The 60742-nt window shown below is 47.2% G+C and overlaps 1 protein-coding gene across 1 annotated transcript; it reads right to left on the bottom strand.

Annotated features, from left to right (window-relative positions):
• Nucleotides 1–20102: 20102 nt before the first annotated feature.
• Nucleotides 20103–55649, bottom strand: LOC130605997 (store-operated calcium entry regulator STIMATE-like). Its single transcript, XM_057421905.1, has 8 exons — nucleotides 55519–55649; nucleotides 42631–42679; nucleotides 41415–41510; nucleotides 38723–38844; nucleotides 29254–29366; nucleotides 28130–28213; nucleotides 27000–27116; nucleotides 20103–20737 (listed from the first exon to the last, which is right to left on the bottom strand). Exons 1-8 carry the CDS (start codon nucleotides 55622–55624, stop codon nucleotides 20624–20626), a joined length of 801 nt encoding a protein of 266 aa, XP_057277888.1. The 5' UTR covers nucleotides 55625–55649; the 3' UTR covers nucleotides 20103–20623.
• Nucleotides 55650–60742: the final 5093 nt, after the last annotated feature.

Genomic DNA, 60742 nt, shown 5'->3' with positions numbered 1-60742 from the left:
CCATCCCGCAGCTCCAGCGCATCGCCTCGTGTCCCGGGCACACTGGCAGACGCACGAAGCCTGTGTTCCCTTTCCTTGGAGTCGCCGTTCCATTTCCATCCGCAGCCTTTGCCATCCCTCGCAGCTTTCTTCCTCTTTGTCCAAACCAAACGCGCTGGCAGTGCAAACACGAAGCCCAGAGCGACAACATTTGATTTACGCCTCTAAGATTACACGAGGTGACTTGGGACTCACGGGGGGGGGGAGCGGCACCAGCCCTGAGGGGGTGAAAACCTGCCCCAGGGAGCGCGGCGAACAGAGCGGGTGGAGGCGGTGCGGGCAGACATGGCGGGTGGAGGCGGTGCGGGCAGACATGGCGGGTGGAGGCGGTGCGGGCAGACATGGCGGGTGGAGGCGGTGCGGGCAGACATGGCGGGTGGAGGCGGTGCGGGCAGACATGGCGGGTGGAGGCGGTTGGCGCGGGCAGGCGAGCGGGATGGCGAGCACGCGCCTCACGAGCGGGGCCCGCTCTGGGAGCTCTGCTCTGCTCTGCCTGCCCCGGCGGTGGCAGCGAAGGCACCCAGACAGAGCCGATGAGGGGGGAGGCCGCAGTGCGGAGCTCGGCGTGCAGAGAGTGCCTGCACCGCTCTGGTGAGGGAAAGGCGCACAGCGGGCAGGGCTGCACTCGGCGCTCCCTGGTGCGGGCCCTCCTGCAGCAGGGGCCGAGCTGCGGACGCTGTCAGTAGGCTGCGAGATGTCAGCGAAGCTGAGAGGAAGCGGCACTGCTTGCTCCTGGCCCAGGCTGTGCAGGGGCCTCGAGCGTCCCCTGTAGCTCATGGAGGAAAGAAGGAGGCCGTGAACCTGGGAAGACGGTGTTATAAAAACCTAGCCAATCTGTTTTAATTGATTTTTATTATAAGTAATATCGAGAGGCAATAAGCAAGCAGCGCTGGGTGCCCCGGGCACCGTCTGCTCCGCCCCAGGGGCACACCGGGAACTTCTGGGGATACTCTCTTATACTTCTTGGTTCCCGGGCTTCTTGGGTTTCAGCCAATCCTGTTGTCTTCTTTTCCCGGGCTTCTTGGGTTTCAGCCAATCCTGTTGTCTTCTTTGCCCGGGCTTCTTGGGTTTCAGCCAATCCTGTTGTCTTCTTTGCCCGGGCTTCTTGGGTTTCAGCCAATCCTGTTGTCTTCTTTGCCCGGGCTTCTCCACCTGTTGCTGGGGTCTTGTCTCCGGGTGGAGAAATACCGTGTCTCTCCCAAGTCTGACCGCCATCTTAGCCCCCACAAATTCCACTCCTGATGTGTTTATTTGTTCAGCGCACAGATTTCACAACGTTCTGTAACAGGAGATGTCTCTAAGTTACCTACCCCCCCCTTTTCTAAGAACATTCATGCAATTTAAACAATGAACAAAACATTTCTTTGCACAATAGTGCAGGTGACTCAGGGGAATTATTCCCTTGTTTCTTCTTCCTCCTCACTGTGCTATTGACAGGGACACTTACCATACCCTTTGCACATAGCACAATGATCACAAGAGATTCCATCTCCACACAAAGTGCAATAATCACTAGGACCCCTGAGTTGCTGACACGAATCACTCTGATGTAACTCACAGTGGGAAACAGCAACGAAAAAAAACAACAAAAAAAGGAGAAAGAGGACAATTAAAAGCAAGGGGCTTCCTCCTAAATCTGTTGTCCCCACCCAGAATCGCTTTTCTGTTCTGTCCAGACTTTTTGTTGGCCCCTTTAAGTACTTGAAGACTGTCACAAGGTCTCACTGGAGCCTTCTCTTCTCCAGGCTGAACAACCCAAACTCTCTCAGCCTGTCTCCATAGCAGAGGTGCTCCAGCCCCCTGAGCATCTTTGTGGTCTCCTCTGGACTCACTCAAGCAGGTCCACAGTTTCTACCATAGGCTCATCCCAGCCTGCCTCTCCCAGGGCCTGGTCACCAAGCAGCCTGCCAGTCAGAAGTGTGCCTGTCCATACTGTCTCCACAGAGTCACTGGAACAGGGATGCCTACATTGGCTTGGGAGAACAGCACTTAAGGTACAACCTGAAGGTTGCAGTTGCTAAGTACAGGCTATCCTACACTGTTCTGTCCATTAAGCATTGGGGTAGAGTTAAGCATCCATGGGCTTCAGGGGGTGATGCCAAGTCTGACAGACACAACCCAAAGCAAACCCTGAGCAAAGGGGCTGCTCTTCCTATGTAGCAATGAGGTTTTTCCTCTGGAGTCTGGTCTGACATATTTCCGCTCACATCAACAGCCTAACTCCCATGCAGAGTGAGCCAGCAGCATAACTGGAAATCCTCCTGTTGGTGTAACCACAAATTACCCTCAGCATAATTAATGTGCCATAACACAGCCTGTATTTATTGCAGACAGGGACAACCTGGGGCTGCCACACAGTTCTCACGGTGGGGTGATGTTGCATGGCTAGCAGAAGAACTGAGTTGGTGCACAGACCATTGGGTATCATCAGTGTCCCTTTTTGGGGGGGGATGAGCTGATGGGGTCCCATGTAGTTGGTGTCTATCCCTGAGAGGATTCTGAACCAGGCATCTGGAAACGTGTCCTCCTCTTGGCTCTCTGAGGTATGTGGTTTGTTTTTGTGGTGTAGAAAGGCTTCCATGTATAATTCTTGGCACAGGGAACTTGGCCACCCACTGCCTTGTTATAATTTCCTAGACAATACTGAATGTATTGGGGTACAGTGGGAGAAGACAGAAGGTGCATTTACCATAGGGTCATAGAAATGTTGGTTGGCAACATCAGATGGAGGACTCTAATTCAGCTTCATGCTCAGAGTAGAAGCGCTGACTGGTCTAGTCTGGCTTAGCCATGGTTTTGATGCAAAGGGTTAACAGGTGTGTAGGGGAGTAGGTTAAGCTGCTTGCCTGACAAGTTATCGTACTTGCAATATACAAGGGGGTAGGTTAAGCCAGTTGCCTGACAGTGTTATTTCTTGTTCATTCTTATCGTGCTTGCCATGTACGGTAGAACAAGACATAAGGACATAGCTATTTTTAAGAGGTAGGGACCGTGACTTAATTCCCCTCCTTTGGATGGCTAGGCTGGCTGAAATGGGCTCTGCACTTTGGACAATGACCAAGCCTCTAGGGAGCATGTGTAACGACTAGAGGTAAAAAGTTCAGGCTCGAGGAAGACTCCTTTACTTCATCTTGAGACCCTCCCCCACGACCACCAGGAGGCACTGCTCAAGCGCAAAGGACTTCCTAGCTCATTATAATTCGAAGCAGGGATAGGACATGAATATGTATAAGCGTGTTGTGCAACCTCATACATATGTATAACTTTAGGGAATAAATGTAGAGGGAAACGATGCTGAGGTGTGCATGCCTTTGGAGGAGCAATCCCCCATGTGCCTCAGCGCTGAATAAAGCATATCTACTTTACAACTTTAATGTGTTGTGGAGTCTATTGGCGTATCAAGTTGGCGAGCCAGGCAGGAGATGTTTGTTCGGCTGCAGGATCGGCTGAGTGGTGGACATCCTAGGCGCCCCTGGCCACTTGCCTGGAGGAGCTCCGCTCCTCGTCCACTCATTGTGTGGGCAGACAACAACCTGCGCCGGATGCGGAAAAACGGTATGCTTGGAATTTAGGTTTGTAATTAGGGGGCCTTGGAATTTAGGTTTGTATTTTAGGGGGCCTATAGTTGTATGTGTGGCCCGGGGCTGCTGGTAAGGCATGCGGAGACGTTTGGCACACAGCATAGTTTCCCTTGGCAGGTAGGGCTTGCAAGCAGGTTGGGGACTTGTCGACCGATAGAGCAGCCGCTAGCGATCCTGAGGGTGGATCGGGTGAGTCTGGGTTTTCGCCTCATCCCAGGTTTTGGGAGTCAAGAAGGACCTGCTAATGACTGTGTAGGAAGCAGGTGAAGGGCAGGCAGGCTGACCCAGGTCTCCACTGCATCCCAGGTTTTGGGAGCCAGGACAGACCTGCTACTGACTGTGTCAGAAGCAGGAGAAGGGTAAGCAGAACCGCTGTGTGTGTCTGTGGGATCCCTGTGTTCAAGAATTCTGTGTGTGGCTGAGACGTGGCATAGCTACGAAGCGAGTGTGGAGTCTTGATCCGCGGTTCCGTGTTCTCCTCAAGGAGAGTGGCCGGAGACAGACGAAGCATATTTGTTCTGTTTTGTATTCTTGTTTCTGATTTAAATGCTGGGGGAGAAGTAGACAAAAGTAAACCGTGACTAATTGGAAGGTTAAGAAGAGTTCCCTGTCTGCTCCCCAGTGCCTGTATAAGAGAAATCAGAGAATTATAGCCTCACATATGGATGCATAATAACTTTTAAACAGTGAAACCTGCCATGGATATTAGGACAGTGTAAATTTTGTTGGAACCGAAACTATTATCTAACAGCAGAGGAGTTGATCTGCAGAACCCAGAGATACTATTTTCCTGAACCCCCTGAGAATATCATAAAACTTGTGTGTAGGTGCTCTCACATTTTTATAAGTGCATTTGCAGAGCACTGGGAGAGAGAGGCTATAGAGATTTGTAAAAGATTGTTTAAAATGGGAGCTGGTCAAAACAAGGGAATTCTGAAGAAAAGCCCATTGGGTTGCATTTTCGCACATTGGAAAGAACTGGGTCTCCTGGGGGCTTGGTAAACAAGCAAACATTGGTAAAATATGGTAACCAATGGTGACCTTTGTATACTTTGGAAGATCAGAAAAAATGGCCTAAAAATGGAACTCTGAGCTATGATACATTGTTACAATTAATGTTGTTTTGAGGGGGCAAGGAAAATGGGATGAAGTAATGTATGCAGATATGTTTTGCACTTTAAGAAACCACCCGGAGTGACAGACTGAATGCAAAATTAACATAGCTCTGCCAGATCCCTTAATTGTGGCTTTGGAAAAGGACAGGGAAAAACTGAAAGTTTAGATGAAGAGATGTTGTTCAGCTTGTGATATTGGGGAAAGATGTTTAAAGTTAAAAAACAGTATTCAGAAAAATAGGTTAGAAAATTATATGTCACAGGTACTTCAGAGAGGAGCACCCTCTGCCTCTGTCGTATCAGATATTGATAAGGAGGAGGAGATTGCAACAAGCACTGGCAACAAGCAGCACATTCACATTCAGAGTTAAGAAAGGGTTAAACCAGAAGTTCTGTTACAGAGGCAGGCATCTGCAGCCACTGCAGACCAGGGTGGGTAAATGTGAGAAAAAAATAAAAAAAAAATAAAAGAAACAAAAGGAAAACCAAGGGGGAGTGCCATGGGGTGGCTCCGGTGACTGAATTGGAACTAGACTGACAGGGACCTGGAGAATCTTCCCTAACAGATAACACTGGTTATAGTGAAGCTAGGGGACAAGAAAAAGAAGTGGAATTTTTGGTTGATACGGGAGTAACATACTCAGTTTTAAACAAAGCCTTGATACCTTTAGGAGAAGATTATGTTATGATAAAAGGAACAACTGGCCAAAGTGAAAAGGCTTATTTTTGTAAAGCATTGAAATACCAATTGAAAAAGCAATGGGGCATTCATAAATTCTTGTATATGCCTAACTTCCCAAAAGCTCTTTTGGAGAGAGATTTGTTAGAACACTTGGGAGTGACCATTACTTTCAAAGGAGGCGAGATCACTTTAAAAGTAAACGATCAACAGTATATGAAGATGTTAAGCTTAGTTTTGGTTACTAACCATGTCGAGGGAGAAGTCAGGGAAGATATACTGGATCAGGTATTCCCAAGGATATGGGCTACAAACATACCTGGAAGGGTCAAAAATGCACCCCCGATACAGATTAAGCTCAAAGAGGGAAAACTGCCAGTCAGGATTAAACAATACTGCCTGAAGAAGGAAGATAGGAAAGGAATGTGCCCAATAATTGAAAATTTCCTACGATTAGGACTGCTAAAGGAGTGCCAGTCTGATTTTAACGCCCCTATTTTACCTGTTGGTAAACCTGACGGGCCATACCGAGTGGTACAGGACTTACGAGCTGTTAACAAAGTAACTGAGGAGCTTTACCCTGTGATAGCAAATCCATATACCCTATTAACATGCTTGGTACCAGAGTTAACTTGGTTTACTGTTTTAGATCTGAACGATACCTTCTTTTGCCTCCCTCTCCATGAAGCCAGATAGAAAATCTTTATATTTGAATGGGAAAGCCCTAAGAGTGGGTACAAAACCCAGCTCATGTGGACGGTGCTGCCTCAAGGATTTAAGAACAGTCCCACCCTGTTTGGAGAACAACTTTCAAAAGACTTAGAGTCCTGGGAGGCTCCACTGGAAGAAGGGAAGTTATTGCAATACATAGACGACATCTTAATAGCCACCCAGACAGAAGAAGCCTGTGTTGCCTGGACGGTAAGCCTCTTAAATTTTCTGGGACTCCAGGGATATAGGGTATCCAAGAAAAAAGCCCAGATAGTAGAGCAAAAATAATTTACCTGAGATATGAGATTAGTGCTGGACAGCAAACACTGGGATAAGACCGAAAAGAGGCAATATGTGAAATGCCAAAACCCCAGACGGTGAAAGAATTATGGATAGTGTAGATTGTGCATCTACAATTATGGACTAATTGTTAAGCCTCTATATGCACTAATCGTAAAAGACAGCAAGAATCTTCAGTGCACAAAGGAAGCCACTCAAGCCTTCCACCAACTGAAAAACGCCCTGATGTCGGCACCAGCTCTAGGACTTCCAGACATGAGTAAACCATTCTTTCTATTCTGCCATGAGAAACAGGGGATTGCCCTGGGGATACTGGCACAGAACTTGGGTTCATACTGACGAGCAGTTGCTTATCTGTCCAAGCAGTTAGACGCAGCAGCCAAAGGATGGTCTGGATGCCTTAGAGCCGTTGCAGCAGTCATGCTGAATATCCAAGAACCACACAAATTTACCTTGGGCCAGAAAATGACAGTGCTAGTGTCCCATACAGTGTCCGCAGTGCTGGAAGTGAAAGGTGGACGGTGGCTTTCCCCTCAGCGGTTCCTGAAATATCAAGCCGTCATAGTGGAACAAGGTGATGTAGAGATAGTGGTAACTAACATTGTCAACCCAGCTTCTTTCCTCAGTGGAAACGAAGGAGAACCTGTACACCATGATTGCCTGGAAACCATTGAGGCCACATACTCCAGCCGTCCAGACCTGAAGGATACCCCTTTAGATGACGTAGAAACCTGGTTTACTGATGGGAGCAGCTATGTCATCAGTGGAAAACGACATGCTGGATATGCAATTACCACTTGCAGAGAGGTAATAGAATCTGGACCTTTGCCAATAAACACCTCTGCACAAAAAGCGGAACTGATTGCTCTGACTAGAGCCTTAAAAATAGCAAACGGAAAGAATATAAACATCTATACAGACTCAAGATACGCAGTTGGGGTTGTGCATGCACATGGAGCCATTTGGGAAGAAGAGGACTATTAACCTCACAAGGGAAAAACATTAAACATACACAAGAAATAGTGTGACTGTTGGAAGCGGTCCAGCTGGCTAAGAAGGTAGCAATTATACACATCAAGGCACACCAGAAGGTGAGCTCAGAGTTGGAGGAGGAAAATAAGCTGGTGGACAGAGAGGCAAAAGAAGCAGCAAAAGGTGAGATAACAACTGAAGAGCCCCTAATTCCTGATGGGAAAATTTCCCTGAAAGGTAAACCAAATTATAATAAGGAAGATCAGAAATTAATCACAGACCAAGGCAGAACATTCAATGAAGAAGGGTGGGCTAGCACAACACAGGGAAAAATAATTATCCCCTCCCCTTTGTTATGGTCCCTAGTAAGGAGTGAACATCAAGAAACACACTTGTGGGCATGGGGGGGGGGGGGTGGGTGGATGCCTTGCATAAAGATTTAATAAACAAAATTATAGCTGGAAACCTGTATGCTACTATCCAAGTATGCTACTATCCAAGTAACTCAATAATGTGATCTCTGCCTCCAAATGAATTCCAAAAAAAAAACCCTAGGCCAAAGATAGGCCAAATTGGGAGGGGCAATGGGCCAGGACAACAATGACAAATTGACTCCACGGAACTGCCAAGAAAAGGGGGTTATAGATATTTGTTGGTATTAACAGATACTTTTTCAGGTTGGCCAGAAGCCTTTCCAACTAGAACTGTAAAAGCTCGAGAAGAAACACAATCGATGCTAAGGACATATGCCTCAGTACAGAACAAGGCATCTGTCATTTTGAAGTCCATCCAAACAATACTCAAAAAAACCTGTACTCGTATATATTGGCCCGGGGTGTGTTTGTTTCAGAACTGCTTGTGTTTCTGTGACGATATATGATGATGAAATTATCACTGTTGGAAATTCTTCCAATCTTTGTATTTGTAACTTTATCAAAATAATTGAGTGTGACTTTACATACTTAGCGCCAGTTATATCCCATCAACTGATAGAATCTAATTATACAATATATCATGAATTGTCACCCACACCCACTGGAATGAATCTTACACTGGTAAGACAATTAATAAAACACCCTGATTGACATTCTAAAAGAAGTACAGGAAAATGGAAAGAAAACCTTAGTTACTACTCGTCATGATACGGAAGAAATAAATAGGGTCTTACAAAGAGTAAGAGACAAGATACAAGTCATCACTGGTGGGATCTACTTTTTGGGTGGTCACCCACTGCGACTGGTGTTCTAAATATGTTACTTCACCCTATCATTGTTCTTTTAATATTAGTTGGTATAAACTTTATGCTCTCTATTGTGTTATTCGTTTGGAATTGGAGGATGTTGCAACGAGTGGCGATTTTAACTTCTTTGTCAAATGCACATGGTAAAGCACTAAAAGATACCTTTCATAAAAGCTCTCTAAGAAAAGAATCTATGTATTAGTAAAAGAATTTACTAACTTTATAGAAAAGGGGGGACTGATGTGAAGGGTGTACAGGGGGGTTAGGATTAAGCCGCTTGCTTAACAATATTACTGCTCGTTCATGCATATCGTACTCGCTGTGTATGCTAGAACAGTATGTAAGGACATGGCTATTGTTAAGAGGTAGGGACAGTGACTTGGTTCCCATCCTTTGGACACGCAGGCCGGCTGAAATTTGCTCTGCGTTTTGGACAATGACCAAGCCTCCAGGGAGCATGCGTAACAACCAGGGGTGAAAATTGCAGGCTCGAGAAAGACTCGTTTACTTCATCTTGAGATCCTCGCCCACGACCACCAGGAGGCACTGCACAAGTGCAAAGGATCTTTTAGCTCATTCTAATACGAAGCGGGGATAGGACATGAATATGTATTGTGTAACCTGATGCATATGTATAACTTTAGAGGATAAATATTGGGGGGAAACGACGCTGAGGTGCGCATGCCTTTGGAGGCATGATCCCCCATGTGCCTTAGTGCTCATACCTACTTCACAACTTTAACGAGTTGTGGAGTCTGTCCATGTATCAGAGAAAGCCAAGTCAGTGATGCGGACTTACAATTCTGTTACTCCCTGCAGTGTTCTGAAGATGAGAGAGGTTGGGCTCTGTCCAGAACTAGCTCCAGGGGAGTTTATCGGCCCTTCTACTGATGGTATTGGGGAAAAATTGCAGAGTTCGCAGGGACACAAAGCACCGCCAGCTATGAGAGGAAATAACCATGTACTGGTAAGAAATCTTTTCACATAGGTTATGCCTCATTGCTGACTTTGGCAACTGGGATGATGTAGCCAGTGAACTGAGAGGTGGTAAACAGGTGAGATTTTTATATTGATTTTGCTAATTAGGGGCTGGGTAACCTTAAGCAAACCTTTCAGGAAGCTGATTCAACCCCTTGAAGCACTTCACTGCTCTGTAGAAACTACTGAAGAAAAACTGGTATTCTAAATGAAGCTTAAAGTAGCGACAGGAATATGCCCATAGTCTTGCTGAATAATTTTGGGACATTGTTATGCTATGGCTCTTTCTGCTGCTCAATAAGGAATTGTAACAGCCTTCCTTCCTCACTTCTAGGTATACAGAGACAGCAAGAAAAACAGAAAATTAAAATCTCCAAAACCTCAGGTCAGTGCCAGTTTTCATGCCTTTAATAATCATGGTTGATTTATGGAAATCTCAGTTGCATGCCACTGTGGTATAACCATCCCAATGGATCAGCCACAATCCTACTTACTAGACCTGCAGAGTAGGGAGGAAAATGAAAACAAAACCAAAACACACAGAGGATCAGCAATGAGAAATGTAAGGAAACGTGGCAGATGGTCTACAACACTTGATACTCATGTTTGAGTTTTCTATAGATTTTAGGGGAGAACAGGAAGCTAGAACTAGTCAAAAACCATTAAATGTTGAAGAATAAGCCTAGCTCAAGAGTTTTGACCTGAATTTCACTGGATAAGGTCAAATTTACTTTAAAAACTAAAGTTTGGGCTTGTCTTATTAGCAATGACACCTATCTGCTAGCTGATAAATCAAGGATTGTTGGAAAATTAAGACTGTGGGACTGTTTAGTATCTGCTGTTGACTGCCCTAATCTGATACTGAGGACCAGGAAGGTTCAGTGTGAGGTGTGTCCATGCAGCAGTCCTTGGTTAGAAGACACATTTCTGTGTGCTGTCGGGGATGTAGCCTGCTGACAAAGTATGGAGTGGTATACAACTCAGCATGATAACTCCCACTGAAATTATATTCGAGGAAGAAAATATCCTGATTTTCAATGGGACTGCTCTGGGGTTTGAGTTTCCAGTGAAACCCCAACCTCTTCCGTGAGAAAACCAAACCAAAATAGAACAGATCTTTGTGAAAAAACAAAGCAAAACTTGGCATTTCCTGGCAAACTCCATCCAGCCCTCTAAAAACAACAAACTAGGAGAAAAAACAGGGACAAAGATACTTTTCAAAGCAGTTTTGTTATGTTTTTGGACATTGCAGTTTTGTGTAAGTCTCTAATATGTGTCTCTTTTTTTTCTATGTCTTCTCAGCTGATGGAGACCCTCACTTTGTCACAGATTTCCCCTCCGGCAAGTTCTCTGTCTGCTTCAGTATCAATGGAGAACCAGGGGACATCCTCTGACTGGTTTCTGATCATAAGGAATCTGGTAAGCAGCCAAGTAAAGCAGCTCCTTGAGGGTTGGAACTAGATGATCTTAAGGCCCTTTCCAACCCTTTCTATGATTCTATTTGTGAAGGAAAACTGAAGTGTAAGACCAGCTCTCTGGCAACCAGACTGAGCATCAAGGTGCTTCATAGGCAAGAAAGGGACATTAGAAAAAGGTGTTTTTCTGGGCAGGCAATGGAAAAATGGTGCATACCTGTCTCTAATCAGCCAGATTGGAAAGGGAGGCAAACTGCTCACTTGCACTTACTGACCTCCAACTTTATCCTAAGCAAGGAGGAGACCTGGTCACTGTTACATACACAGTTCACCTACAGAAGTGTTTGCCAACAGAGTATATACCTAATAATAGAAAGAGCTGTCTTTTATATGTATCCAAACTTTTCCTACTTCAGGTCTTCATTGACTGAAATCAAGGGAACAGCGATTACACATAAACAGCCAAGAGATGCACTTGAGCGCATGGGAACCATTGCACCTCTTCAGTCCAGCTAGACTGGAGAGCTCAATTCCTCCTGGGATCATTGAACCCAGTATGGTCTGGGGGTTGCACTTGACCAGTCCTACAACAGCTGAACAAACAGCCACAGGCATTTTGCATCCTGCCTGTAGTGTTTGCACAAGCTGCCTCCATGTGAGAGATTACACAGAGGATCAGCTTTCTGGTGTGGAGACATTGCCTTACTTTGATGGTGCATCTTTATCAGCTCTCTAGTTACAAAGTCGCAACAGGCAAATAAAAGATTTGGAATCACCAGAATTGCTCTGTTGTTGGAACTTACCTCTTTACTTGCAATGCTTTTTGCTTCAGGACAGAGTGAAGTATCCAAATAGGCTAAAATGAACAGCCTTAAGAAAACCCACACTATTCAGGATCTGCTTTGCCCAAGCTAGTCTGATCCTTAGGGGCCCAAACTGGGGTCTGATCTGATCTGGAATTCTAAGCAGGGCAGCTAATAAGCAGATTATGTCCTGAAGCAGGGGAATTGTGGGAGGAAGGGGTGTCAAAACCAGAGACAATGCACAGATTTGTTTTACAAAGGAGATAAATAACCCCACAATCAAATTATAAGAATTCTGTTCTGCTTGGCAGTGGTCTAGCCTCCATACTTCTGTATTCATGCCTTAGTGAATAAGATCCAGTTCCCGGCAAACTTCTTTCATAGACTCTGTTCTACCACTTCAGTCATTTTGTGGCTCAAAAGCAGAATAAGCTTGAGGAAATTAGACTTTGTAGCACTAGCAAGTTGAGTCTATGAAGACAGAAATGAGAGACACCCCCCCCCCAGCAATGATGGGATATGGAAATACTTCATCTCACTGCTCATAGCTTGGGTTAGCAACAAGTCTCCTCCTTTATTGTTTACTGTCTAGTAGCTGTCCAGAGGCCTGTGGGAAGTGAGACACTGTCTTATGGACAGCAAGTCACAAAAGTCATTAAAATCATTGGGAATCTTACCATAGGCATATAAACTTTATTTGACTCAGTGGGATCTGCACCTTAGACTACTCAAAAGCAGTTCTTCTGGGGCAAACTGAGGGAAGTAGGAAAGGCAGCACTGGTGAGGCTGGAAATAACCCCTCAGGAGTGCAGGGTGTACTCTTCTGCAGTGACACAAATAGAACCTGGATTCCCTACACAGCCAGGAAACTGAAGGGAGGAGGTTCAGCACTTCAGCTCAGACGGTTGCAGGTCAGGACTGAGAAGGAGCTCTGTAGGTCCTGCTCAGTGTTAGTGTGTTGCCCAAGGTAATAACCTTTACTCTGTGGCTTCCCAGGCTAATTTGCTTCTTAGGAGTCAGCTAGAAAGGGACATCAAACCGCAGCTGCCTGCCACCCTGAGATGCTCTGAGACAGCAGCGTTCACATACACCCCAGTACCTTAGAAGTTCAGTCCCTGTGCCAGTTGTGGTATGAGGAGAAGCAGGACTGCCAGCAGCTTTTCTTAGTCCACCAAGATCTGGTATGTTTGCCCAGGCGATGTGCTATGCATCAACAAATAGGTAGTTTAGGTAAATCATGCCATGGTTGGTCAGGCTAGAGCAGTCAGGAAGATAAGTATTTGTCTTACATGGCTCAAAATCCCTGCACATCATTATCTTGATCATAATTGGATCTAAGGTTGGAACTTAGGGAGTGACTGTGCTGTGAAGCAGCTGGTTCTATCCTGTAGCGCTGTGTACACAATGTCAGGACTAATGGAGCTGGGAGAACCTCCCAGTATTTCTGAGCTTGGGTAAACTTAGGTGCTCTGTATAAAATAATCAGCTTATGATAGACTGGTTATACTGTTTTAGGTGAAATAATCGAGCATGAGGTGGTGAATCTTCATATTCTCAGTTGCAAGGTCTGTATCTTTGAGACAAATATACCTGTTCCTGATTTCAGCTTCCACTTACTGATTGTTTTCCTACAAGGTGTAACTGTGAATGGGCAATTAATTGGAGCTCCTGCACCACCCAATGGCCGCACGAAGCATCGGACTTACTTCAGCACCATCACTATCCTCAACAATAAGCCACTTATCTTACCTAGAGATCACACCCAAAAAAATCATCCTGGATGATGGGGAAAGGCTTCTTCTGTCCTGTGGTCGGAGGGCTGTTGTGCAAAGCAGCAGCCTCGAGGTGTCCATCTCTGCCAATTCCAACGTCACTGTGACGATACGAGACACCATCAGCTTTGTCATCCTCATCCACCGTTACAAGCAGCCAGCCCCATATCAGAGGAATCACTTGGGGTTCTACATCTCCAACAGTAAAGGCCTCTCTTCTGTTTCCCATGGGCTACTGGGTAGGTAACAAGTTCCTGGGTTCAGAGCTGTAAACCAGACAAAAATGATCCTTCCAAACAGTTTTAAAGGACAGAGACAGGAATGAACAGTGCAGGTGGGGATTAAGTTCCCAGTTGAGACTTTTGTGTCCACTCTCAAACATCTTCTCTATTGTTATTATCCCAAACTCTTCTCCCATCTTTTGCTGTATGAGCTATGTCCTACTATCCTAGCTCTGTGGCTGTACCCATTTTTCACATTTCCAGTCTTTTTGTGGTTGCTTAATACAGGTGTCATTAGAATACACATGCTTGATGGTCCCCATACAGAGATAGAAACCAAATATTCCACGAGAACCCTGAATAAGGCCCCAGTAAGAGATTCTTTAACAGCATCCCTAATTCAGAACAGCCTGATTAAGAAAATTGGTACTTTTTGTGGCCCCTTTCTTTCAAGCATGAAGGGAAAGAAAAGCCATGTCCACGTTTTGACAGCAACTAGGACTTAGGTAGGCTCAGAGAATGACTAGATGGTTGATTTCTTTCTGCCAACAAAAAGCAGTGTTGTTTATGGCCATGTACAGGTGCAGAACCCTAAGACTGAAGATATAGTCCATTCATGTACCCCCAGATTAAGCCAATGATCCTTCAGGAGTGGGGTTTTGGATTCAGGCCACTTGCATGCACAAACCTCTAAATCCACACTTATGGTTGGCGTAAAAGAGCTTGTCCCCAGGAAAACTTGGGGCTTCAGGCCTAGATCTTCCTTCTTCTTGCTGATGGGCATTGTACGAGTTATTATTCTCTAGTAATCATGATCCACAGAGGGAACTTACTACTAGCAGCTCAAAAAGCGAATGTGTCTTGATGAGTGAAAAAGGAAATAGGGTTTTATTCTAATCTCTGTGTTTGTAAGATTTAGAAAAGAACTGCAGGACTTAGATTCATCTTTCTATTGCAGAGAAGCTCTTTAGAACCTCATACAGGAAGAACCCTCAAAACATGGCACAAAACAGCCAGTCACGGACTCCGTTTTATCTTGCCTTGCAGGTCAGTTCTTGAACCACGAACTTAAAACTTCTCCAGGAATCTCTAAACACAAGTCATCAGCAGGTTGGTCAGAATCAAACTGAAGCATTGAAGCCAAACCCTACCAACACCCTGAAAGTGAAGGGACAGCTCATTCCTGTGGTATGGAAGCAGAGGAGGATCTGCAATGGCCAGCAGGAAGTTGAGTGCTGGTCTGCCAAAAACAATGCAGACAAACTGATCGATGGGAGCTATCAAGACTATTTGGCTTCTCATCCTTTTGACACAGGGACTAGCTTTGGGACAACTAACAGCCTTTAAGACGGACCAGAGCCATGCATTGCAGCAGCGTGTGTGACAGTGGCTCCCTTCTGAAGCCTCTAGAGCTAGGCAACTTATGAAGGTTTCTTTACTTTTTGGTGCCAAAGAAACCAAGGCTTTTTGCCCTTGGAAATCAGCTGTCTCTCTTTCATGCTAGATGGATGTAGTTCATCAAATTCCTGAAGACAAGGAGGTTGGGGTGTTTGTGTGTAAGGGTTGAAGACATGGTAAAAGCATGAGTGCTCTCCCAATAGGAATGAGGGGAGAAGTGGTCGAGGACTCATGTCAAGCAATGCAGAGAGCTGCTGGCCTTAAAATTAACTCATGCAGGGATCTGTGCAATACACCCAGGGGCTGGTGAGTCACACAGAGAGAGGCAGAGATCATACAGCACAGTGCCTGTCTAGAGAGACATCCTTGGGTGTCCTCTGTTTATGCTTTGTAACTTGGAGCATCTGCTCCAACCATGATCCCTGGAGAAGGGAGAGACAGGAGAGGTGGCTGGATATTCATCTCCCATTAGCATCAAAGAGGTGACAAAAGGAGAGGTGGCTGGATATTCATCTGTAGTGCCCCATTAGCATCGAAGAGGTAACAAAGATGTCAAAACCTTACAAATCAACAGGCCACAAGACAGCATTGCTTTCTTGGTTATTAGGATGAGGTCTGGATTTACCACTAAGCATGATGTTTCTGAAACCCCTGCAGACCCTTAAAACAGTGGTGAAAACCTTCATGTGGGTTACTGCTGTCTCAGTGCACAGGCTGCATACTTAAAAAGCAGCAACAGGAGTGGTGCAGGCTCCCATTCCATGAAGCATCTCATTTATGTAACATTGCAGGTTTAGTGATAGCTTGAACCTTGACTCCCTCAGGGAAACAAATTCCACTGTGAGCTTCCAATAGGGCTGCCACCTCCATAAGCATCCCTTCTGCTTAGCAGAAATTTAAGTTCTCTAAAAGATGATGAACCAGCCCTCAGGACAGCTTTTGACCCTACAAACAGCATCTTGAACTTAGACATTTCTAGCTGCTTTTCTAATCAGGGAGAAGGTCTTTATTTACTCCAAGTTGTAAAATAATTTCATCCCAATTTCCCCTGGCTCCTTCTCCTTCCTTATGCTGAAGGAATCTGTGCACAGCAGGCAGGAGGTTACGGAAGGGTCCGCCAGCCACCCCCTCTGCAGGTGGTGCAAGCCTCCAACCCCAAACTGCAAGGCTGTGGTCTATTTCAAAGTGAGGCACCACTGAATAATGCTATAGATCAGCCACAAGCAAATTTCTTTAATAGAGAACTTAGCCAAAGAGGACTTACAAAGACGGTTAGATGGCAAGGCCAAATTGAGTTCATATATACTCTGCCTTTCCAGAGCTGAAAGAGCGTGGGTGTGGAAGCATCCCCAGGAACTAAATGATATCCATGTGTTAAGAGGAAACAGAGTTGCCAGAGAGCTACAGAAATGGGTTCAATTTTTACTAATTTTTTCATATTTAATATTTTATAGTTAATCATATTGTTACTGGGGTTGGGGTGGTGATTTTCCAGTTGCTTTGTCTTCTGGTTTGTACTGCTAGCCCTGTGGCAGCAGAGCAGGCAGCAAGCATGGTTGCTTATTCACACCGTGTACTGCAGCAAAAAAGGAACTAGCTAAAAGCAACAAGCTAGATTTAATTGCTGGAAAATGCTTATTCAGGGCAAGGCTTGAGCTTAGGGAACAGAACATAAAAAAAACCTACTGCTTTAGGCCAGCTATGTTAGCTCTCCTACAAGAGAGAAATGAAGGCATGCAATAACCCAAGAGGTTAATGCTCTGCAGCATGCACATGGGCCAAAAATGAGATGGGAAAGAGCATCTGTGAAGTTGACTTCTCCAGCCAAGAAAAGAGTGGAAAGAGAGATAATCATTTCCAAGCAACCTCCCATATCACTAGAACAGGGTGCAGACAACAGTGATGATGAACTTACAGACAGCCCCATCGTCTTCATACTGTCCTCACTGAAGAAATTTCTTTGAAATCTTTACTTTCCTCCCACATTTAACTGTTCAAGTGTGTTGCTAAGGGGATTGATTAGCTTAAGGTCTCCTCTTGTCTCATCTGTATATAGATATGTATATATACATATACGCATGTTGCTAATGCTTCAGGTGCATCATTACTTCTCTTCCTCCTATGCCAGCCAAGGAAACATACTTCTTCCAGGGCCTGAAGAGAACAATAATCAAGTCCAACTTCCCAGCTGTATGAAGCACCTGGAGCAATATACCCAAGTTCTCATTTTAGGCTCCAGTTATTTCACAATAAATATTTTACAGTGAACACTGCAGTGAAGCTTTCATTTGGAGAAGATAAAATGAGCTTTGAAGGTAAGGTTATGTATGTTTTATGCTGCTGGACATGCTCATGTTACTGTATGGCTGAAAGACCCACTCACAAGTTAACAACAGGTTGTGAACTGAAGTAATTTCAGTCGAAAATTAAAGGTCAGTGATGCTCCTCAGCCTCTCCACACGTGGTAGGCAGCAACAAGCGTGTTAGGTTAATGGACCCTAAAGTTCTAGTCACACATTAAACAGAGAATTTAACCACACAGAAAAGAGTGATTGAGCCTTTAAACGCAGTAGATTAGGATACGAGAAGCCAGAGTTTGTGCTCCTGCTGCCCCAAGAGCAGTAAAGCCAAAGGCACAGGTCCTGGACTGCAAATTTCAGCTTTCCCAACTATAAAGTGAGCATCACAACACTGCCCTCTCTCTCTGAACACGTCAGGATCAGTCCTCATAACCCTTTGTGGTAGCTAGGGACCTCTAAGGAAGCACACTGCAATGACTACACATACAGGCACATGCTGCTTCTCCTCTCCAACTGTGTCACAGAGCACATAGTTTCCCAGTTGATATGGTTAAAGACTGCAAACCATTGCATTGCAAGCTGCTCAGATGGCTGAGGAATGAGGGCTGAGCAATCACTCGGAGTGCAATGGAAACGACTGCACACCACCGTTTCAGACAAGGGAACGGGACTCCTGAATTTAGGGCTGCTGAAACAACACTGGCCACGCACTGCTCAAGAGGGACAACCTTCCCCCATATCATACTTACCCTGCTGTTGCCTGTTGGGAACCTTCCCAGCCAGCCTTAGGTAAGGGCCAAGATGAAGATCATGTCACATTCCATTTTAGGACAAGGACATTGCTGTGCCCGAATCTGCACTCTTCACATACTGCAGCACTGCTCTGTGCAGCACGATAGCAAGAACAAAACTAATTTCTAATAGGGAAACTGGTTTAATCTATTCTCAGCCAAGACCTTAAACAGGACGAGTTACTCCAGCCCTTATCAGCACAGAACTCTGTCAAACAAGCAAAAGTTGCATTGATTTCACTAAGCAATATAAGTAATGTATTCAGAGAGCTGCATGGCACATGCTGCAAAGCCATCTGATGTAGGATTCTGACCCTTAAGTAAGAAACAAAAAATTACTTCATTTCCAGCAATACAGTATAAGGCTGAGCAGCTGCGAGTGTAACCAAGCGTGTCTAGTTCACTGAGGACACACAAGACTTTGACTTGCATCGAATTCCTCTACTCAAACTTTAAAGTTTGGGAAGCAAGACAAAGAACTCACACAAACCCAAACAACTTCACATGCTCTCAGCTCAGCTTTTGAAAGTCTAAATACATCTAAGTCCAAAACCCCAAATCCTTTATTTTCTACTCCTTAATAAGGAATGTTTCCTTGGGAAAACACAAGGGAAGGAGGGAAAATAAAAGCTAATCCCCACCCAGTGCTTCTGGGAACCATCTATGGCTCAGCTGGGTCTATCACTTCAGTTGACCCTGGATCAGGCCCTGCCCTGAGGGCTATTCACTGTCTGGACTCTGCTGGGTCTTATCACCCAGCCTGCGAGCACATTGTGCAACTGCTCTGTGCTCCCTCTCCCTTCCCAGGAGAGCTGCAAAGCGGTTTGAACTTCTGTGTGTTTATAGATGAATACAGTATGTTAACAAAGAGCCAGGGCAAAGCACCGCACCTCACACTGACAGCAAGAGGTACCACACCTGGGATGACCCAGCCCTGACAGAGGCCATTACTTTACCCCCAGAAGATGAAGGCTGGTTAATAGCGCTTCACTTGACTCCTCAGATCTAGTTTTCAAATCAGGTCCTGCAGAGATTTGGTTTGTGTTGGAAGGGTCCTTAAAGCTCATCCAGTTCCAACCCCTGCCATGGCCAGGGACACCTTCCACTAGAGCAGCTTGCTCCAAGCCCCTGTGTCCAACCTGGCCTTGAACGCTGCCAGGGATGGGGCAGCCACAGCTTCTCTGGGCACCCTGGGCCAGCGCCTCAGCACCCTCCCAGGGAAGAGCTTCTGCCTAAGAGCTCATCTCAGTCTCCCCTCGGGCAGGTTAAAGCCATTCCCCTTGGCCTGTCCCTACAGGTCCTTGTCCCAAGCCCCTCTCCAGCTTTCCTGCAGCCCCTTTAAGCACTGGAGCTGCTCTCAGGTCTCCCCTTCAGGAGCCTTCTCTTCTCCAGGCTGAACCAGCCCAGCTCTCAGCCTGGCTCCATTCAAGCAGTGCTCCAGCCCTTGCAGCATCAGTTTTATTTTAAACTAGCTAAAAGGAAATTAGTCAACTTCTACTGCCCACTAAATGCCCACTTATAAGGCAGCAGCTGGGATCAGTCTCCAAGTCCGGCCAAGTCTGGAATCCAGCACACGCTGAAGCATCAGGTCTTTGCACTGAAGCGGCTCGTACAACCCCTGTACAGAAACAGAGCACTGTGGCCTCAGCTCTTCCCCAGTTTTACCAGGATAGTCCTGCTGCAGAAAGATAATCTGTCCTGAGAGGAGCCGGTGAGGAAAAATTCCAGCAGATCCCCTTCATCCTCACAGCGTTAGGGTTTTGCAAAACATGAAGCACATGAAGGCATTTCATTTATGAAGATTTTCAGTCAGATATTTACTGCATTCCCTTATAAAACAGTAAAAAAGCATCAGATCCACTGAAACAACCTTTCCAATTCAAGGCATTTAAATACATATTGCAAACCAATTATTCTGAGTATTGTGCATATAAAAGTGTCACAGTTCAGGTAGCACAGGACAGATCTTTTTCCTTGCCTATTAAAAAAAGCAGACAATCTCCTGATTTCAGACTCTAGCCCTGACAAAAAACTACACCCAGCTGGCCAGCCAGGGGAAGTACATGTCCATAGCCCTAACCCCAACGTGCCTGTATGGGTGTGTCTTAGGATCACACAGGTAAAGCAGATGCTGCTCAAGCCTGTACAGGATGCATAGATACCATCCCAAAGAGACAACTGCAGATAGGTATAGCTGAGGCAGGCAAAAGGATCTCTGCAGATCCATAAGGATCAGCTAGCATTCCCTTGGCCAGCTCGAGGATCACAGTGCTGTTTCCCTCCCTCCACCTTCCTTGTCTCAGTGTTGTCAGATGACCACTTGATAGCTGGGCTGCTTCATCTTCTGGTTTGTTCCCTGCAGTACTGAAACATCCTGGTCGCTTTCAGACTGATCAAAATCCATGTCTGGAGAGAGTAAAACCTGCAAGGGAGAACAGAGACATGGTGAAGGAGTGAAAGTTCTCAGCTCTTCTTGATACTGCTTGCTGAAGGGGCCAAGCATCCCTAGAGGGGGATGCTGCAAGATCTAATCCTCTCTGGCATATTGCTAAGTGCTGAAGGTCATCTTGACCATATCTCCAACAACAGATTTGGGTGCAGACACCAGGATGATCATAGAATAATTAGGGTTGGAAGGGACCTCAGACAGCTAAAGCTGTTTACCATGGGACAGGACTCAGACATGCATGTTCAGGCCAGGCTGCATCCTCAGTGGAGATGTACATAAAAACCAGGCCACGTACTTCATAATAAGCTGTACCAAATGCAGACCTTTTTCCAGGTCCCAGCTGCTGGCCGTCTCCAGAGCTCAGCCAGAAGAGCAAGCAGAGCTACAGGGTTAGCTGCAGCCATGGCCAGCAGGATCAGGAGTGGTGTCCTAGACTGGAGCATCTTATTTCTAGCTGGCACCATCTGAACTGTGGGAACCACAACAGAGCACTGACACCTTCCAGGTAAGAAAGGCCACAGCTTTCCTGCGTGATCAAAAGGCTGCCCATGGCCTCCAGGAGCACCTACACTTGCAATAGCTAACTTCAACAAGCTCATTTGAGCTGCCACCGGCCTGGAGCCTTCGCACAATGCAGAGCCACGGGTGGGACATCCTCCAGCCACATCATCTGGAAGAGGAAAGAGGCCGGATTTTACTTGGGGTATGGCTGCACTGACTGCAGAAGAGCTGAAGCCCAATTCCAGTCAGCAGGCTGGAGGGACAAGTTCACATAGGTAATATTCATGGCTGGACAGGCTGTTGGTTGCTCAACACCATCCTAGCCCTCTTACCTCAAACACCCAGATTTGAGCAAAAGAAGCCCTTACTGCCATTACCCCTGTCAGCAGCTGCCTCAAAGCACAGATAAAGTGCAGTCATCTACATCTTGTATCATGCCCAGCAGGGCTCAGAACCTCAGCTGAATCATGGGATTTATGGTAAACACTAGTCATCCACATCAGAAACCTGGCCAGGTCACCAGAGCTCCCAGCTCAGAGGGGCACAAGTCTAACAGCCCAGTCAAGGGTCTCCAGTTTTATTTCTCTAGCTAAGCAATGCCAGCAGCCCTTTCCCCACCACAGAACCCAAACAGCATCATTAGGTCACGGCAGATGCAGGTACAAGGGACAAGTACCACTTTGCTCCAAACCCATGCACCGTGAATCCTCCCTGTGCCTGACTCACAGCAGCCTTCCAGCTCAGAGACACAAGGCAAGGATGCTACATGGGCTTTCAACCCAGCACATCCACATGCAGGCTGTCCTAACAGCTCAACCAGTCCCAGAGCCCACTATGCGTTCCACAAAACCAGAAGCATAGGGGATTAGTTTTATCTGTGGCTATCTCCATGCCTAGTTGTGAATTCAGTGGCCTCCACTTGTTTGCACTCAGGCAGCACCACGAAGCCAGTTACCACAGGAACAAAATGACTAAACAGGAAAAACAAACTCCAATGAGTCAATGGCTTCAAAGGAGCAGAAGAGCCGCAGGGGAAGATTTCCTCACCACCCTCATGTGCACACTCCAGCCCCTCCATCTAACGTTGTTATCCTCACAGCAGCACTTAAGATGCTCAAAGGACAGCAACGGATCAGATTCTTGTCCTTCGCCATTGGTCTCAATGAATTCTTTGCTGGTTCAAGACACACACAGGAAAGTTTCCATCTTTCCCAAGTAAAGACTTCCTCTGTTTATCACATTAATATTGTGATGCTGTGGAACCTGAAAACACAGGCAGCTAGTCACACAGCATTATAAACTCACTGAACTGATGGCCTGCAACAGATGAGTTTTGGGGCCTGATGAACAGGTAATTTTGGTGGGTTTCAGCAGCAAACTCTAATCCTCTCACAGCCAAGTGTAGATGACTGAGCAAGCACTAAGCACTGCACATCCAGACCCCTTCAGGCTGCTACCTGCCCACCATACAGCTTGTAGGAAGCTGCTTGAGCCTACAGCCCTCCATGTAACTTTCCTACAATCCCCCAAGGCAGTTTCATCACACGACAGCATCTCATCACTATGACAGTCACAGGACATACCCTCAGACACTGTTTTCAAACCCAACTCCAGTTTGGGAGACTTCAGCAGAACTTGGACAAGGCAGTTTCCCTGCAGATGCATCCAGGTCGGGATCACAGCAGGGAATAGGCCATGGTTTCCCAGTCCCGGGACAAGGAGTTACTGTCTCACTCAGCAGTCCTCAAAATACTTCATGCATTCCTCCCCACACCAGGAGGCCAGCAGCTTGCAAAACAGCACGGGTCATGGTAGTGAAACAGGGCTGCCCATGCACTGCCAACCACTCCTGTTGGGAGAAGAGGCTGCCTACTTTTTTGGTGCTCCATCTAAGCAAACCTTACAGGTAACCAAGCCATCTCAGTGGCAGAGGAAGAGACTGACAGACAGGGAGCTGTTAAACAAAGCAGCTCCGGGGCCATTTCCCCACTGCGTTAAGTCCCACCAGCCCGGTGGTGATGTAAGAACCATCCCATCACCCTCCTGCATCAGAGCTTACATGAGATGCCATGAGTCAGTAAGATTGAAAAGTGGGATGCTTTCCTTCCAGAGGCACCTCTATGCACACCTTCATTCAGCTTCCCCATAAGTAGCAGGCATCCGAGTTCACCCCGAGTTGGAGATACTTAAAAACCAGCTCAGCTAAGCACTAAGCAAGTCAAACTCACTCTTGGAGTATTTTTCAATACTTAAAAACAAGCAACATAGCTATTGGCATTCATCAGCATCTTCAGTCTTGTGAATGCCAGAAGTCACAGCTCCTACAAAGGGGATGAGGATAGGTGCTGAACTCCATACTGACCAAAGGCAGGTCCTCACGTAGTGTATTAGCTTCCCTTCCAACCTTAAAACTAGCCTCTAGTTTCACCCCAATGGGTCTTACAAGTACCACTGTTATCAGACCAAGTTTTGCTTTAAGGCTTGTCTCCGATAATGTAATCCTTCAGGAAAGGAGCAGAAACTCATCCCCCTCCCTTGAGAAAACACCAAATCAAAGCAACAAAACAAGCTCAAAAAAGATCAAACACAACATTATGAAATTTGTTTTCCTGAGCAGAGGAAACAGAGACATCTCTGATAACATCTAAATTTTACTGGCACTTGCCAGGGCAAGGGAAGGAGACTCGGGTCAAGAGCAGGACACGCACAAAGGAGAAATAAGGGCCCCACAGATGAATGTGCTTCCCCAGCCTGAACAGCACTGGATTCAGGCTGACACCCTTGAGGGATCTTTCTCTATCCCACGAGAGGGAAGGAAAATAAACAGACTGTGAACATCTACCTGAAACAACAGAAAGCTTAAGACTGCCTTTGAAGGAAGGGTGAAAATCTTCCAGCCCTAAACAGGGAGGTTTTGTCCCTTTCAGGGTAAAGAAGTTCAGTATTTGCTCCAATATAAGCAAGAGCCCATCACCACATCTGTGGCTCACCAGAACAGCCTTAAAGGCCACAAGAGGCTGCCAGTTCTTTTGTCCACAGTGCAGCCAACGAGGCAGTAAGTCAAGGTTGCTGGTTGCTGTGTTTCTTTCATCTACCAAGCCAAGGACAAAGCTGAGTTTTCCCACTGTCCCTGTAGAGGACACTGAGTGTGGGGTTTTAACAGGTTAACTTCAGCCCCCTCTTCCTATTCTCCTTCCTCTTGCCAACACAAACTGCTAGCTCAAGTGAAACCAATGACAATCTCTACTGGCAAGATAGGCAGAGGGTTGAAATTCAAAAAGGCAGCATGATGGGGAGCTGCTGGTGCCTGCTGCTAGACAGCTCTGATGAACCCTGATAAACTGCAGGACATGGCCTCAGCCAACTGCTCTGTACAGACACCGTCTCAGCCCCTCCTTCCTCCTCCTCCAGTGGGCAGCAGGGAGAGGAGAAATTCCCCCACTTGAACAGGGCATTAGCCCAGAAAACCCTTGTTTTCTTCTTTCAAGACTAAAATTCAGTCAGTCCAACTGTAGGGCTCAGGCAGCCAACATCATCTTTAACTCATGGTCTAAGAAACTGACACGTGAAGCAGGAGCTATACCTCAAAGCCCAGTGCCAAGAAACAGAGCTGGAAGAGCAGGTCACCCACTTCTGTATTTCCTCATTAGCTTCCTTCTCTGCCCAAACTATTTGTTGGGCCAGAAGCACAGGAACATAACTGAGCAAGAAGGAGGCAGTCCTCATAGGCTGCTCCAGGTAGGAACTGGTCCCCTTAGTAGCTCCATTACCAGAGTAGATCCACTGCAGCGATGGATTGTAGGATTTCAAGGTGGACAGATGACCTGCACATTGAAGATCTCAGCAAAACATGGTCTGAGAAAAGGATTCAAGTGCTTGGAAGATGGAAGAAACCTTTGACAGCAGGAGTCAGACTGCGGGAGTTGTTTCTGCAGTTTGAAACAACCCATCTGGTTGAGCTGCCAGAATAGACTTTCCTAGCTTCTGGAGATTAACATATATCTTCCCTTCAGACTATGCAAAACTAGAGGCCACAAAACTCTTGCCCCCTCTTTGGTGCAGCAGCTTCTTTTCCACAGAGGACCAGTAGCTGCAACACCATCTATGAGACTAGATGCTGGAAAGGAGGTTGGTGTCTCAACTAGAGATGTCACCTCCTTCTTATCTGCTGTAATTTTAGCTGATCTTAAACCTTCAGAAACGCATCAGCACATCCAGCGAGTAAGATCTTTACCATGAGCTTTACATTTTGAGCACACCTCCAAGCTAGCTCTTCTAAGGAAGTACCACTCTCAGACATCAGTCACAACCAAGAAACCCAGACTGTGCCATAACCAGGGACAAGTTCACACCCAGAGTTAATCCATCTTCATGTCTTGGGTATGAGTTCTTGGCTTCAATGCATAACCATCGAGTCACGCTGATACTGCCCAGCTCAGGTCACTTTTATTGTTCCGGAGAGAGGAGGGAAAAGATTTCCCACCACACACACCACTTGGGAAGCTGCATGTTTCTAGTGACCTTGCCAAGCTACCACGGTTTATCTGGAGGCAAGGCCAGGAAGAGTGATTCACTTGTCTCAGCAGCTGCTCACATCTGGCTGCCCTCCCTGCCTCCTCTGACACTGCATCCTAAGGAGCAGCGCATGCTTCCCCACTGTGCCCTTGAGACACAGAATCCATGGTGCAGACTGCCGAGCACACCCTTAAACACTATCACCCCTCTGTGTGTGTTTTAATGTCACCAGTAACAGGCCATCTGGCCCAGCACAAAAGCTGAGTTACTCTATCAAAAAGCTACCAGAGAGCAAAAGGTACTTCTGTACATCCTAAATCCCTCAGCAGAAGCTGCTCCTGGAGCCAGCCTGTGATGCCAGAAGCTCTTATGCAGTGAGGCTTGGCAGCGAGCTGCAGGCTACCAGCAGTTGTACACAGAGCACTTGGAAACCAGGTCTGGGTGCCAGAGGAAGGAAGGGAATTCAAGCCAGGGACTCAGGTTGTGATCTCTGCCCAAAAGTCAATGAGAAGCACAAACACCACCTGCTCACGCTGTGCGTCATTGACACGAACATCTCCTGGGGCTGGAGAATTCCTTCCATCCGTAACTGAAGCTGAACTACACAAAATACAGCTTTCTACAGCTAAGGGGCCATCACTGGCTGATGAAGTACCAAGTGCTGACATTTAGAGGCTACACCTCAGCCTCTAAATAAATGGATTCTATCAATACCAGTAGGGAAACCAAGCTCTAAGCGAGGATTGATTACTATTAAAACAAGGAAAGTTGAGAGCAACAGTGCAGATATGCACCAGCTTCAGCTGCCAATCCAACAGCCCCACCCAGGTTAGTGCAAAAGCATCCCCCACAAGATACTGGCATCATTCAGGGCAATATGGGCAACATGGTCTAGTGTGAGGCATTCCTGCCCATGGCAGGGTGGCTGGAACTGGATGATCTTAAGGTCCTTTCTAACCCAAACCATTCTATGATTCTATTATATGATTCTAATATTTCAGCAATGCTTCACAGGCTGTGGTATTGCTCATAGGACAAGACCCTCCCAGGAAATAGCCCTCTATTGACCTGAGCTGCAAGCATGGGAAGTCAGTTAGCAGGGTCATCACCCACATTCATGAAGCATCACCCTAGGTGTAGGCAACATGGTGTTATGTTGTAGTATGGTCTGCATGCTTTACTACAAGCTTGCAGTTGGGTCTCAACACTTTGGTCTTACCCGAGATTCCTCAGTCCTCCTAGCATGAGGAGTTTCTATGGATCCATTAATGTCTACGGTGTCCTTCTGCTTGTATTTCTTCATGATCAAGCTGTCCACAACCCAGAACATAATGGCCTTGGGGAGAAACAAATTACATTAGTAGATTTAAGAGACCAAAATACAGTGTGATTCAATCACAGCTACTTCTTCTCCTTTTGGTTTCTCCAGATGTCCAGCCTTGATCAACCTAATTTAATATTTAACTTAACCCTGCATCAAAAGTGCCCATGGGGGTTGGATAAGTCAAATGCAGATGGTCCCTTCCCATATATTGATTCCACAGTTGTTGAAGACCCAGAGAAAAAGAGACTACATCAAGCCAAGTTTCCACCAGGAGATAAACCCTAAACTAAGCTCCATCCATGGGTCATCTGCTCTGCCTGCACCAGCCCCTGGTCAGTTCTTTGACAACCAGAGTTTGCTTTCAGGCAAGGAAATGCACCCCGACATGGCAGAGAGAGGGTGGCAGCACAGGCAGATAAACCCAACTTCGCCAATGCTGCATTCATCACACTGCTCATGGTACGAGTTGAAAGAGAGCTCAACTCGCTCCTTGCACATGGAGCATCTGAATCTTAGTGCCTTCTTCTCACTTCCCATCTTAACAGGAACTGAGCAGCAGGTCAAGCATTACTCAGAATGAGGGCAACCAGGAAAAAAGTGAGCTTTCAAGAGGTTTTGCTGAGCTAGTTTTAGGTAACCTGAACACTTTGCCTTGCTGTAACACAGTCTGAAGTCTAGCCAAATGGCTAGTGACAGGCTGCCAAAGGTCACCACTGACAAGCCATCCTATAGGAACATAAAGGCATTTGGGGCATCCCCATGCCTGTAGCCCTCAACTAAGGAGCCCCAGCTTTCTTCAAAGAGATAAAGTCAGCCACCCAGCAGCCTGGACAAGGGAACACGAACTGAGAAGAGAGACCATGGCCAGCAGCAGTGACAGATCTGTATATTTGTGACAACACATACACTTGTTTCCACTCCTCTCCACCCTGGCCCAGCCACTGCAGGCTAACCCCAAGCTCCCCATGGGGATGGGCCATGATTTCCAAACCACCCCACCCAGCACTTGCAGCATCATTACTTACATTGACTATAAAAGGCACAACAAGCATGACCAGTATGAGCTCCAGGTGAGGGTTTGGGATGTAACCCAAGAGGATTTGCTGAAGCTGCAGAGGAGAAACCATTTAGAAGCATTATTTGAACAGCTCTTTGCTGCAAACTGGTTGCCTTCTTACACCAGCAGTGTCTTACATAGGGCTCTGCCTTTGCTTTATCCCAGCTCTTAGAAAGATAACATGGGTTATGCCCTCAGCCCAGTTGCCAAACACATGATTTTGTACAGAGCAAGAAGTACTCCTAGTCTTTCAGCATAACTACCCATAACAACTACTAGTGGGAGTTGGCTCCTTGCTGCAAAATGAGGTTGCCAGCCACATGTGATAAGCATGGAGAGGAATCCAGCAGCATCTCTGGATCAAGCAGTGCGTGCTGCTGAACATGTTCACATTCAAGTCTGAGCACTGCAGGCTACTGGGTTTGAAGGACAAGCCCTGAACAGGAACGGATAAGTGCTGCCAGATTGCTGTAACTAAGTCCTCAGTCAAGCCACATCAGCTTGTGAGCACTATGTGTAAATGCACTTAAAACTGGAGTTACCCAGACTCCCAAAATTGCCTTTTACACCCATCACACCTACTTCCACCAAGTGTGCAGCTACAAGTGCCACAGGTTATTATTTTTAGCTTTTAAAAAAGAAACTTGTGACCAACACAATTACCATTGCACAAACTGCCATATAGAAGCAGCTGAGGAGGACAGCATACTACATGGACAGTTCTTTACAAATTACTCTCTAAGGGTCCCCCTGCTTTAGGCATGGGATCACGAAATACCAACACGAACTGACTTGAAGAGATCATATTGAAATCCCCTAGCAGAACCGCAGTAGTTCAGCTGCCAGCCCAGCCCATTTTATCCTTCCAAGGGTGGCAAATGAAATAAAAGCAGCATCTTATTCCTCTAGCTGTTGAGCAGCAAGAAAATGTGCCAAAAGCCAAAGTGTTAGGAAAGTCATGTTTCCCCAAACCTAAGTAAGAGCTAATGACTACAGAGGGATGTCAACAAGTCATAAGTGGTGAAGACTGATGATGGAGACCACTAATGAGGCAAAGCTGACAAGAAACAAGCTACAAGAGCTGAGGCTTACCTTTGTCCAACCAGGGATAAGCAGCACAAGGCTAATCACAGTCTTCTCAAAAACCATTATCAGCAAGTAGAGGACACACTGGCCAATCCAGGCAGCAGCTTGTGGAGGGTCACCTGTGAAAACAGCACGTCAAATCTGAGACAGAAGGCAGGAGGAGATGCCCTTGCAGAAGAGCTGCCTTGTGCTTGATGCCCGGGCTGATTAGAGACAGGGAAGTGTTTCCATACTGCAGGTTTTGCAGCAAGACAAGTACTCAACACCAAACTTGACACTAGTGGAGAGATTTCCCAGCTATAGTTGTAGGAGCACATGGCTGGGGTAGAGAGGTTTAGTGTCCCTGCTGGGTCATTATTTGGCTAAAGATCAAAACATACCAAGCTCTAAGCTCAAGTATTCCAACTCCTTTTAGGGCTGATTCTGAAATGAAGATAGGAATTAAGCAAACCTCTGGTTAATCTGAAGGACATGCAAATGACAGATTTTAGACATGGTTCAGAAAGCCCTATGTACCCAGAAGATGCTAACACTACCTGTATTTATCTGCCTCCTGCCCCACTCTCCATTACACCAACCTGCCTCTGAAATCCACCAAGAGAAACCCACCACTAATAACTTGCTTGCCTTGCATCTCCTCCTGCATCACCCATCTTTCCTAGATCAATGGCTTTGTTGGAGCCAAAGCCCTACAAGTGTCTTACAAGGCAGGCAGCTTCTGTAAAAGGGGAGAGATACAGCTCTGGCTCTGCCTAAAGACCTGAAATTCCCTGTGTTTATCCAGCAATGCCAGCACTTGCAGATGCTCCTGGGCTCTCAAGGGCTCAGTAATATCACAAGTGCTTAATAGAGAAGTCATTCCTAGGAACAATAAGGAGAGTGGATCAACTTTTGTGAGCCTTGGTTTGGGTAACCAACATGCTCTCATCCACTTGGAGGGAAAGATACAGCCTTGGAGATGCAGGTTTCCTCTCTCCATCAGCTGATGGACATTGCCAGTATCCTCCCCATGGTGCTGAGCTACTTTGAGCTAGATGGATACAGGGATTTGAAGGGAAGAAGCTCTGCTTGTGCAATGGGTAAGCATCCCATCTCCTCAAAGCACAGACCACTAAAATCCTTTATATAGGGAAAGCTTGAAAACCCAGAAAGCATCCCACTCAGACAGTTCCTTACAAGCATGTGTTGCCTTGGGGCATCAGTCATTTGGTTTGCCCTTCTCTGGCACCCCTCTGTCAAGGTATCAGAAACTTCATTTCTTCTCACCTCTGCAAACCAGGAAAAGACCACAGAGAGGGACCCTTCCAACTCTTCCCCCTACCGGCCTTGTAGAAATAGCTTACAAATTCTCAGAGTATTCTGACTGGAACAGCAGGCTCAATCCCTTCCAAATTAAAACTAATCCCAAAACAATCCCCAAAGACAAGATACTCCTGGACTGACCCTCCTCTATACAAGGAGACCAGTCGGTATCCTGCATCCTCCTCTCTAAAAAGACATCACTTGCAATCTGCTCCCTGCCAAGCCTTACCCACTCAGTTACCAGCAGTGGTCTGAAGGCTTTTTTTGGTTACCATTTCCAACACAAGAAGCATAACTTTTCCATCCTGAACAGAATTAATGTTCTTGCTGACGAAGTGAATGTGTGGTTGTGTGATACTCACTGTCTGGGCAAGAGACAGGGGCTCCATCACCTGGGGTTTTAGATCAATTCACTCAGAAAGGATCAACGCTAATTAAATACGAATGTTTCCAATGGGATACTCATCAAGTAATAAGTAAAAGCATACTTGTATTGCTAACAACAGTAATGGTGCTGTATCTATTACATGCGCTTGCTTCAGCCCTCTGTGAGTACCCTGCCAGCTGGTTATCATCTTCCCAGGCTCATCAGAATATCTCAGGTCTGCAAATCTGGACTACAGTATCTGGTTTAGGAAAGCTGCAGCATTTCCTCTTCAATATGAAGATAACCCCCAGCAACACTGACTGGGCTGGAATTTGGCAGGAATTCGGCCGTATTTGGGTTACGTCAGTGCAAGGGAACCCAACCCACCATGAGATGGCAGCGCTGTGGGATGGCAGGGGCTGGGAGCTCTGCCCCACTCTTCTCGGCACAGCACTGTTGAGATGTGGCAGGGGAAGACAACAGCAGAGGTTTGCATAAGCTGTGGCCATAGAGACCAGCAGGTCATACCAGGGCTTACTAAGAGCTGCTATCCAACCGAGCCCAGCTCTAGGGGAATCTGCTTCCCAGCAAGGGCATATGTATATTTTTCCTTATTCCACCATTTGTTAGCAACGTACCAAAACATCTGCCTCATTGCAAAGCTACAGCTAAGAAGCAGAGGCATCCGGCTAGTGCCTCTGTGCCAAGGATAACCCTGCATCCCAGCGTTTTAACTGCTCAAGCCACGATTGAGAGGGAAGCAAAGCAGGGAAGAACTGTGAGGACCAAGGGTACAGAAAGGCTGCTGAGCTTGAGGACAGCAAGCAGAGAGCTCCGGACCAGCAGGCACAGAGGGAGGGAAGGAGAAGGGAGGTAGGAAGGTTACGTGTGAGCACAAAGAGCAGAGCCCATAGAGGATTTCAGGAGCACACATCTGCTCCTTGGCAGGCAACAGCTCATTGGGTGGTCTGAGGAGGAGACAGGAGCAGTGTTACGGGCAGTTAAAGGCCACATCAGGGAGGTTTGATCCTCCTCAAGCATGGACAGCCTCCCCCGATAGACTCGGTACGGCGTGTCTTTGCCACAGGTTAGGCACAGTGCTGCTTTCTGCCCTGCATCCCAAGACTGACCATTGCTCCTACATCACCCAGAGACCCAAGTACAAACAAACCAGGAGAAAACAAACACATCCATCGTGTCCTTCCTGCATGTCAACTCTTCCCCTTTTGCTCTGTGTTGTCAGCTGTGCTCCATTGCCCATGGGGAGACAGGGCAAACAGCCACAGCACCCTTTGCAAGTTGGCTCTTCTACACTGCAGTCACGATGGCACTTGTGAATCACTGCCCTCTGTTACCTCCTTGTGCCCAGAAAGCAGCAGCAAGTTTGAGACCTCTCCCAAATACCTGCACCCCCTCACACTGTTTTGGGGGTAGGAGGTCACTACCATTCATAGAATGGTTTGGGTGGGAAAGCACCAAAAGATCATCTAGTTCCAGCCCCCTGCCATCATCACAAACAGTAGAATATAGTTGTTGGTTCTGCACACAGTGGGCTAGACAGCCCCAGCCGGGTTTTGGCTAACCAGGCTGATACAGACACTAGAAAAGACAACCTGCTTCTTAAACCACCCTAGGCTTGCCCATGTCTCCAGGGTTAACAGCTCCTAACCCCAGAACTTTTCCCTTCACTTTCATTTAAGAAGCCAGCCATCAAATAGCTTGAGTTTTCTTGAGCAACGTTTGGAAATGGGAAACCTTTTCTCCCTTTGTTAGAGAACAGGTTTTATTGTGCAACTGCAATACCCCATCTAAAGAACCCCAGTTCTGTGCCTCAGTGAGGCCAGCTTCACTGGCTAAGTCCACAAGGTACATACAAGTGGTACAGCAAACCTGAACTACCAGGCAGGACAGACCCACACCTTCTCCTACCCACCACATCCACCTTGTCAAAGGTGCCTCCATCACAACGGGGAGCTTCAAATACGATTTTTTTTCACTCTGGTCTTTTCTGCATCATCTAAAGAAGATGCTGTCAATTTCCTCCACAGATACAGGAGCATCAGCACTTCTTACATGCCCAGGGTAGACAGCAGAAAGCTATGGAAAGAGCTACAAACCTCTGGAGAGGCCAGATTTGGCTGTCTGCTCTAATCACCTTAACCAGCTCAAACCTGCTAGTTTTGCAACCCCTTCCTCCTCCTTTTCCATTCCGAGCTTTGTTTTCAGACTGTGAGATGAGATGTTCCTGTACAGGAATCCATCCTGGAGCACAGAATTAGATGGGACCCCACTTCCAGCCCTTGACAGGATGATCAGTGGGTGCCTTCACAGTTACTTTTGATTGCATCTTGGTCTCCCACGGACAGGAGGCTGATCTGTATCAATACAACTCAAGACAAAGATGAAAATGAAACAGCAGCGTGTCCCATGGGACTGCAAGTGTGTATACATATATATATATATAATAGATATAAATCAGTGGCTCGTTTCCTCTTCACCAAGTATCTCAGGTGGCTGCTCCTTACCTTGGCAGGTTAGAAGGACCACTGATCCACAGCAGAGTGGCTGCCATCCAAGTCTAACTCACCACTAATCCATCTAACTCTGACTAATGCCAGTAACATACAAATCACCACCTACTGGCATCTCACTGTGGAAGAGGGAGCCTTTGGTGCGGTCCCTGGACAAGCCCATGAGACAGACTGGCCACATCTCCTTCCACAGTTAGGAAGCAAGACTGGAGAGCTGGCATCAGCTAGCCACACACCTAAATTTAGGTGCTGACTTCCTACAGCAAGATGGGCAGAAGCACCCTCAGATGCAACTTAATGTCTTTAATGGATACAGCACTATCCAGAGGTGCTCTGGTCTGTGGATGGGAGAGGATTCACCTTGCATGAAGTGCTTTCATTACTTAAGTCTAGGTGAGCACCAACAAGACTGTCAGTGCCACATAACATTGCCAGCCAGCAAAACCCGATCTGCTACCTAGAGGCTAAAACACACCAAACAAACCCCCAAACAGCTCTCCTTTTCTGGGTCCAGAGCTTCCCTTTCCTCATAGGAGAGTGGGGAACTGGTCCAGAGGATCTTTGCAGCCTCCACATCACACCTCTTAGGAGGTCACATGCATCATGCTCCCTTTGAACGCTTCCAGTTTCTTGTCCCCAGCCCAACAGGAAGGTAACTCAGGACATGTCAACTCTATGACCTGACTTCACCACCAACCTCTCCTTTTAGCTTAATAAACCTACTTATAGCCACCCTGATAGAAACATCCTCCTTCACCCCAAAGGATGCACACACTGCATTTCAGACTTTGCTCTTCAAGAAGCACTGCTGGTGCCCCCCACCATCACAAAAACTTCCTTGACGCAGACTTAGGACCATCAGAACCTCATCCGAATGCATGTCTGGGATATTCCTCTTGTGTGTGGGAGCCCAGCTGCTCACACAGCAAAAGCAGCTCTGCTTGAGGCACTGGAGTTGTTACCACACAACAGGATTGGTTTTAATCTACCCTGTCTAATGTACCAAGCTGTCAGCATAGCTCACAGGCTGCTGCCAAACAGCTTTATTTACAGTCATTTGGGGACTGTGCAGGTAGGAAAAAAGCTCAACCACAGCCAAAGAGGAGGGGTTGGGGTGGGTGTGAGAAAAACAAGTATTTGAGAGCACTGAAAGTTGTGCTGGGTGGCGTGGTGGGGACAGAAAGAGTCAATGAACACCTCTTAAGGTACACCAAAATACTACCTCCAAACCCAAGGGATGTAATTATCAGCACAAAGCACAGAGGAGGGTAAGAAAAAGCATCTGAACTGCACAGAAGTGCTCACTTGGAGGCCAAGAACAGGTTTTCAGAGGTTGGGATCTGATGCACCAGAGCAGTCAGGTGGGTCCAGCAGACACCCCAGACCCTCTCTGGCATGTTCTACATCTGAACTGAAGTGATTGCACAGCTGGAATCAGTCCCCAGCTTGCTGTGTCCCTGCTCTGGTCCCTTTGGTCCTTGGAGACGCTGCTGTTGTAATGGGATAAACACTGCTGCTGTCATCTCCATCCAGCAGGTTCAAAGGTTTGCACCCCTGCTTGGAGCAAGGGACCCGACCGCACACTTGACCATGTGAGGATGGATCCTCAGTCCTCTTTCCCCCCTGGTCCTGGGGCAGAAAGGCCAAGCACGCTAAGGACAGGACACCCCTCAGCTTAGGGCTATTTTCAGCAGCATTTCCTCAAGCCCCAGCAGCCAGCTCCCTTGGCTGCTCCAGGATGTGGGAATAGCTGTTGTACAACATTTCCATAACATCACAACAGGGCCAAAAGCAGCCTACACGGATCCTCAGTTCAACTCAGCAGCTGGCACAGAGCAGTCTCCTATAACTAAGCTTGACCAGAAGAGTTCAACAGGGCACTAAACAGACTTTAAAGGCCTCCAAGCAACACGTCTTTCCTTTTCCAGACGGTGGATGAGCACAGAGCATCAAGCTTAGCCTAATCAGTGACCGCAACCAGAGTCATAGACAAGCCAACATCCAGGGAGATGTTTTCAAGCAAGAACACCCTCTTTTTCTCCCCCTTGTTTCTTAATGCTCCCCTAGAGCATTTTACTTGCACACTGCAGAAACCATCTCTTAATGCAAATTCATAGCATCTGCTTACTTTAGAACTACTGGAGTATTTCTTTTAAGTAATGCTTTAGCGTTATTAGACACAACTAAAATGCCAGGACACTGCGGCCATCCATAGATTCCCCCCCTGGGAGTCTGGTTGCTGCTTTGGGATAGGGGAAGAAGAAGAAGGCAGGGCACAAAGCTGACCCAGGCTTCATCTGCATGCTCTGACTCCAGCCAGCATCTCCCCTGCTCAGTCTGTATAAGCCCAGCAGTACCTCCAACACGCTGAGTATTCACCTCCCAGGTCCTTTGCAGCTTGAATTCTCTTCCATGCAGAAGTCCCCTAAAGGGAGGGCACGTAGACATGGTCTGCTGCTACCCTGCTACAGCAACGGTGCACAGAGCATTTGTGGAGTTTGTTAGCTTTAAGTATGTGGAAGGCAACCAGCATTCTCTACTTGAGCCCAGCTGAAGAATAAAGCTCTCCAATCTTTGATCTTTCGAGCCAAGCATCTTCAGAAGAGGCAGCCACTTAAAATGCTGTTTCCTGTGCTTAGAGGCAGTCCAAAGAGCAATCAAAAGCTGTCGGGCAAAGATGGAGGAACAGAAGCCTATAGGAGCCTTTGACTCTCCACTAGCTAAAAGCCAGGCCATTCCTGGCTGCAGCAGCCTTTGGCTGAGAGAGGCCGATCTCAGAATGGCTGTCTCCTGGGTTTTGGACACATGGAAGTAATTGATCTTTCTAAACAGTTCTGGATGGTTGGACACTTAAAACAGCAGCACAGATTTAGGTGCTTTCCCTTCCCTTTTCTTTGCTTCTCCGTTAATGAAGCTATTGCGGTGGCACAAGGAAGAACCACCTGAGGTGGTGGAGATGGGGTTACCAGCAGCAGAGCAGAAGGAACCACTGGAGCCCAAACCAAAGGATAACTGCCGTGGTTTGGGATGCAACCAAGAGCTGGAGGGCCAGAAAGGAAGCAGCTGCAACAGATTACCCCTTCCCGCCCAGTACACACCCTAGATGGGTACTGGTTATACTGGCCAAAGACACAACTAGTCTTTTCTGATAGCTGGAGCAATGGCACTCAGCACGGATTTGGTGCTTCCCTTCTACCTTTCCTCCTCTGCAGGACTGCAAGAGATGTTTCTGGGCCTTAGGAGGATTGGGGGAAGCAACACCAAGTCTGGTACAGCAATTAGACCAGAGAATGAATCTTATTGCTGGAGCCTGTATCAAACTGCAAGGAGTTTACTGGCATCTTCCAAACTGTTTTGGAAGCTCCTTAACACCCAAGCTGAGGACAGCAGTGCTTTCCTTCCCTAGGCCTACAGCAGGATAGCACCACACATGCCCCTTGACTCCTACCTAACTTTTCCATTGTGGTCCCTCTGGCCAGAGACCTGTGCCAAGAGCAGTGCTTGCTGGATGGGATATTGAATCCCCAATTCAAGAGCTAAATTCAAGCAACAGCAGTAAGTTCTATTACTATTAATGAAAGCAAGAATTCCTCAGAGGAGTGAACTGTTTCTGCAGTCTAAGCCAGCCCTTGCAAGGTGCCAGGGACAGCTCAACAGAAGTTCATTACTGCTAGGCAAGGTTAAAGCAAGCTGTCAATACACTTGAATGCTTGCTTCTGCTCAACTGCAGACGTGGCACATGAAGCTGTGCCCTGGGATGGCTGTGGCTGGGCTTCGAGTCCTTGCTGCTTAAAAAGGAAAAAGTGCCATCCATGAACCAAGAATAACTGCATTCTTCTGCTGTCTCACATGTGTTATGTTAGCATTCTGAGAAACAAGCCACTAAGGAGAAATAGGTAGTCCCCACCAGACAGATGCTGTCAGGATGCTGAACCTGCTTTGGAGATCACCGCTGCCCTTAAGCCTTCTTCCTTCCTCTCACATCCCATCATTTCAACCCACCTGTTGTCATCTACCCAGTAGCTGCTTCTACTGTTTCACAAACCCAGCCACCCCCTCCATTCTTTGTCATGACCCATTTACACATGCTAAATGCAACCCTGAATAAGTGTTCACAAGCTAATAGGGTCTATATGCTAATCCTCATTTGGGCCAGGTTCCACCAGCTCAGTTATCAGACCAGCTACTAAAAATAGAAAGAAACAAGACTACCTTTGGAACAGACTTAATGATTAACACCTTAAAGGTAGGACTGTGACTGGTACGAATAGGGTGTATTTTCTAGAGTAAGGCTGAAGTTGTCATTATATTAGATATAATGAAATATATGGAAAAATATAAAACAAATAACAAAAATATTGGATTGGAACTAGATGATTTCACGGTCCTCTCCAACCATTCCATGATCAAACAGACAAAGGGCTCATTTCCCCTTCCCTGCAGCCTCAGAGCAGCACTGCTCCCCTTGAAGCTGGTTCTGCTCTTTCTAAAGAGCAGTGCTACCCTCTAGTGGGGCTGGCTGAGAAAGGCTTAGCTGGAACTTTGCCTCAAGGCAGGAATTGAAGGACAGAAGCAAGACCCTGGCATGCATATATTATTATCAATATTATTAATAATAGTAATAATAATAACTACTAGTAGTTGTTGTTATCTGGCAACCCTCACTCCCCCAACCCCACAAGTCATAGAATCATAGAATAATTAGGGTTGGAAAGGACCTTAAGATCATCCAGTTCCAACCCCCCTGCTGTGGGCAGGGACACCTCACACTAAACCATATCACCCAAGGCCTCGTCCAACCTGGCCTTGAACACTGCCAGGGATAGAGCATTCACAACCTCCCTGGACAAGTCATTTGAGAACTCGGGTCTGGGGCCAGGTTGGGTCCTACTGTTGATACCTACAACAGCTCAAGGCAAATGCAAGAGCTCCTCCCTGCTTTGAGCTAAGAGGCTAGGAAAAAAACCCTGAAGGAACCCCACAAGAGTCACCAACACCACCCCCAAATACCTTAATTTATCATATGCATGCCCTGGGCTTTACTATCCACTGAAGGATTTAATCACCAGCCTGCTATGCTCAGGTATGCTTGGCAAGGCAGCAGCAGAGGTACCTGTGCCCTAGTGATGTGCCAGCATTTAACAATACACTGATCACTGCTACACTCCATGACTCCCTGGAGAAGAGATAACACGCATTTTATCCCCAGACTGTAATTCCTCCCATTTTCTTCTCCCCATTCATAGCTGGGAGCAGTTATGGTTATGACACCTACCATATTCTCCAAAGACCAGGGACGTGTACTTCTTATGCTGCACGATCCAGGAGACAACTTTCACACCAAACCAGATCAGCAGCATCCCCAGCGTGGCATCAAGGATGAAATTAATAAGGTAGCTAAGGAAAAGAAGGCAGGAGAGGAAAATTCAGGTTTCAGTTGTGTTCCGATTCAAAAATGTTCTTTTTCCAGTATGGGGATCCATAAAAAACACACCAAGATTTAAAAGAAATTCCCATTTCATAGTCCAAGCTCACTTCCTCGCTCTTTTACTGGATTTTCCTACAGCCTTACCAGCAATTTCTTAGCTCAAAGCCTATTTAGCAAAAAGGGGAGCAGGCTCCATCAGGTCTCTGGCATCACTCATTTATGCATACAGCATTAAATGCTTCCTGGGCTAGCCTTGCTTAAGAGTTACCCCCAGAAAGCAGGCTTTCCATTTGCAGCATCATTTGTCCTTACTAGGATGAAATCCCAAGTTACAGGGAAACAGAACCAAACATTCCTGGAATTCCATACAAGGAAATGGAAACTTCTTGGACACCACAGCTGCTCTGCCAGCTGTGCAGCAGGAGGGGAATAAAGTCCATTTTAGTGAGCAGCTGCAAGAGGCTCCTATGAGCAGACACAGATGGAGAGGCAGAAGCTCTTGGGAGAGGTGATGGGTCCTGGGCTCAGCTTCCTGGCACCCTGGGGTCCCCCAAAGCCTCCAGTTCAGATTCCCACTGCAGATCCAGGAGCTGAACCCACCCCTGTCAGGAGATACGGGCTCAATGGACTTGCTCTGCAGCTTTGGAGGTTTAAGCCTCACTGGACAGAGCACCACCAGCAGGAGACCTTATGCAGATTGCAGGGCCCAAGCTCTAATCCAAGACTTGGTATTTTAATGAACTCCACAGGAAAAAAAGTATCAAACTCATGTTTTCTGGCCAGTTTTCCATTACTGGAATCTCTGCTGTCAGACGAGGCCAGATTTCTACAGCATGAAGACAATACCAAGCACAGAGCTACAGGAACAAACATTTCCTTATCTAGAACTTGACCCTACCTTTCAACATAGACACCAAAAATAACTATCTGCTTTTGAAATCACAACATTAACGTTTCCTACATCCAAAGTCTCTGAACAGCTTATTACAAGCTGCTGAAATCAGAGTCTTCTGATACAAACACAAGGCTCTGATGGTTTACACTGGGCAGGACACGTGGTGTAGGAGCCTCAAAGCCCAGAGCCAGGGCTGCAGGGTTTTCAGCTGCCTCTTCATGATGCTAAATCAGGCAGCACAGGGAAACCCAAAACACACACTGAAACCCAAAGGCACTTTTCACAAGTATGAACAGGTTTATTTTAACAGTGTATGTTTAAAACAACAACAACGAATCATTTCGGAGGCTATATTTAGCCCCAAACTTGTCTCTGTTTTAAGAAACATAGATGTGCTGCACTTTAATACATAAAAGGGAGGTGGGCCAGGAGGTTTTCAGCAGCACTCTGAAGCCTTAAGGAATTTATCAAAACAGGATAAAGTTAATTCTTAAACTAAATCTGCAGCTGTGAAGTGCTGGTCTGACATAAAGGTGGCACTTCTATATTAAGTCCAAAAGCTGGCTTAGAAAGCCCCCACCCCAGGACTACAAGAGGTAGGTGCAACTGAATATCTGAAAACCACATCCATACATTGGACCTTCACCCACATGGTTAGGAAAACATTCTCAATACAGCCCTGAGACCAGCCAAATTACAAAGTCTGGGGTGCCAACAGATGGGACATTTGACATAGAATCATAGAACCAACCAGGCTGGAAAAGCCCTTTAAGCTCATCCAGTCCAGCCATTCCCAGCACTGCCAAGGCCACCACTGACCCACAGCACTGAGGCCTCGTCTCCATGGGGTGTGAACCCTTGCAGGGATGGTGACTGCAGCCCTGCCCTGGGCAGCCTGTTCCAATGCCTGAGCACCCTCTGGGGAAGGAATTGTTCCTCAGCTCCATCTAAACCTGCCCTGGTGCAGCTTGAGGCCGTTTCCTCTTGTCCCATCCCTTGTTCCTTGGGAGCAGAGCCCAGCCCCTCCTGGCTCCATCCTCCTCTCAGGCACTTGGAGGGAGCCATCAGGTCCCCCCTGAGCCTTCTCTTCTCCACACTGAACCCCCCAGGTCTCTCAGCCCTTCCCCATCACACTTGTGCTCCAGGCCCTGCACCAGCTCCACTGCCCTTCTCTGGCCCCGCTCCAGCACCTCAATGTCTCTCTTGTAGTGAGGGGCCCAGAGCTGAACACAGGATTCGAGGTGCGGCCTCATCAATGCCCAACACAGGGGGATGATCCCTGCCCTGGCCCTGCTGCCGCACTGGTGCTGATACAGGCCAGGATGCTGGGGGCTTCTTGGATACCTGGGTACAAGCTGGCTGTGTTCAGTGGCAATTCCTCAAGACCACACTTCATTATTTACTGCAGGTTTTTTTGCCAGTACATTTCCAGACACTTCTGATCATCACAAAAGCATGACCGCATCACTTCATCAGACTGCAAAGACCATTAGACAATCCATACCCTGAAAACAAGCTCAAGACCGTTTATCCCCACTTAGTCCTTCAAATAGATCAGTTTCCACCGTGCATGGCAGTTCCCAACAGGCTCGCTTCTTCCTTTTCCAGATACAGGGTGTGAATGCAAGCACCTCATATACTTACAGAGAGCAAGGGTCCTCTTCAGTGAGATCCGACAGAAAAACATTGGCAAAGTGGATGAAGAGGGAGCCTATTGCTTGCTTGGATGTATCATAAAACCTGGAAGAAAAGACAAAAGGATCAGTGCCCTGGAGCACCAGCAGCAGAGCAATGGCCCTGTGTGGATCTGCTTCCCTCCAAGACGCACTGATGTCCAAGAAGCTCTACGTGGTGGTAAGGGGCAGTTTGGACAACTTCAAATACGTAAGGAAAAAGAATATAAATAAATATACCAGCAACTTACATCTGTTTGTACCCATCCACAGGGAATTAGGTTGAATTCCCAAGTTATTATAGAGGAAGAATCAAACTGAGGAGACTGACAGGCTTTTCTTCACTAATGCTGACTGGTAGCTCTATGCTGCCAAGCTGCCCTGACTGTACTTCAAGCCCACCCCATATGCCCACCTCTCTAAACCCCATAAACCCCACAATAGACAGAGATCCTTTGTAGAGGTAGCAATACCCAGCTATGCCTGAGCTGGGTCAGGGGACACCAAAATGGTTATTGAATTGAAGAACAAGACTTGACCCTGTCTGGGAGACAGCTCCTGTGCCAGCAGGTTGGAGGGGACCAAACCCCCTCTGCTCCATCAGCTACAGTAAACCCAAGCTTTTCTAGAGGAGCTAGGCAGAGAATTTTGCTTCTAGGGAGCACCAGCTACTGTTTTGAAGTGTCCTTGGAAGGAGAGCATTTCCTTTAATGACTAAATGGGGCTGTTCAGCCTGGAGGAGCTGCGTGGAGACCTCAGAGCAGCTTCCAGTTTCTGAAGGGGCACACAAGGATGCTGGAGAGAGACTCTTCATTAGGGACTGCAGTGACAGGACAAAGGGTGATGGATTCAAACTGAAACAGGGGAAGCTCAAGTTAGACAGAAGGCAGAAGCTCTTCCCTATGAGGGTGCTGAGGCGCTGGCACAGGGTGCCCAGGGAAGCTGTGGCTGCCCCATCCCTGGCAGTGTTCAAGGCCAGGTTGGACGCAGGGGCTTGGAGCAAGCTGCTCTAGTGGAAGGTGTCCCTGGCCATGGCAGGTGGCTGGAACTGGATGAGCTTTAAGGTACCTTCCAACCCAAACCACTTTGGGATTCTATGATATTCAGAGGGCCTAGAAGGTTGTCAGTACAAGAGAAAGTAGTATTACATATACATGGTCTAATCAACCCCCAAATTAAAGTCTCACCATATCCTCCAGGGACGCCTCTCTGCCTTTGGTTCCTTAAATCGTTTTACTGCAAAGAGAATGAGAGAGGTTACATCAACCAGCAGAGCTGAACCGATGCACAAGTGCAGGCTGTGCCAACCTTCAAGGCAAAAGCAGTCAAAGAACTCTGGAGCACCCTCAGTATTTCCCAGTCTAAAGCTGAGCAAATCCGAGCGACTTGGTTCCCAACTGACCAGAGAGAAATCGTGCACCCACAGGTCAGAAGGAGGCACAGTAGAGGTGTTTGGGAGGTAGGCGTTTGATTCTGGCATCCTTCAGCAGCAGCATGCTCATGCCATGGGAAGCGACCCAAGGGAAGCTAGGGAGGGATCATCACCATCTACCAGCCCTAGTAATTCTTCCAGGCAAACAAATGATGGTACCGACACTGAAATGGTTACAGCCCATGAGTTCACTAAGCTTTTGGGTCACAGCAGGGAAATAAAGCCATCTCCTCTTGCAGATAACAGGACCAGAGGACCTTGAAGGACGCAGCACCCTGCGCTCATCTCCAGCATGAAGGTACTAATGCCAATCCCAAACCCCCTGTGAGCTGACATGGCTCCATGCCAGCTAGGCTTAAAACCTTATCTCATTACACAGTATTTTGCATGCCCACTGGCTACCACTGTGGAGCAGTGGTCTTAGACACATGGCTTCAGTACCACCAAAAACATGCCCTAAGAAAGATAATGGATGCAACTCTTCCTTCCTTGAAAAGTCAAGGTTGGACATGGCTTTGAGAAACGTGGTCTAGTTGAAGATGTCCCTGCTCATTGCAGGAGGACTGGACTAGATAAGCTTTGCAGGTCCATTCCAACACAAATCATTCTGGGATTCGACCTCCCAAGCTCTCCATGAACTGAGCACTGCAGAAGCATCTCAGAAGGTCCTAGTTAATTTGACACAGAGCTCTGATGCTCTCCTTGGGCCCAACCAGTTTTTACATGCACAAACAGGAGCTGCTAATAGGAAAATACTAAGTTCCATATCTCATGCAGAAGTCATTTTTGACTGGTTTGCTATCACTCCAGCTAGAAGTGATACCCCAGAAGTAAAGGGCATTCAGTGGCACTGTCTTGCATTGTGGTAAGGTTGCCAACAGCTACATCTAGAGCTACAGACATCATTATTACGCTGCCTCCAAACCTCAGGTGGACACAGGATGCAGCTCCCCATCCTTGCCTCTGCTGCTGGAATCACTCTCCTTGTCACCGACAGCAGGTTAAAGCTGTCACAATCAGTCCCCATACACATTGCCAGCTTGAACGGGATCCAGAGTTAAAAATAAGGAGCTGTGATGGTTTGGGAGGGAAATGGTCAAAAATAACGATTCAGTGCATTCTCTTAACATCCTGACGGGGATGAGGGCAGAGCTGCTGCTTGGTGGTGCCATCTAGTGAAACCAGGAGCCTGAAAGCAGCGGAACACTTGAGTATGAATCAATATGCAATGTACGACCCCGTTAGAGAAACCACCCCAGGAGTACCTATTGTGAGCAATCACCAAATCCTGCTACACAGCCCAGCTCTGCCCAAAACCAGGCAAACCACTACAGTGAGTACTGAAGAGGACACAGACTACAGGAGCCCAAACACATGATTAGGTTTTATCATAACTAAGGGTTCACAATTTGAAGCCCTGTAGCTCCTTTTAAAAGCAACCAGAAGCCAGAACACACACCCACCATCCCACTTCATCACAGCTATTCTTTCTTCATCTCCACCCAGCTTCATGTAATCTGCCACTGCTTTCAGATGTGCAGCCAAAGGGACTCCTTTCACTGCCGACAGTTCTTGGCACATGAGGATACTTCCCAGGGCAACTTGTGGATATGAAGACGGGGACACAGATAAAAGCAGGGACATCAGAGCTGCATGTTCTTTCTGCTCTCCAGCAGGGTAAGGAGATGCACTTCTATAGACACGAGTTTCCTTACTGCCCATGGGAGGAACAGGGCACGCGCAACACCTCCGGCCCAGTTTAGATCACTAACACTGCTGCTAAGGCCAGCACAATTTTAAACACAACTTTATATCCAGCCCTCTTGCAGATTCACATTCTTCTTACTCATTAGCCTTTCAGTTAATTAAACTGCAGAGAAGCAAATCGCTTCCAACTAAAAAAAAAATATGCCCTTTTAGAACCAGGAACTGATCTAATTCAGGCACGCCACAGTAGCTAGTCCCATGGGCAACCCATAAAATACCCGCAGGGAATCGGAATGACTCAGGTTATAACCTGAAATAAGGCTTTTCCTCCTCTGCTCAGTGGGGAGATAGATACACAGCTTTGACGGCCCAACTCATACATAGACCAGAAGGCAAACCCACCTCGAGAAGTAGAGCCAGCAGCAGGCTCAGTAAAGGCTGGGATAAGGCACCAACACATTGGATGGATACATCCCAAACAAAGGGCTCTTTGCTGTTCTCTGTCTAGACAGCAATTAACTGACCTGCTCAGCCCAGGTGCACTTGGGCACATCTGCCCCACGGGACAGCCTGGGCTCATTCCACTGGGAAAGGTCTTCCTGGTCCAGCCTGGAAGGATGCAGGAACTTCCCTGCCTGAGCCTCAACATTCCAGAAGTACAACTTTGTGCTACTCTTACTGGCAGGGTGAGAGCACAATATATGAAAAGACAATCCCCAGAGCCCAGGATTTCAATCAAGCACATGGAGGGGTTTCAGTGACACTATCAAACCCATAGAAAACCAGCACTCCAACGATCTGATTCATTACTGACATTACTGAGTAATGAAGGAGAGGTCATGTCAAGTTACACCAGGCACTGATGCAGCAGTGTGTGTCCTATCCCTGTCCAGAAAAACCGCATTGTTTCCCTTATCCAGCTAAATCCCAGCACAAGATCATAGAATGGTTTGGGTTGGAAAGGACCTTAAGATCATTCAGTTCTACCCCCCTGCCATGGGTAGGGACACCCCTCACACCAGACCATGCTGCCCAAGTACAACCTGGCCTTGAACACTGCCAGGGATGGAGCATTCACCACTTCTCTGGGCATCCTGTGCCAGCACCTCACCACCCTCACAGTAAAGAACTTCTTCCTTATATCTAACCTGAACTTCCCCTGTTTCAGTTCCAACCCATCACCCCTTGTCCTATCACTACAATCCCTGATGAAGCAGTAATTTCCATCAACACAAACAAGGTCTATCATCCCTGATGCCCTTCAAAAGGCCACTGGCATTTCACTCGCCCATAAACAAGAGACCCATGGACCAACCTAGCTGTTTGAGGAACCAGAAGTACCTAAACTGAACCCGTCTTGCTCAGCTCATGCGGCCAAGAACATGATGCTGCAGTTGGAGGAGTCTGCAGGCCACCAAGCTGACCACTAACCTGACCATGAGAGCACCAGGGCTGATTCTCAGTATTTTCTTAATGAGAAGTGACATGTTACATATCCACAGCCACTCAGGCTAGAAATACAGTAATTCAGTGCGATAAGATGACAAGTAAGAGGCAAGAAGTTAATGGTGTCTTGCCTTGTTGAACACAGCTTGTCATGCCTCATTAGATTTAAGAGTTATCCGAGACTGTGTAATTATCAGAGACAGTAAAACTGTTGTATTAAAGATAAAAGCTAGTATTACAGAGAAATAATTAACTGCTTAATAGGGCATTTACTGTGCAGGGCTGCAGCGGGCTGTCTCCAAATTGAACCAGAAGCCAGTCAAGATCAACAGAGCTTGAAGAGGCAGCAGAGTCCTTTGGTAGCCGTCACCCAGAGGGTAGGGGGTGATGCTAAATCCATATCAAAACAGCACCAGGTCTTTAAACACTCAAGGAGCTGACGAAGTCCACTTGGAAGCAGCACTGCTGCTTCTGTGCTCTGGGAGCAACGTGGGCTCTGGAGCAACAGGCTAAGCAGCAACTGCACTGTCCCTGCTCCCTTCCAAGCCATGGCACGCACAGCTCAGCTGGCTGAGGCTGGAGAAAGGCTGAAGTCTGCTTTGCTCTTCTCAAAACGTGTCTCTACTCACTGGGGTCAACTCGGTTTTCCACCAGCTGTAGATGTGGGTTTGCTGCTATGGCTCAGACAGACCAGTCCACCCCAAGCTGTGCATCTTATGCATGCATCAAGCAAACAAATATGGGATATTGACGTTCTAGCACCTACACCCAACTACAAATTGAGTTTAGTGCACAAAGGGTTGCATAAGATGGGACAGAACTGACGTCCCATTAGATTAAATAAGAGACTAGCATGCCCTGGGTCTATACCAGAAGTTATCAGGAATTTGTCCTCCTAACAGTGCTACAGCCACAGTATCAATTATTTTGGATGGAGAGGCATGCAGTGCCATGGGTTGGTTAGTGGTAGACTTGGCAGTCCTGGGGTAAAGGCTGGACTTGATGATCTTAAAGGTCTTTTCCAACCTAGTTGATTCTATGATTCTATTCTAACTCTGCTTCCCTCCTCAGCTTTGTCCATTTGTAAAGCAAGCTGGCTTTTGCAAGGAAGCAATGTGACTGCACACCTCTGTAGAAAGCCCAATCTCACTTCATGCCTTTTCACATCATCACTACAAAACAGGACTTCACATCACTAACACTAAACAAGAAACCAGCCCTAGTAACACATTAAAAGCAAGTCAAATCCACATAAACATTTAGATCCTTTTCCCTCCCCATCAATCTTTCCAAGGGAAAGAAAACACCAGTGTGTACCAGAGGTACAGGCAAGCTTCCAGACAAATGTGTAAAGTCTAAAAGCAGCAAAGTTGAGTACAGGTTGGGAACAATTGCTCCAGGATTGAGTTCAAGTGGGGAAGCTCGAGAAATCAGCCTCAACTCACAGTGCTACTGGTGGTGTAAAGCCTGGGTGTTTGCACCATGTTTAAGGTGAGTCCCAGCTGGTGTCAGTGCCTACTGAGCTGCCCCTTTTAGCAGGGCAAAGCTATTAGTTCTGAAGAGCAGCAAATTCAGGAGTTCTATGTCCGACAGCACAAAACCACCCAGTGGTGGTACTGCTGCTGCAGAGATGTCACAGGTTGATGGCAGATGCTGGGTGAAATAAAGATGAAGACCTCATGTTCGTGGCTGAGGGCCCTTGTAACAGAGCAGGATGCTACAGCAAGCACCATGGAAATACAAGCTGCTGAATGGAGGAAAATTGAGAGTGCTTGTCCAGGTTCTTCCTGCAGGACCCAAACCTGCACTGAGCCCATTCTGATTTAATTCCAAGTGATCCCATTTAAATTTCAATTAACAGTAAAAGAGGTGGATGCCAACAGTAAACCAGCTTACACTGTAGAAGCGCACTGCCTTCAGAAAGGCTTCAAAGACAGTGCTCAAAATCAACAAAAGCATCATGAAGTCCCAACCTGAAGCACAGAGGCTGCTCCAAGGCACACAGCCCTGATGCAGCAGGGAGGTGAAGTGCTGTGTGACCATCTAGACTTGCCACATGGTCCAAAGCATCCCAAGGAAAGGCTGGGTAGGTGGGAAGAAGATGCTCCTAGAGGAGTCAGAAGAAGGGGTCCCATATCTATCCCCTTAAACAGGAGCCAAGCACCAGAGAGATGCAGTCTGCCTTCTGGAGCTGCTGTCCTCATAAGCGACCACTCTTCCCCTACTTGGCTCTGGTTACTGCAGATAAAAAGCTGTGAAGGGAAACTGAAAGGGAAGGAGGATGAGTGACAATGAGAGACATACCCTGCCTATGAGTGAGAAAGGGCAGGGCAGGAAACAACAGTGCCAAGCCCTTCCTTTTCAGTCAAGGAGGATAAAGGCCTTACACACTTGAAATCCCCTCAGGGCCACCAGGCTGGGTGGAAGCTGGACATGTAAATGAGAACCTGTGAAATGTAAAGAAGCACGTTTGGGAGGAGAGGTTTTCATTATAGGACTGTAAATCGTCAGAAAACTAGAAGATAAAAGCTCCCTGACAGCCATTCTCTCTTGGTTTTTTTTCAGAGTAATAACAGGTAGACATTTATTATGGTGTTTCCTGATGCAGTAAGAAGTTGCAGCAAGAGAAGTGCCCCAAAGAAAGATATAAGGACTCCCTGAAAGGAGCCTCAGCCTTGGCCATACTGACTACCATCAGTGGTCCACCTTGGCCTTCAATAGGGTGACTTGGAGACACACCATACAACTAGTCTCGAGGAGAAAAGACAACGTAGAAAGAATCGTGCCCCACTTATACCACCCAAGGAGACCTTTCGTTGTGCTTTTTGCAACCGGATTTGCCTGTCCCACATTGGCCTTTTTAAGCATCAGCATGCTTGTAGCAAGCATGGATGAAGTCCTTCACAAGTCTTTGTTCACAAAGTCAAGCCACAAAGAAGGGGACAGCTTTGCCTGTTCTAGACACATGTAACTCCCCTATACTAAGGTATAAGAACTGGTTACCTGCTTTTAAGAGAAAGGCTGAACTGTCCACTATAAAGCCCATCTCTGGAGCAACACCACACTAGTGAGGACGAGGACTTTATTTCTGGCCTTTACAGAAGAGGACCCAGCGCTACTGTACCAGGCAGGAAACAGCAGCTCTTCCCCTGCCCACCCTCCATGTTATTTATAGGCTGTACAGTCTCCAATAACACAATTTCAACTTATTTTGAAGGACACACCCTTTCACAGGCTTTTTCCAAGCCCCAGGCAGGAAAGAAGCCAACAGGCAGGATACAGAGACCAAAACCCTGGGGTCTGCACTATTCTTAGCCTGAGCATGCAGCTACTCAGGCAGCTCAAACCCAGACACAATAGGAGGAAGCAGCAGCCACTGTTTGCACAGAGCAGCCAATGTGCTGCTTGTGAGGTAAGTGTGTGGAGAGGCTCAAAGCACTCACCCTCCATCAGTTCAGGGAGCAGAGAAAGTCCTACCGGTGGTTTAAGGAGACTTATGCTATTGACTTAACATCCTCCAGTCTGCACTCGTGTTTAGTCCTTCATCCCCAAACACCCTCGTAGCAAGGCTTCAAGAACCTAGCAAAACTGGAAGAGGGGATACTTTAGGGAAGTAATAGGAATAGATGATGCGTTCTGGGTTATCTCTGGCTCTGCAAGAAATGAGGCAGCAGGGAAGTATATAGACTGAGCTAGCTCCTGCTGAAGATACTCAGCTGTTGCTGAGCTGTTCTATAGCATCTTTTAGGTAAGAAGAGGGGTTTTATTGTGGACTAGAAAGTTTGTTAGAGGAGCATACATGGACCACGTTTGAGCATTCAGAATTGTCTGCTGGAGCAGCAGCCCTATGCAAAACCCTGCAGGGTGCTGCACAGTGAGGCTGATGTAGGGGGGCCACAAGAAATACTTCTGCTTTTTCTGAACCAAAGACTTCAGTATCTTTCCTCCTTGAGATATCAGCTAACAGCTGATCTCCCCTCCCCTTTCTTTTTAGCCCATATGTTCCTACTCCCCACACAGATCCAGAGTCATCTGCAGGTCTAGTGCGGGGGAAGCTCAGGAACTCACAAAATGGCACCACTTCCCCCTCATCCCCCCTGTAGAGATGTATTAAGAGCCTCAGCTGGAACACTGATCCATGTGGAAACCCTAACTGCCCAAATGAAGGCCATACAATACTTTGGTTTGGTTCTCAGCTTTAAGCTCCACCCCGTGTGCCTGCTTTCAATGTGGATTTTTCCTATTATCCTTACAGCCAAATGCCAGGGGGTCACAAACCACAGCTTTGGGATCATAAACATCAGCCATGCTTTGCATATTGAGAACAAGGCATACATTAGATGACACAGTAACGCCTGTAAGAGACCTGGATTGGAGCTGGGCTACAGCTCAAATGTAGAGTGTTTTATTTAACTCTGTCCTGGGGGAAGCAGTAGTGACCCTATCCAGGTAAAGCATCATTTCGAGTCAGTGCCTTGAAAAACAGGGTTTACACAAGAAACGTTTTATCTTAACACCATAAGAGCCAAGATTGAGAGACCACCACTTGAAGAATAAAGTGATGCAACTGGGCTGATAGCTACTGTTAAAGTCTGCCATGCAGTCTTCTCATAAATGCTGTTAAAAATCAGCTGGACTTTTAACAGACTCCTCCTTAAAGCTCTAATTGCTCCAATCGAAATCACAGAAGACTCATTTCCCTGTAAAGTTTCTTGCACAGGGTTAAAAACCACTTATCACCTGCTCACCACATGCTGCAGAATGAATTCAGCAAGGTGCTTTGCAACCCTTGGGTGATGGATAACTCCGCATGCAGCTCTAGTTCACCAGCTCATTTCTCAGCTCACCCCAACCACTTGTTCCTTCAGAAACCACCAGGAGCCTCAGGGCAGCTTTTGCTGCTCAAAAGGCGACTTCCAAGAAGAGGTCAACATCATCAACAGCTGAAATGCAACAGCTTTGTCGAAAGCTGCATGTGGCTCAATGAAGCACATCAAGAGCAGCACAGCCCTTCCAGCTTACAATGCGCAACGTGCGCTTTCCAGCTCAGCCAGTTTTCAGATGCACTGAAGCAGAAAAACGTCTTGAGAGCCCTGCCATATGTAGCTTCCTGCTTAACCCACAAACCCACGTTTAAAGGGGCTACTGCAGTCCACAGAGCACCTCCGGAGACACAGTTAAACTTTGTGGCTTTGTCTTCCCCTAGAGGGAAAGCATCTGCAGTGGAGAAGCTGCCATTTAAATACATATGTGTGTGTGAATAATCAAAATCAAACACAGCTACACGGCTGTGTTAGAAGCAGCAAAGTCAGCAGAGCCCGTCTTGGGCACGGTACAGTGCTTTCACGTCCCTTTAAACTGACTTTAAAAACGGAATGGAAGCCTGAACAGATCAACTGCTCTACAATTCATTTCTTCGCCTTCCTGACACGCACTCACACTCCACCCAGCCTTAAGAGAGATTTTCAGTGCAAAAGTCAAAACCCGACCCAGAAAGCACTCGGGGTAATTCTGAAGCACAGAAACAGCAGCAATTCAAACTACATACAGCGACAAGCCTGAACTTAGAACTGGCGCAGGACCATGGAAAGGTTTGTGTTGAAAGGGGCCTTTAAAGCTCATCTAGTGCAAGCACCCTGCAGCAAGCAGGGACATCTCCAACTAGATCAGTTTGCTCAGAGCCTCATCCAACCTGACCTTCAATATTTCCAGGGATGGGGCACCCACCACCTCTCCGGGCTACTTGTGCCAGTGTCTCATCACATCACTGCAAAAGATTTCTTCCCTATATCCAGTCTGAATCTGCCCTCCTCTAGTTTTAAACCATCACCCTTTCTCCTAACACTACATGGCCTACTAAAAAGTCACAACAGGTTGCTTAAGCTTGATTTGTCAAGTGGAGATGACTCCTAGGGCCTCTACTAGTCCCTCTCAAAATTCAGGCCCTTCCATACATTAGGATGCTGCTTCCCATTTTCACTAACCAATCCCACCACCCTGGCGGAAAATGCACTGCAAGGCCAGCTGGTAAGTCCACAGAGACCAGGAAAGCACACACCATAGAGCAAGGGATACTTCTTATGCTCTTTACCAGCAGTTTCCTATAGCCAAGAGCCACAGCTTCTTTTACAGAAAATCTGGCAAACTCCTGTTCTGTGGTCCTGCCTCAGGACAAGCTGCTTGGACCAGTGCGCAATACACCACCAAGGTGCTAACAAAGCAGCTCCATCACCAGGGTCCGTGCCACAAACAGCTCTGCTTTTTTCAACTAAACTCAAGGCAAGATGAGCAAGAAGAATGCATCCAGCAGTGATGTGCAAGAGGAGATAAAGGGACACTGCTGCCACATTAGGCAGCATCAAGACATCCTCAAATGTCAAGCTGAAAACCAGGTTTCACTGTGCAGAGATACGCAGACCAGTCCAACACAGCTCTCCTTGTCTGGCAGTATGAGCTCTCTTTAAGAGCCAAGTCTATTCTGACACCTGCAGCACAAGTGCTGCTAAGCCTCATTCAGCTCAGAGCTGCCAGGACAGTTTCAGAAAGAGGAAGCTGGGAGAGCAATAAATATTCTTACACATGTCCTTTGTGGTGGGGTAGAAAACAAGTTTACCAGCTCAAAGGAAAGCTTTTTCCATTCACAATGGAGGAAAAGATCCTTTAACTCCCCAAACCTGCTTCAAAAGGTTTAAACAGCAGCAACTACAGCGACTCAAGCCCCACATCACACCCTGCATCTGCAGCAGAGATGGCTGCAACGTGCCTTCTCCACTTACACGAGTGAGCATCAAGGCAAAGCATTACGAATGACTTCAGATGGGATTGCACAATTATCCACACTCCTCCAAGTCCTGACCTCCCTAAGGGCTACTTCTTGCAGAGGAAGCTGGATTGCCACACACACACACCCCTGCTTGGCTTCACTGCCTCTTCTTTCTAGTATTTGTGTCTCGGCTCTTGCAAGTATCCTTACAGCCAAAGCGCCTCCAAAGCCACCACAGGCACATGGGAAGGGCAACAACTCATTGTCATTTGAATGGGGTAAAGTTGAAACCCCAGCAAGCCCCAAGACATACTGGAACTAGGCTTTGCTACAGCCTTAAAGGCCTTCTTGCTGGAAAAGCAAGAGTGTTTGCAGGCTCAAATGAACTCTGTCATCACTATTGCCTATGGCAGTTGATGGCTAAGATAACCACACTAAGCAGCTTTCCTGACTCACTACCAAGGCTGGGCATCATCTACTTTTGGGACCTGTTTTCACAGTGCATTTCATGTATCCCACAGCAATGGGAGCAACCACACCAGTCATCCCATTCAGACACTCATCCAACACTAACTTCCTCCTTCGCTGGGTTCTCCTGCCAGCTTGGCAGGAGACTCTTTCCACAGCCTCAAGAGACAGAACTACAAGGACACAAACTCTTCTGATAAAAACATATAATCTTATCCTTCCTGCAATGGGCTATACTTGGGACCCACATACTGGATGTGCACTCTGTGAGCACGTCCTGTGCACACCCACATGCAAAACTTTGCAGAGCATAGTGTTACCCTTAGTCGGAGTTCCTGTATCTAGTGCTCTGAACCATATCTGCACAATTTGGAAACATTAACTATTCAAATTCAGGTGCTCCTACAGCTGAGCTGGTACTTGAAAGTAGAAGGAACACAAAAAGCATTGGCTTGGGTTCAGATGGGAGCTGAATTTCCACTCACTGGCCTGTAACACCAAGCAAGCTGGTCTGCAACACCCCATTAAAGCAGAAGTGACATACAAACAGCAGAAATCCACCCCCAGGGATGTCACAGTACTGAAGGAAGAAGTACCCAAGAAGGGCTGACACTGACTCCAGTAACAGCAGTGTCCCAGCTTCTGTTTCAGCTGGGGCTGCTGGCTTGATGATGGGCTGATGGAGATGCAGTCAAGGCTCCCAGGTATCTATGAGTATCTATAAGATGGACACATACCACCACCAGCTCAAGAGGCTCCCATCCAAACAGGCCACAAGAATAACCCAAAAGCTGCTTTTTAAGTCAGGGTCTAATGTAGAGTCATTGGTAAGCCTGCTACAACCAGTGTGGGTTAGAAGCGTGTACACAAACAGCCCCAACAGCAGACCTGAGAAACCCTCCAGACATGGGGAGCGAACAGGGCACAGATAAGAGGCAGTTGGGGTGAACAAGGGACCACCAGCTCAGCTGCAGCCAGAGGAGGTGCTGCGGTTGAGATCCCAGGGCTGTAAACACATCTGCTTTTGGGGGCCCAGCCAGCAGTTTTGGTCACAGCTTCAGACATTGAGCTGATTCACAACGAAACCACAACAGGATCAGCTTTCAGTTTCTCCTCATTAACCATGAGGTGGTTGATGTTCAAGGAAATTATCAGCCCCTGCACCAGGGGGAGGTTAGCTCAGGGTTGATGATTTGCTAAGCAGGGGTTACACAGCCTTCATCCACAGGAGTACTTTGATATGATGAACCGATGTCCTTGCTTCTACCAGACACCCCGTGGAGTTTATGGGACAATTAACCCATATGTGCACATCACTAAGGCGAACAGACACTCACAACTAGTCCTTACTGTCACTACTTGGTGAAACACAAGCAGTGAAGTGTTGCAACTGGGCTACTCCAGCTGGAAAAAGCTATCGGTTATCACAGGAAGAACTTGTTGCAGGATCCCCTCGCAGCTTGGCGTTAACCGCAGCACTTTGGAAGCTGTTTCCAAAAGGCAGAAAGGGGCAAACGAGCCTCAAAACGTGCAGCGACTGAGCCAGGAAACTTGGAAGTTTTAGTTCACCGTCACCACAGGGTTTTAAACAAGGAAAACAGACCGGGTTCTGGCACGTTATCCAGCTTTTGCTAAACCGCTTAACCCTAAAGAGAAGCACCACGTTGCTCTGAGGAAAACGCAGCTGCAGCACAAACCAGTAAAGTATCCTAGGTCCTTCTCAGGTTTCAGGGCTCCCCACCTTCGTTTTGCTCCTACCACCCCTCCACAGCAACCATTTACCCCAGTAACCTCCTTCCCCAGCCTTTCAGCCCCCAGACTTCACAGTTAAAGCAAAGTTAACCACCACATCGAGTCGGGCCACTACGGCTCTAATCAGGCAACGCTGCATCCAGCACCCACCCTGCGATATACTTTTGCTTCTCCTTGTAAATCCCCACGTTACCCCATTAGCTCTCACGCTTCATTAAAATCTTCTGAGCGACTGAGCAATCGCTCATGCAAGCGGAGCCGATTTGAACAGATTACAGCCCAACTTCGCGGTGCTTCATTACCATCAGATTAAGGCTGGAAACAAGTTTTAAGCAGCAGCAGCAGCAGCAGCAGCATCTGTCGCCCTAACCGCCTGCTCAGCGCCGCGAACAAGCTCCCGCACTCCGCTTTAAACCCCAGCACAGACAACGCAGACCTTGGTGTTTATAAGGAAACGGGTCCCCAGCCACCTGGCAGCGCTGGCCGAGAGGCACCCCCGGTACTCACGCATGAGGGTGCTGAAGGCGCAGAGGGCCAGCAGCGCCTGCAGCAGCACCCCGAAGCGCCCCAGCAGAGCGCCACTGCCGCAGCCGTGAGCGGGGCGCGGGGCCATGGACGGAGCGGGGTGCGGAGGTGCGGGACGGGCTGGAGCAGAGCGGGACGAAGCGGCCCCGCCGCGCACAAAGGCGGCCCCCGAGCAGCCACCGCCCCCCGGCCCGCCCCGGCGGAGCGGCCACACCCGGGAGCAGGCGGGACGGGGTGGGGCCGGAGGGTTAGGGGTAGGGATGGGGATAGGGATAGGGATCGGGGATAAGGAGGGAGATTGTGAGGGGTGGAAGTGAGGAGGGAGCTGGGAAGGGGGATGGTGGTGATGATAGGGATGGAGAGGGAGATGGGGATAAGGAGGGAGAATGGGATGGGGATAGGGATAGAGAGGGAAATGGGGATGGGAGAATGGGATGGGGCTAGGGATCAGGATGTGGATAGAGAGGGAAATGGGGATGGGAGATTGGGATCAGGATGGGGATAGAGAGGGAAATGGGGATGGGAGATTGGGATCAGGATGGAGATAGGTATGGAGAGGAAGATTGGGATAAGGAGGGAGAATGGGATGGCGATAGGGATCAGGATGGGGATAGAGAGGGAAATGGGGATGGGAGAATGGGATGGGGCTAGGGATCAGGATGGGGATAGAGAAGGAAATGGGGATAGGAGATTGGGATCAGGATGGAGATAGGTGTGGAGAGGGAGATTGGGATAAGGAGGGAGAATGGGATGGGGCTAGGGATCAGGATGGGGATAGAGAAGGAAATGGGGGTAGGAGATTGGGATCAGGATGGAGATAGGTGTGGAGAGGGAGATTGGGATAAGGAGGGAGAATGTGATCGGGATGGAGATGGGGACAGGGAGGGAGACAGGGGTGGGGAGGAGATGGACATGTGAAATAGGGTGGGGGTGGAGGTGGGAAAAGGGTGGGCATAGAGATGGGGATGGACACAGACACAGGGGCAAGGGCAAGGATGAGGAAGGGGGATGGAGATGGGGGTGCAGGGGATTCAAGGCCTGTTTGGATGGGGTTTGGAGCAAGCTGCTCTACTGAAAGGTGTCCCTGCCCGTGGCAGGGGCTTGGAACTGGATCCTTTCCAACCCAAACTAGTCTGTGATTCTATGGAGATGTGGGGCCTGGTGGGACTGGGATGCCAGGTTGGGGCAGTCCTAGTGAGGATAGCTTCTATTTCTGTGGTCTGAGGTAAGATGGTCTGAGACCCTGACGTTGAGACGTAGTTACAGAGCCAAAGAGGCTGCAAATCTCATCATATCATACGACTCAGAGTAGTGGCCTTAAACGTTATGAGACCAGAAAATCATGGGAGCTGGTGCACTTCCAGAGCAAATCCCATTTACAATTCAGGATGAAACTGTGTTAAACGTGGGCTTGGGAATCCCCTGTCATGGTGAGGACAATAGTGCCAGCAGTTTGGGTAGAGGTTAGCCCTGGTCAGACAAGCTGCCTGGAGGTTTGTCCTTCCTCCTGCTGCCTGGTCCTGCTTGCCCTGAGTTCCCCCAGCCCCTCAAGTGAGCCAGCACATCCCCAGGTACCAACCTGCTGGCTCCACATCACTGAAATAACCCCCACCAGGAGTATTTTGGGCTGAGAGGTGCTCATTTAGCTCCCCAACTTTAATCATGAGTTCAGTCAGCAAACTGGAAGCTTCATCTTCCTAACTCATTTTCAGCTGATTTTATATGTGTAATTGTTAGTTTCATTCCCGTGAGTTGCTAAATCTGATTGTGTTTTGCAATCAGTTGCCTTTATATTGAATTCTAAATCAAATATTAAAGTGGATATCCTTATATAAGCCAGCTGAACACAGTATATGTAGAGCCATCTAGTAAGCAAATGCATATCTTCACACAAATTTACTCAGACACTTTGCATTTGCTGCTAAAGAACCATTTGCAAGAATTGGTTGCTGGATGATGATCTGGGAATTACCTTGGACTCTATTTGCCCAGGTATGGCACAGCAATTGATGAGCATACAGGAAATAAAAGGCATTGAAACCAGATTGGTATTTCTTAAACCTATTTCATTTTCTATGAATAACCTGCAAATCACCCCTAAGAGAATGCATCAGTGAATTGTAGATGGGGACAGTGTTCCTAAGGCTCTCTCCAAACCAGCGCTGCCTCCTCCCTTTCCTTGCTAGCACAGTTAACAGTGATTTCTTCCAGCTGCTTCATTCAGCAGTGCAAAGTTGTCTGAGGCCTTGTTTTCAGGTGCTGATGTGTTTACAAGGGAGCACAGTGCCTCCCATGTGTGAAAACACCCAGGCTATAAGAAGGCAATTGAGAGAAGCCCTCCTCATCCCAGCCCTCATTGCAGGAGGAGGCAGAGATCCTGTTGCTGCTCCACACTCCACTGTGAAACCACAGCTTTGCTTTATCAACAGCATGACTCGCACTTCAAAACACCTGGAGTTTCTGAACCCATGCAAAAAGCCCTTAGGGCTCGTCTGTATCCTAGGGGCAGTCTGGGAGCTCGCTCTGGCTACTAGATCCTCCTGTATCATTTGGCAACTAACATGCCCCACAGATGTCTCCCTTCCTTATTTCCCCAAGGTTTTCCATCTCTCCTGCGTATTAAAAAAGGAGATATGTAAGAAAGCACTCTTTATACCTGGCACCATTCCCAAGTGTGTCTGCCTGGCTGTGACCAGCACACACTACAGTCCTTAGGACAGCTGCACCCAAACTGGGGGTGGTGCCCCTCAGCTCAACTGAGTATTTTCTTTAGGGAAATTTTCCTGTGGGGATGTGGAGTTTATCCTGAGTGGATGTAAAGCTGTCTTCCCAGCAGGAAAGTTCACATTCAATGTGCTCAGGGTAATGCCCTCTGAAGCTAGGCAATGTCCAGACTTCCCAGCCCATCTCAGCAGCGAGAGTTGGCATTAATGACAGAAAAGAGAACATAAGAGCTGTGATCCTTTTCTTTTCCCCTAACTTTGGTTGGACAAAGGTCTGGAGAGGCTCACAGTACAATGGTCAGTTGATGCTGATTTACTTCATTCTATCCATTCATCTTTGTGAGCTTCCAGAAACAGAGGTGAGAAATATCAGTGACAAAACAGAAAAGTGAGAAAAAACAAACCAAGCGAGCAGTTATGCAAGAAATTCCCTCAGAAATAGAAATTAAATCATTAAAGAAGAAAAAAGAACCAGAAAACCTGAATTTAAATATTAGACCATGGGTGCAAACATGAAATAAGAAAAGCCAAGACACCAAAGTGGTTTCAAGTAACAAGGGGTGCAAAAAGTCAATCCAGGCAATTCTGTACATGCAAGAAAGCCAGAGGAAAATGAAAGATGGAATGAATCCATGAATTCTCAGATAGAGAAAAACAAACAGTGGAAACCACAGAAAATACTTCAAAATATTTTTAACCCTTAAAAAAAGGATTAGAAGCAAAACAGATTTAAAACAGTAGGAGCAGAAACAGTGCAGGACAAGAACAGGTTAAAAGACAAGAGGAAGCAAGTCTAGTGTATTCAAGGGCCGGATGAAACCGCTGTGAGAGTAGCTGTGAAGCGGGCAGAGTAAAGCCTGGCTCCTCAGGGGTTGGTTATCACAGGGGACTTGGTGAGGAGGTTTCAGAGGACTGGAGAAGGGCAAATAGTGTGAGAAGGCAAATGAGAATCTGTGGAACCAGAGACCAGCAGCTTTATTCCAGCAGCCAGGAAGATGCTATTAAAAATTAGCAAAGAATCCATTTATAAGATTAGCAAAGAATCCATTTATAAGACTTATCATTTATAAGACTCCTCTTTGGGAGGCCAGCTGTACTGGGGCTGGTGGAGCTGGTCTGACAACGAAGGGGAAGAGCTGTTCTGGTAGGAGGCTTGCCAGGCTGGTCAAGGATGCTTTAAACTAGATGTGTTGGGGGAGTGGGGCATCATTCCATCCCAACACTCCCGATCAGTTGCCAGCACCTATAATAAATGCTCGGAGCAATGTAGAGATATCCCAGCCGCTCCAGGCAATGAGCCGGCTGCATTTGGAGCTCGGCTCAGATGCCTCTATACAAATGCCTGTAGTATGGGGAACAAACAAGAGGAATTAGAGATGTGGGCACGTCTACGGGGGTGTGATGTAACAGGCATCGCAGAAACATGGTGGGATGGTTCCTATGAAAGGGAGGCATACCTGGCTGGAAAGGGGATCAAGAGATGTAAATGGCCGACAGACAAGGTGTGAGTCAATACAAATAGGTGTCGTGAGGGAAGCACATCCTGTTCTGGGAGGTTGTCTGGAGTGTTGTACACAAAACTTGGGGTAGGTGCTGTGTCCAGCCCAGTTTTGCCATCATACAAAGACAGATCCATGCTGGAGTCTGGAGAAGGGCAAGAGGGATAGAAAACATTTGAGAAAATAGGAATTGGGAAAGAAATGGGGATTTTTTTTACTCCAGGAAAACCTGCAGGAGTAATAGGTGTCATTGGAGAAACTTGTGGCAAAATTATTCCAGTACAGAGAAAATCATTAGGAGAAGTCATTAAAGTTATAAGAATTGTCCTTTACATCTCCCTGATTGTTTCTGAAAAGAACAGCACCATTATGAGCTGTTCATGATTCCTTTCTGGCTGATAAGACAGTGACTGAGCAAATCAGATGTTCATTTTGGGCCCAAAGAGAGCTTTTTCATTTGCTTGAGTTATAGCAGTGGTAGAGCCCATCAGCACTTGAGTCAGGGCAGAAAAAGACATCCTGTTACATGTTATAACCTAACCTTGACTGGGGACATCACAACTGGGATAACAGGACATCTTCTGTGTCATTCCCACGTTGTGTGAGTGTGACGTGGGCTCAACACACAAGAGTAGCAGCATGGATCAATGCAAGCATTTTGGGACCGGTCTGATTAATCAACAGTGGCAGTTGTCAGGAAACATGTACAATACCTGTATGGTGCTGAGCTAGGTTAGAGTGTGTTTTTTCCAGTAATCCTGCTCTATCTTATACCCCATAAGTGTTGAGACCTCATTCATCATCTTCCCATGTTCAGTATTTATCTTCCATTGCAAAGGGCCGCCTGTATTCCTTGAGGACAAAATGTTTTGGAGGTTTGTTTTCTTTTGTTCTTGCTTGAAAAGCCAAGACAATGGGTGTTTTGGAGCCCTGGGAGTCATCCAGCCCATTGCAATGGCTAATGACAACTGTCTGCACGTCACC

This window comes from Pezoporus wallicus, unplaced genomic scaffold (genome assembly GCF_028554395.1).
Source record: "Pezoporus wallicus isolate ANWC-B61680 ecotype Strahan unplaced genomic scaffold, APGP_CSIRO_Pwel_v1 contig_7901, whole genome shotgun sequence".
Classification (NCBI taxonomy): domain Eukaryota; kingdom Metazoa; phylum Chordata; class Aves; order Psittaciformes; family Psittacidae; genus Pezoporus; species Pezoporus wallicus.
The sequence above is the reverse complement of the archived record's forward strand: the minus strand, read 5'-3'. Positions and strand labels throughout refer to the sequence as shown.

Excerpts from the sequence above, each read along its gene's own strand:
- LOC130605997 (XM_057421905.1), bottom strand. The coding sequence starts at position 55,624 with ATGGCCCCGCGCCCCGCTCACGGCTGCGGCAGTGGCGCTCTGCTGGGG. Across the intron at positions 42,680-55,518 it reads CGCCTTCAGCACCCTCATGC|TAAAACGATTTAAGGAACCA; the intron begins GTGAGTACCGGG and ends TTCTCTTTGCAG. Across the intron at positions 41,511-42,630 it reads AGGCGTCCCTGGAGGATATG|GTTTTATGATACATCCAAGC; the intron begins GTGAGACTTTAA and ends CTTTTCTTCCAG.